At 46.4% G+C, this 72089-nt stretch overlaps 3 protein-coding genes across 4 annotated transcripts; 2 read left to right on the top strand and 1 right to left on the bottom strand.

Moving 5' to 3' along the window:
• The first annotated feature begins 35143 nt into the window (after positions 1 to 35143).
• Positions 35144 to 52020, top strand: CDK16 (cyclin dependent kinase 16). 2 transcript variants are annotated; one of them, XM_077284055.1, is made up of 17 exons: positions 35153 to 35319; positions 38077 to 38212; positions 39263 to 39421; positions 40917 to 41047; positions 46164 to 46289; positions 46378 to 46434; positions 46681 to 46795; positions 48205 to 48299; positions 48647 to 48709; positions 49210 to 49333; positions 49422 to 49542; positions 49681 to 49778; positions 49976 to 50081; positions 50159 to 50201; positions 50616 to 50706; positions 50879 to 50950; positions 51086 to 52020. In XM_077284055.1, the coding sequence occupies exons 1-17, from the start codon at positions 35290 to 35292 to the stop codon at positions 51124 to 51126; spliced, it is 1608 nt and encodes a 535-aa protein (XP_077140170.1). In that variant the 5' UTR covers positions 35153 to 35289; the 3' UTR covers positions 51127 to 52020. The 2 variants fall into 2 exon arrangements, with proteins under 2 accessions (XP_077140168.1, XP_077140170.1); XM_077284053.1 differs by lacking the exon at positions 39263 to 39421 and having other exon boundaries at positions 35144 to 35319.
• Positions 52021 to 53816: 1796 nt separating this feature from the next.
• LOC143805141 (ER membrane protein complex subunit 3-like) lies at positions 53817 to 59199 on the bottom strand. Its single transcript, XM_077284056.1, has 8 exons — positions 58896 to 59199; positions 58679 to 58736; positions 56462 to 56555; positions 56260 to 56364; positions 55469 to 55550; positions 55314 to 55393; positions 54280 to 54362; positions 53817 to 54001 (listed from the first exon to the last, which is right to left on the bottom strand). Exons 1-8 carry the CDS (start codon positions 59108 to 59110, stop codon positions 53909 to 53911), a joined length of 810 nt encoding a protein of 269 aa, XP_077140171.1. The 5' UTR covers positions 59111 to 59199; the 3' UTR covers positions 53817 to 53908.
• On the top strand, positions 59127 to 64612 carry UXT (ubiquitously expressed prefoldin like chaperone). Its single transcript, XM_077284057.1, has 6 exons — positions 59127 to 59273; positions 61231 to 61312; positions 61513 to 61580; positions 61702 to 61809; positions 64073 to 64136; positions 64388 to 64612. Exons 1-6 carry the CDS (start codon positions 59212 to 59214, stop codon positions 64436 to 64438), a joined length of 435 nt encoding a protein of 144 aa, XP_077140172.1. The 5' UTR covers positions 59127 to 59211; the 3' UTR covers positions 64439 to 64612.
• Positions 64613 to 72089: the final 7477 nt, after the last annotated feature.

Below are 72089 nucleotides of genomic sequence, written 5' to 3'. Positions count from 1 at the left end.
AGCAGATTACACTGTATACGGGTTATTACACTGTATAAGGTTCGGTACAGTGTATCGGGGGTGATTACATGTGTACAGCAGGTTACACCGTATACAGGTTATTACACTGTATAAGGTTCGGTACAGTGTATCGGGGTGATTACATGTGTACAGCAGATTACACTGTATACAGGTTATTACACTGTATAAGGTTCGGTACAGTGTATCGGGGGTGATTACATGTGTACAGCAGATTACACTGTATACAGGTTATTACACTGTATAAGGTTCGGTACAGTGTATCGGGGGTGATTACATGTGTACAGCAGATTGCACTGTATACAGGTTATTACACTGTATAAGGTTCGGTACAGTGTATCGGGGGTGATTACATGCGTACAGCAGATTGCACTGTATACAGGTTATTACACTGTATAAGGTTCGGTACAGTGTATCGGGGGTGATTACATGTGTACAGGAGATTGCACTGTATACAGGTTATTACACTGTATAAGGTTCGGTACAGTGTATCAGGCGTGATTATATGTGTACAGCAGATTGCACTGTATACAGGTTATTACACTGTATAAGGTTCGGTACACTGTATCCAGGGTGATTACATGTGTACAGCAGATTACACTGTATACAGGTTATTACACTGTATAAGGTTCGGTACAGTGTATCGGGGGTGATTACATGTGTACAGCAGATTGCACTGTATACAGGTTATTACACTGTATAAGGTTCGGTACAGTGTATCGGGGGTGATTATATGTGTACAGCAGATTGCACTGTATACAGGTTATTATACTGTATAAGGTTCGGTACAGTGTATCAGGCGTGATTACATGTGTACAGCAGATTGCATTGTATGCAGGTTATTACACTGTATAACGTTCGGTACAGTGTATCAGGGGTGATTACATGTGTACAGCAGATTACACTGTATACAGGTTATTATACTGTATAAGGTTCGGTACAGTGTATCGGGGGTGATTACATGTGTACAGCAGGTTACACTCTATACAGGTTATTACACTGTATAAGGTTCGGTACAGTGTATCGGGGGTGATTACATGTGTACAGCAGATTACACTGTATACAGGTTATTACACTGTATAAGGTTCGGTACAGTGTATCAGGCGTGATTACATGTGTACAGCAAATTGCACTGTATACAGGTTATTACACTGTATAAGGATCGGTACAGTGTATCAGGCGTGATTACATGTGTACAGCAGATTGCACTGTATACAGGTTATTACACTGTATAAGGTTCGGTACAGTGTATCGGGGGTGATTACATGTGTACAGCAGGTTACACTGTATATAGGTTATTACACTGTATAAGGTTCGGTACAGTGTATCGGGGGTGATTACATGTGTACAGCAGATTGCACTGTATACAGGTTATTACACTGTATAAGGTTCGGTACAGTGTATCGGGGGTGATTGTCACGATGGTATAAAATATCATAAGTTTAGTTCTCTTGCTAGCATGCTGTGGGCTAAGCCCCCCTTCTTGGAGTGATTCAGCAGCAGCTCGTAGCTGCAAATTCCTGACTTTCCTTCTCAGAGAGTGTGGGGGTTAGGAGAGCCAAGGTATTTACGACCGGCATTTCCTGCCGTGTAAGCTCTTGTCCAGCTATAACTGGATGAGAAACTTCCAGAATCATGAAAGTCTTTTGTTCTGTTTTTGTAAGATATTAGGCCAACCATGGGAGATAGGAACTCAAAAATAAATCGTCATAATCACACTCGGAGGATCTACCCATCCCTCAAAACACGGGCTTCTAACTCCATCTGATAAAGAAGTAGGGATTTCTCTGCAAATAGGTATCCCAGATAGGACATATTTGATCTCATTAGAGTGCTCACGTTAATCCGAGATGAATGCTGGGTTTGATATGACTATGACATGTTCTGGAGCAAAGTTACGGGCATCAGATATATTTCATGCCCTGTTAGTAAAAAGGAAGAGGTAGGAGGGATTGGAAAAGCCAGCCCTTTCTGTGAGGTCACAGGATGTAGGTTTTAAGTGCTGGCCGGCGTCCAAGAGGGTCAGATTTGAGTTTTTACCTGAAGAGCCCAGAGTGCACGCCCTGATGCACTGGGATAGATGGAAAGTCCCCCTAGCCTGGTGCCTGCAATGCTTTGAACAACTGTAAGTGTTATTTCTCATGTTATTCCTTGTTTTTTTTATAATTACCTTGTACATATTTGCAATTGTCTCATTTGTAACATCTTTGTAAAATATTTTGATAAAGCACTGCCTACATTTTGTGGGGTATATTATTTCATGCCAGTTCTTTCTCCATGCTCTAAAAACGTACCCTAAGTCTTCTTGAAGGGAATTTACGCTACTGTTTTGGGTTAGCTTCGGACCCATTGAATCGAAGCTGGTGGCAGTAATACCGTGTACTGTACAGGCCTTTGGGTGTCACTGTAGCGACTGCGGCTTGATAATTATTGTTCCTGCCTGAGCGGGAGTAGTTCATCGCGTCGCTGCAGCGTGCCCAATAGCCAGTACATAGCAGGCAGCCTTTCTGGCGACTAATTACCCTAGGTGCAGTACCTAATCTGACCTGACGGTAAGGGGGCGCCAGAGAGTTGCAAGTGTTAAGTGGAACTGTAAGCGGGATATACACAAATCCCTGCAGTTCATGGTATATTGAAGAGCAGTGGGATACCTAAAATAAGCCCCTGCTGTAAACTACGAGGTCAATAGCCTTGTGTGTGTTTTTTTTATCACATTGTGGCAGTGGAGGGATAACTAAGATAAGCCCCCCTGCACATGTGATAGCCGTCTGTTGGTCTAAAGTCACCCCAATCCGTGACATATTGGTGGCAGTGGTCAGGAATCCCTGTGGATTTTGTGACAAACTGCTGGCCGCGGCTAAGGGATCTTGACAGTCACGGTGTGAATCGTGACAATTGGTGGCAAGGCGGTGGGATATTAGAGCATTAGTGATTTGGTTTGAGCAATCATTCCTCTCACTAAAAACTTGCAGAAAGTTCTTGCGAGGACTCTGCGCAAATAAGTTTGGAGAACGAACTCAGTGCTTATTAGTTGTGAGACAATTGTGTACTGGTAATTATCCCCTCCCTTTCTCTTCGTTTTTCTATCCTATCTTTTATTTGGCAACCATGGTTGGGCTGGGAGAAGCCTTTTATGAACAGCAGACCAGAGACACCCTTGTTGCCTTATGCAAGTCACAGCACATTGACTATGCAAGCAAAAACAAAAGCGAACTGGTCGCAGTCCTGATGCAATGGGAAGCCGCTCTAGACCACTCACAGAGCCCAGAAGCCGCAGAAACCAGCGAACATGGTGCTGCAGCAGAGGTCCAACCACTGAATGCTGGCCCTGTTAGCAATCCAGGCTAATTGGACCCCCACCTGCAGGCGGCCTTGAAAGAATTCCCCACTGACGACCATGAGGGACGTCGGCAGCTGATTCAGCAATACCGGCAGGAGGCCGAGGCCCGAGCCGAGCGAGAGGCAGAGAGAGCCGAGCGAGAGGCCCAGGCCCAGCGAGCCGAGCGAGAGGCCCAAGCGCAGCGGGAGTACCAGCTGCGGATGGCCCAACTGCAAATGCAGGGGTCGTCCCAGTCCAGCCGTGAGCCCAGCAGCGCTCAGATGCCGAAGCCCCGGCCCGATCACTTCCCTGTTATGGAAAAGGATGGGGACTTGGACACGTTTCTGCGGGCCTTTGAGAAAGCCTGCAGGCAGTACCAGCTGCCTACACAAGAATGGGCACGATACCTGACACCAGGGCTGAGAGGCAAAGCTCTGGAGGCGTTTGCTGCACTCCCTCAAGAACAAGATGGTGACTATGAGGCTATCAAGCAGGCCCTCATAGCCAAGTACCAGCTTACACCCGATGTGTACCGTAAAAAGTTCCGGACCCTCCAACGAGGACCACACGACAGTTACAGCGATGTGGTGCATGGACTGGGGACCCACTTTGACCAGTGGACCCAAGGACTGTCAGTGACCACCTTTGCACAGCTGCGAGACCTGATGATCAAAGACCAGTTCTTCCATCTTTGCCCAGCTGAGGTGCGACAGTTCGTGATGGACAGAGAACCCAGAGACGTGACGAAAGCAGCGCAGATTGCCGATGCCTATGAGGCCAACCGTAGATCGGAAGTGCGGAAGCCAGTCACCTCCAGCTGGAGAGGGGGTAAGCCTGCATCCAGCGCCGGTAACCCTGCCAGCCAACACACCAGAGGTCCTGTCCCCATGGCCAACAGCACCAGACCTACCACCGAACTTCGCCAGTGTTACCACTGCAGGCAGCCTGGTCATATCAGTCCCCAATGTCCAGCCAAGCAGAAGAACTCCTCATCCAAGGCCCCAGGGCCTAATGCAGCAGTTCTTTTGGTGGGTGGTGTGGTTGGGAGGGTGTGTGACAACGTACAGCACGTCACTGTGGGAGGTCGTGTTGCTACAGGCCTCAAGGACACCGGGGCTGAACGAACCCTCATCCGACCCGAACTGGCAGCCCCTGAAGAAATCATTCCGGGGAAAACCCTAACTGTCACTGGGATTGGGGGCATCAGCTGTCCCTGCCAATGGCCCGGGTTTATATTGATTGGGGTGCTGGGAGCGGGGTGAAGGAAGTGGGGCTGTCTGATAATTTGCCCACTGATGTTTTGCTGGGGACTGATTTTGGGAGGTTGGTTGCATACTACGACGTTGACACCCCTCCCCAATCTACTAATGAGGGCAACGTTAACCCTGATGATGATGATGATGATGATGATGATGATGATGATGATGATGGGAAATCGCATGTGTTACCTGACCATGCTTTATCTTGTAATGATGCATCTGATAACCATTTTTTCCCTAGGATTGATGGTGAAAATGTTGTACCTGTGCCAACTGAACCTGATAATGATGTTTCTGTGAAAGTTGATGTGTCCATAGGTACAGGAGTGCTCAGCCACGTCGCTCTGCGGAGTGAGACAGCTGAGGAACCCCTAGCAGGGGCAAGTGTCGGTGCTACAGGAAATGGGGCGATACATGGCAACCGTGAGGAAGGTGATGCCATGCAATTGACCAGTGCCACCGAGGAAGGTAACTGGCCCATAAGTAGCAATGCTCCTGAGGTAATGGGGGTGGATGGGGAGGTAGAGCCCATAGCAGCGTCGGCTGATGGGTCTGTAGAAATCCCCGGGGAGACAGCCTACATAGCTGCTGTCACCCGCAGTCAGAGTGCCCGGAACGCAGATAACTGTCTGCCTCCCGGACCCTCCTCAGTCATCAGTATGACTGAACCAGAGGTGGACCCAGAGCAGGTCCCAGAAGGCTCCCGTGGGGAAGGGACCCTGACGTCGCTTCTGGCTTCCCCTAGCCAGGAGTTTCAGGCCGCTCTGCACACAGATGCGAGCCTAGAGAGTTTGAGACAACTCGCCGGACGCGCTTCTCTGAGGCTGATAAGGAGAAGGTGTTCTGGGAAGGAGGAAGGTTGTACCGGGAGACAGTACCCGGAGAATCACAAAAGGAGTGGTTGAGGGAAAGACAGCTGGTCGTCCCGCAGCAATTCCGGGGTGAGTTGTTGCGGATTGCCCATGAGATCCCGCTAGCTGAACACTTGGGGATCAGCAAAACAAAGGCCCGGCTGTCTCAACACTTCTATTGGCCTAAGATGGGGACAGATGTGTCAAACTACTGCCGCTCCTGTGTCACCTGTCAAAAAGTGGGGAAGGCGGGGCCTGCTCTTAAGGCTCCCCTGATCCCTTTGCCAGTGATAGAGGAGCCTTTCCAGAGGATCGCGGTGGACCTTGTGGGCCCGCTGGCCGTCCCCAGCAGCTCTGGAAAGCGATTTATTCTTACTGTGGTAGACTACGCTACCCGGTACCCAGAGGCAGTAGCTCTGTCTTCAACTAGGGCAGATAAGGTGGCGGATGCCCTGTTGGCCATCTTTTCACGTGTAGGATTTCCCAGGGAAATGCTTACTGATCAAGGGACCCAATTTATGTCTCGCCTGATGGAGGCTCTCTGTAAGAAAATGCAGGTGAAGCACCTGGTATCGAGTGCGTATCACCCACAGACCAATGGTTTGTGTGAACGCTTCAATGGTACCCTCAAACAGATGCTACGCATGCTGGTTGAGACACAAGGGAGCGACTGGGAGCTTTACCTCCCACATCTGCTATTCGCTTACCGAGAGGTTCCGCAGGCCTCGACGGGGTTCTCTGTTATGACCTGGTGGTTAGGAGCACCCGAAGTGACCTGATGGTTAAAACAGAAAACCTGGGACAAGCTCTGAGGTAGTGGTAACTCTACTGACCGCAATCCCTAATCCTATCACACACACTAGAAATAGCCGTGGAGCGTACCTAACTCTCCCTAGACGCCTCTTCACAGCCTAAGAGCTAACTACCCCTAAAGATAGAAATAGTAGCCTACCTTGCCTCAGAGAAATTCCCCAAAGTAAAGGTAGCCCCCACAAATATTAACTGTGAGTTAAGAGGGAAGTGACAAACACAGGAATGAAACAGATTTTAGCAAAGGAGGTCGAATCTTCTCTAGAAAGACAGAGGATAGGAAAGGGAACTATGCGGTCAGTATAAAAAACTACAAAAACCACGCAGAGTGTGCAAAAAGACCTCCACACCGACTCACGGTGTGGAGGTGCAGCTCTGCACCCCCAGAGCTTCCAGCTAGCAAGGAAATATCATAATAGCAGGCTGGACTGAAACATAGCACGTACTGAAAAATATATTCAAAAACCAATGAACAGCAAATGACTAGCAAGGACTTAGCTTCTGCTGGAGTAGTCAGGTCATCTGAGAATTCCAAGAGAGATCTGAACCAGTACTGAGATATTGACTGCTGGCATGAACTAACGACCTGGGCAGAGTTAAATAGGGAAGCGAGCAGAAGCAATAAACGAGGGCAGCTGAGAAAGCCAACCTCAAAGATCATCAGTTCCACTCAAAGCCACCAGAGGGTGTCCAAGGACATAACTCACCAAAGTACCATTCACGACCACAGGAGGGAGCCCGAGAACGGAATTCACAACAGTTCTCCCTCTTCGAGCTCCTGTACGGCAGGCGAGTCCGGGGACCCCTTGGGCTGGTAAGAGAATCCTGGGAAGAGGGGCCGAACCCTTCTGAAGTGTCCATAGTGGAGTATGTCATGCGCTTCCGTGACAAGATGCAGACCTTGACGCAGTTGGTGCATGACAACATGACGCAGGCTCAGGCTGATCAGAAGCACTGGTATGACCAGAACGCCCGGGAGCGGACCTACCATGTGGGTCAAAAGGTGTGGGTGCTGGTCCCCGTACCAACGGATAAGCTTCAGGCAGCCTGGGAGGGCCCGTACGTCATCCACCAACAGCTCAACCCGGTCACCTACGTGGTCACGCTTGACCACGCTCGGGGTAGGCGAAAGGCCTTTCACGTCAACATGATGAAGGCTCATCACGAACGTGAACCTTTCGTCCTACCGGTCTGCAGCTTACCCGAAGACGGGGAGGAGGACACCCTCCTGGACATGCTGGCCCAAGCCAAGGCCGGTGGGTCCATTGAGGACGTGGAGGTAAGCACCTCGCTAGATGAACCACAGCGGTTGCAGTTGCAAACCACACTGGAACCCTTCCGGGTCGTGTTCTCCAACCGGCCTGGAAGGACTGAGTTAGCCGTCCACGAGGTGGACACCGGGAATCACGCCCCACTACGGCGAACACCCTATCGAATCTCTGACCAGGTGCAGCAGATTATGCGCCAGGAGATCGATGAGATGTTACAGCTGGGGGTGATTCGACGGTCAAAGAGCGCGTGGGCCTCACCTGTAGTGCTCGTGCCAAAAAAGGACCGGACCACCCGGTTCTGCGTGGACTACAGGGGGCTCAACGCCATTACAGCCTCTGACGCGCACCCAATGCCGCGCATCGAGGAGCTGCTTGAGAAGTTAGCTGGCGCAAAATACCTGACAATAATGGATCTGAGTCGCGGATACTGGCAGATTCCCCTAAGCCCCGAGGCACAGGAGAAGTCCGCCTTTATCACACCCTTTGGACTGTACGAGTCCACGGTCATGCCCTTCGGCATGAAGAATGCCCCTGCCACTTTCCAGCGGATGGTCAATCTCCTGCTCCAGGGACTGGAGAAGTACGCAGTGGCGTACTTAGATGACATTGCCATCTTCAGTCCCTCCTGGGGGGAACACCTGCAGCATCTCGAGGAGGTGCTCAGGCAAATCCACCGAGCAGGACTGACTATCAAGCCGGGAAAGTGCCAGATGGGCATGAGTGAGGTCCACTACCTGGGGCACCGGGTAGGCGGAGGCACCCTGAAGACAGAGCCTGAGAAAGTGGGCGCGATCGTGAACTGGCCCACTCCTGGGACCAAGAAACAGGTGATGTCCTTCCTGGGCACTGCAGGGTACTATAGGCGCTTTGTGCAGCACTATAGTAGCCTGGCAAAACCTTTGACGGACCTCACCAGGAAGAAGCTACCCCACATCGTCAACTGGACAGATGACTGTGAGGGGGCCTTCCAGGCGTTGAAAACCGCACTGTGCAACGCCCCTGTGTTGAAAGCAGTCGACAGCAGTCGACCGTTCCTGGTACAGACTGATGCCAGCGAGTTTGGCCTCGGTGCTGTGCTCAGCCAGGTTGACTCGGAGGACCAAGAGCACCCCGTGTTGTACCTGAGCCGGAAACTTTTGCCGAGGGAAGTGACCTACTCCACCATTGAGAAGGAGTGCCTGGCCATAGTCTGGGCCCTGCAGCGCTTGCAGCCCTACTTGTACGGTCGCACCTTCACTGTGGTGACCGACCACAACCCTCTGCGCTTGCTAAGCACCATGTGTGGAACCAACGGCAGGTTGCTACGCTGGAGCCTTGCCCTTCAGCAATTTGACTTCACCATTAAACACAAAGCGGGCAAAGAGCATGGGAATGCAGATGGACTGTCCCACCAGGGTGAACCTACTGAGGTGCGCATGGAGGCATACCGTGGGGTTCTACCTCCCTAGTGCACTCCAAAGGGGGGAGGTGTCACAATGGTATAAAATATCATAAGTTTAGTTCTCTTGCTAGCATGCTGTGGGCTAAGCCCCCCTCCTTGGAGTGATTCAGCAACAGCTCGTAGCTGCAAATTCCTGACTTTCCTTCTCAGAGAGTGTGGGGGTTAGGAGAGCCAAGGTATTTACGACCGGCATTTCCTGCCGTGTAAGCTCTTGTCCAGCTATAACTGGATGAGAAACTTCCAGAATCATGAAAGTCTTTTGTTCTGTTTTTGTAAGATATTAGGCCAACCATGGGAGATAGGAACTCAAAAATATATCGTCATAATCACACTCGGAGGATCTACCCATCCCTCGAAACACGGGCTTCTAACTCCATCTAATAAAGAAGTAGGGATTTCTCTGCAAATAGGTATCCCAGATAGGACATATTTGATCTCATTAGAGTGCTCACGTTAATCCGAGATGAATGCTGGGTTTGATATGACTATGACATGTTCTGGAGCGAAGTTACGGGCATCAGATATATTTCATGCCCTGTTAGTAAAAAGGAAGAGGTAGGAGGGATTGGAAAAGCCAGCCCTTTCTGTGAGGTCACAGGCTGTAGGTTTTAAGTGCTGGCCGGCGTCCAAGAGGGTCAGATTTGAGTTTTTACCTGAAGAGCCCAGAGTGCACGCCCTGATGCACTGGGATAGATGGAAAGTCCCCCTAGCCTGGTGCCTGCAATGCTTTGAACAACTGTGTTATTTCTCATGTTATTCCTTGTTTTTTTTTTATAATTACCTTGTACATATTTGCAATTGTCTCATTTGTAACATCTTTGTAAAATATTTTGATAAAGCACTGCCTACATTTTGTGGGGTATATTATTTCATGCCAGTTCTTTCTCCATGCTCTAAAAACGTACCCTAAGTCTTCTTGAAGGGAATTTACGCTACTGTTTTGGGTTAGCTTCGGACCCGTTGAATCGAAGCTGGTGGCAGTAATACCGTGTACTGTGCAGGCCTTTGGGTGTCACTAGCGACTGCGGCTTGATAATTATTGTTCCTGCCTGAGCGGGAGTAGTTCATCGCGTCGCTGCAGCGTGCCCAATAGCCAGTACATAGCAGGCAGCCTTTCTGGCGACTAATTACCCTAGGTGCAGTACCTAATCTGACCTGACGGTAAGGGGGGCGCCAGAGAGTTGCAAGTGTTAAGTGGAACTGTAAGCGGGATATACACAAATCCCTGCAGTTCATGGTATATTGAAGAGCAGTGGGATACCTAAAATAAGCCACTGCTGTAAACTACGAGGTCAATAGCCTTGTGTGTGTTTTTTTTTATCACATTGTGGCAGTGGAGGGATAACTAAGATAAGCCCCCCTGCACATGTGATAGCCGTCTGTTGGTCTAAAGTCACCCCAATCAGTGACATATTGGTGGCAGTGGTCAGGAATCCCTGTGGATTTTGTGACAAACTGCTGGCCGCAGCTAAGGGATCTTGACAGTCATGGTGTGAATCGTGACAGTGATTACAAGTGTACAGCAGATTGCGCTGTATACAGGTTATTACACTGTATAAGGTTCGGTACAGTGTATCGGGGGTGATTACATGTGTACAGCAGATTGCACTATATACAGGTTATTACACTGTATAAGGTTCGGTACAGTGTATCGGGGGTGATTACATGTGTACAGCAGATTGCACTGTATACAGGTTATTACACTGTATAAGGTTCGGTACAGTGTATCGGGGGTGATTACATGTGTACAGCAGGTTGCACTGTATACAGGTTATTACACTGTGTAAGGTTTGGTACAGTGTATCGGGGGTGATTACATGTGTACAGCAGATTACACTGTATACAGGTTATTACACTGTGTAAGGTTCGGTACAGTGTATCGGGGGTGATTACATGTGTACAGCAGGTTGCACTGTATACAGGTTATTACACTGTATAAGGTTTGGTACAGTGTATCGGGGGTGATTACATGTGTACAGCAGATTACACTGTATACAGGTTATTACACTGTATAAGGTTCGGTACAGTGTATCGGGGGTGATTACATGTGTACAGCAGATTACACTGTATACAGGTTATTACACTGTATAAGGTTCGGTACAGTGTATCGGGGGTGATTACATGTGTACAGCAGATTGCACTGTATACAGGTTATTACACTGTGTAAGGTTCGGTACAGTGTATCGGGGGTGATTACATGTGTACAGCAGATTGCACTGTATACAGGTTATTACACTGTGTAAGGTTCGGTACAGTGTATCGGGGGTGATTACATGTGTACAGCAGATTGCACTGTATACAGGTTATTACACTGTGTAAGGTTCGGTACAGTGTATCGGGGGTGATTACATGTGTACAGCAGATTGCACTGTATACAGGTTATTACACTGTGTAAGGTTCGGTACAGTGTATCGGGGGTGATAACATGTGTACAGCAGATTGCACTGTATACAGGTTATTACACTGTGTAAGGTTCGGTACAGTGTATCGGGGGTGATTACATGTGTACAGCAGATTGCACTGTATACAGGTTATTACACTGTGTAAGGTTCGGTACAGTGTATCGGGGGTGATTACATGTGTACAGCAGATTGCACTGTATACAGGTTATTACACTGTGTAAGGTTCGGTACAGTGTATCGGGGGTGATTACATGTGTACAGCAGATTGCACTGTATACAGGTTATTACACTGTGTAAGGTTCGGTACAGTGTATCGGGGGTGATTACATGTGTACAGCAGATTGCACTGTATACAGGTTATTACACTGTGTAAGGTTCGGTACAGTGTATCGGGGGTGATTACATGTGTACAGCAGATTGCACTGTATACAGGTTATTACACTGTGTAAGGTTCGGTACAGTGTATCGGGGGTGATTACATGTGTACAGCAGATTACACCGTATACAGGTTATTACAGTGTGTAAGGTTCGGTACAGTGTATCGGGGGTGATTACATGTGTACAGCAGATTACACCGTATACAGGTTATTACACTGTGTAAGGTTCGGTACAGTGTATCGGGGGTGATTACATGTGTACAGCAGATTGCACTGTATACAGGTTATTACACTGTGTAAGGTTCGGTACAGTGTATCGGGGGTGATTACATGTGTACAGCAGATTGCACTGTATACAGGTTATTACACTGTGTAAGGTTCGGTACAGTGTATCGGGGGTGATTACATGTGTACAGCAGATTGCACTGTATACAGGTTATTACACTGTGTAAGGTTCGGTACAGTGTATCGGGGGTGATAACATGTGTACAGCAGATTGCACTGTATACAGGTTATTACACTGTGTAAGGTTCGGTACAGTGTATCGGGGGTGATTACATGTGTACAGCAGATTGCACTGTATACAGGTTATTACACTGTGTAAGGTTCGGTACAGTGTATCGGGGGTGATTACATGTGTACAGCAGATTGCACTGTATACAGGTTATTACACTGTGTAAGGTTCGGTACAGTGTATCGGGGGTGATTACATGTGTACAGCAGATTGCACTGTATACAGGTTATTACACTGTGTAAGGTTCGGTACAGTGTATCGGGGGTGATAACATGTGTACAGCAGATTGCACTGTATACAGGTTATTACACTGTGTAAGGTTCGGTACAGTGTATCGGGGGTGATTACATGTGTACAGCAGATTGCACTGTATACAGGTTATTACACTGTGTAAGGTTCGGTACAGTGTATCGGGGGTGATTACATGTGTACAGCAGATTGCACTGTATACAGGTTATTACACTGTGTAAGGTTCGGTACAGTGTATCGGGGGTGATTACATGTGTACAGCAGATTGCACTGTATACAGGTTATTACACTGTGTAAGGTTCGGTACAGTGTATCGGGGGTGATTACATGTGTACAGCAGATTGCACTGTATACAGGTTATTACACTGTGTAAGGTTCGGTACAGTGTATCGGGGGTGATTACATGTGTACAGCAGATTACACCGTATACAGGTTATTACAGTGTGTAAGGTTCGGTACAGTGTATCGGGGGTGATTACATGTGTACAGCAGATTACACCGTATACAGGTTATTACACTGTGTAAGGTTCGGTACAGTGTATCGGGGGTGATTACATGTGTACAGCAGATTGCACTGTATACAGGTTATTACACTGTGTAAGGTTCGGTACAGTGTATCGGGGGTGATTACATGTGTACAGCAGATTGCACTGTATACAGGTTATTACACTGTGTAAGGTTCGGTACAGTGTATCGGGGGTGATTACATGTGTACAGCAGATTGCACTGTATACAGGTTATTACACTGTGTAAGGTTCGGTACAGTGTATCGGGGGTGATAACATGTGTACAGCAGATTGCACTGTATACAGGTTATTACACTGTGTAAGGTTCGGTACAGTGTATCGGGGGTGATTACATGTGTACAGCAGATTGCACTGTATACAGGTTATTACACTGTGTAAGGTTCGGTACAGTGTATCGGGGGTGATTACATGTGTACAGCAGATTGCACTGTATACAGGTTATTACACTGTGTAAGGTTCGGTACAGTGTATCGGGGGTGATTACATGTGTACAGCAGATTGCACTGTATACAGGTTATTACACTGTGTAAGGTTCGGTACAGTGTATCGGGGGTGATAACATGTGTACAGCAGATTGCACTGTATACAGGTTATTACACTGTGTAAGGTTCGGTACAGTGTATCGGGGGTGATTACATGTGTACAGCAGATTGCACTGTATACAGGTTATTACACTGTGTAAGGTTCGGTACAGTGTATCGGGGGTGATTACATGTGTACAGCAGATTGCACTGTATACAGGTTATTACACTGTGTAAGGTTCGGTACAGTGTATCGGGGGTGATTACATGTGTACAGCAGATTGCACTGTATACAGGTTATTACACTGTGTAAGGTTCGGTACAGTGTATCGGGGGTGATTACATGTGTACAGCAGATTGCACTGTATACAGGTTATTACACTGTGTAAGGTTCGGTACAGTGTATCGGGGGTGATTACATGTGTACAGCAGATTGCACTGTATACAGGTTATTACACTGTGTAAGGTTCGGTACAGTGTATCGGGGGTGATTACATGTGTACAGCAGATTGCACTGTATACAGGTTATTACACTGTGTAAGGTTCGGTACAGTGTATCGGGGGTGATTACATGTGTACAGCAGATTGCACTGTATACAGGTTATTACACTGTGTAAGGTTCGGTACAGTGTATCGGGGGTGATTACATGTGTACAGCAGATTACACCGTATACAGGTTATTACAGTGTGTAAGGTTCGGTACAGTGTATCGGGGGTGATTACATGTGTACAGCAGATTGCACCGTATACAGGTTATTACACTGTGTAAGGTTCGGTACAGTGTATCGGGGGTGATTACATGTGTACAGCAGATTGCACTGTATACAGGTTATTACACTGTGTAAGGTTCGGTACAGTGTATCGGGGGTGATTACATGTGTACAGCAGATTGCACTGTATACAGGTTATTACACTGTGTAAGGTTCGGTACAGTGTATCGGGGGTGATTACATGTGTACAGCAGATTGCACTGTATACAGGTTATTACACTGTGTAAGGTTCGGTACAGTGTATCGGGGGTGATTACATGTGTACAGCAGATTGCACTGTATACAGGTTATTACACTGTGTAAGGTTCGGTACAGTGTATCGGGGGTGATTACATGTGTACAGCAGATTACACCGTATACAGGTTATTACAGTGTGTAAGGTTCGGTACAGTGTATCGGGGGTGATTACATGTGTACAGCAGATTGCACCGTATACAGGTTATTACACTGTGTAAGGTTCGGTACAGTGTATCGGGGGTGATTACATGTGTACAGCAGATTGCACTGTATACAGGTTATTACACTGTGTAAGGTTCGGTACAGTGTATCGGGGGTGATTACATGTGTACAGCAGATTGCACTGTATACAGGTTATTACACTGTATAAGGTTCGGTACAGTGTATCGGGGGTGATTACATGTGTACAGCAGATTGCACTGTATACAGGTTATTACACTATAAGGTTCGGTACAGTGTATCGGGGTGATTACATGTGTACAGCAGATTGCACTGTATACAGGTTATTACACTGTGTAAGGTTCGGTACAGTGTATCGGGGGTGATTACATGTGTACAGCAGATTACACCGTATACAGGTTATTACAGTGTGTAAGGTTCGGTACAGTGTATCGGGGGTGATTACATGTGTACAGCAGATTACACCGTATACAGGTTATTACACTGTGTAAGGTTCGGTACAGTGTATCGGGGGTGATTACATGTGTACAGCAGATTACACTGTATACAGGTTATTACACTGTATAAGGTTCGGTACAGTGTATCGGGGGTGATTACATGTGTACAGCAGATTGCACTGTATACAGGTTATTACACTGTGTAAGGTTCGGGACAGTGTATCGGGGGTGATTACATGTGTACAGCAGATTGCACTGTATATGGGTTATTACACTGTGTAAGGTTCGGGACAGTGTATCGGGGGTGATTACATGTGTACAGCAGATTGCACTGTATACAGGTTATTACACTGTGTAAGGTTCGGTACAGTGTATCGGGGGTGATTACATGTGTACAGCAGATTGCACTGTATACAGGTTATTACACTGTATAAGGTTCGGTACAGTGTATCGGGGTGATTACATGTGTACCGCAGATTACATTGTATACAGGTTATTACACTGTATAAGGTTCGGTACAGTGTATCGGGGGTGATTACATGTGTACAGCAGGTTACACTGTATATAGGTTATTACACTGTATAAGGTTCGGTACAGTGTATCGGGGGTGATTACATGTGTACAGCAGATTGCACTGTATACAGGTTATTACACTGTATAAGGTTCGGTACAGTGTATCGGGGGTGATTACATGTGTACAGCAGATTGCACTGTATACAGGTTATTACACTGTATAAGGTTCGGTACAGTGTATCAGGGGTGATTACATGTGTACAGCAGATTACACTGTATAGAGGTTATTACACTGTATAAGGTTCGGTACAGTGTATCGGGGGTGATTACATGTGTACAGCAGATTACACTGTATACAGGTTATTACACTGTATAAGGTTTGGTACAGTGTATCGAGGGTGATTGTCACGATGGTATAAAATATCATAAGTTTAGTTCTCTTGCTAGCATGCTGTGGGCTAAGCCCCCCTTCTTGGAGTGATTCAGCAACAGCTCGTAGCTGCAAATTCCTGACTTTCCTTCTCAGAGAGTGTGGGGGTTAGGAGAGCCAAGGTATTTACGACCGGCATTTCCTGCCGTGTAAGCTCTTGTCCAGCTATAACTGGATGAGAAACTTCCAGAATCATGAAAGTCTTTTGTTCTGTTTTTGTAAGATATTAGGCCAACCATGGGAGATAGGAACTCAAAAATAAATCGTCATAATCACACTCGGAGGATCTACCCATCCCTCAAAACACGGGCTTCTAACTCCATCTGATAAAGAAGTAGGGATTTCTCTGCAAATAGGTATCCCAGATAGGACATATTTGATCTCATTAGAGTGCTCACGTTAATCTGAGATGAATGCTGGGTTTGATATGACTATGACATGTTCTGGAGCGAAGTTACGGGCATCAGATATATTTCATGCCCTGTTAGTAAAAAGGAAGAGGTAGGAGGGATTGGAAAAGCCAGCCCTTTCTGTGAGGTCACAGGATGTAGGTTTTAAGTGCTGGCCGGCGTCCAAGAGGGTCAGATTTGAGTTTTTACCTGAAGAGCCCAGAGTGCACGCCCTGATGCACTGGGATAGATGGAAAGTCCCCCTAGCCTGGTGCCTGCAATGCTTTGAACAACTGTGTTATTTCTCATATTATTCCTTGTTTTTTTTTTATAATTACCTTGTACATATTTGCAATTGTCTCATTTGTAACATCGTTGTAAAATATTTTGATAAAGCACTGCCTACATTTTGTGGGGTATATTATTTCATGCCAGTTCTTTCTCCATGCTCTAAAAACGTACCCTAAGTCTTCTTGAAGAGAATTTACGCTACTGTTTTGGGTTAGCTTCGGACCCGTTGAATCGAAGCTGGTGGCAGTAATACCGTGTACTGTGCAGGCCTTTGGGTGTCACTAGCGACTGCGGCTTGATAATTATTGTTCCTGCCTGAGCGGGAGTAGTTCATCGCGTCGCTGCAGCGTGCCCAATAGCCAGTACATACCAGGCAGCCTTTCTGGGGACTAATTACCCTAGGTGCAGTACCTAATCTGACCTGACGGTAAGGGGGGCGCCAGAGAGTTGCAAGTGTTAAGTGGAACTGTAAGCGGGATATACACAAATCCCTGCAGTTCATGGTATATTGAAGAGCAGTGGGATACCTAAAATAAGCCCCTGCTGTAAACTACGAGGTCAATAGCCTTGTGTGTGTTTTTTTTTATCACATTGTGGCAGTGGAGGGATAACTAAGATAAGCCCCCCTGCACATGTGATAGCCGTCTGTTGGTCTAAAGTCACCCCTGTTATGACCCCAATGGCGAGGGTCTCAGAGGAACGTGGAAGTCTGCAGAATACAAAAATCCAGCTCATAGGGCAGTGGTAACTGGGTTGACCATATATCTACTCCTAACGCCAACACTAGAAGTAGCCGGGGATCATTCCTACGTTGATTCTAGATGACACGCGCCAGCCGGAGAATCTAGCTACCCCTAGTAGAGGAAAACAAAGACCTTTCTTGCCTCCAGAGAAGGGGACCCCAAAGCTGGATAGAAGCCCCCCACAAATAATGACGGTGAGGTAAGAGGAAATGACAAACACAGAAATGAACCAGGTTTAGCACAGAGAGGCCCGCTTACTGATAGCAGAATAAAGAAAGGTAACTTATATGGTCAACAAAAACCCTATTAAAATCCACACTGGAAATTCAAGAACCCCCGAACCGTCTAACGGTCCGGGGGGAGAACACCAGCCCCCCTAGAGCTTCCAGCAAAGGTCAGGATATAGATTTGGAACAAGCTGGACAAAAATACAAAACCAAAACAAATAGCAAAAAGCAAAAGGCAGACTTAGCTGATATAACTGGAACCAGGATCAGTAGACAAGAGCACAGCAGACTAGCTCTGATAACTACGTTGCCAGGCATTGAACTGAAGGTCCAGGGAGCTTATATAGCAACACCCCTAAGTAACGACCCAGGTGCGGATAAAAGGAATGACAGAAAAACCAGAGTCAAAAAACTAGTAACCACTAGAGGGAGCAAAAAGCAAATTCACAACAGTACCCCCCCCTTAGTGAGGGGTCACCGAACCCTCACCACGACCACCAGGGCGATCAGGATGAGCGGCATGAAAGGCACGAACTAAATCGGCCGCATGAACATCAGAGGCGACCACCCAGGAATTATCCTCCTGACCATAGCCCTTCCACTTGACCAGGTACTGAAGCCTCCGCCTGGAGAGGCGAGAATCCAAGATCTTCTCCACCACGTACTCCAACTCGCCCTCAACCAACACCGGAGCAGGAGGCTCAGCAGAAGGAACTACAGGCACAATGTACCGCCGCAACAAGGACCTATGAAATACATTGTGAATAGCAAACGACACAGGAAGATCCAGACGAAAAGATACAGGATTAAGGATTTCCAATATCTTGTAAGGCCCAATAAAACGAGGTTTAAATTTGGGAGAGGAGACCTTCATAGGAACAAAGCGGGAAGAAAGCCATACCAAATCCCCAACGCGTAGTCGGGGACCCACACCGCGGCGGCGGTTGGCAAAGCGCTGAGCCTTCTCCTGTGACAACTTCAAGTTGTCCACCACATGATTCCAGATCTGCTGCAACCTATCCACCACAGAATCCACCCCAGGACAGTCAGAAGGCTCCACATGACCCGAAGAAAAGCGAGGATGGAAACCAGAGTTGCAGAAAAAAGGCGAAACCAAGGTGGCGGAACTAGCCCGATTATTAAGGGCAAACTCAGCCAACGGCAAGAATGTCACCCAATCGTCCTGATCAGCAGAGACAAAACACCTCAAATAAGCCTCCAAAGTCTGATTGGTTCGCTCCGTCTGTCCATTAGTCTGAGGATGGAAAGCAGACGAAAACGACAAATCAATGCCCATCCTACTACAAAAGGATCGCCAGAACCTGGAAACGAACTGGGATCCTCTGTCTGACACAATATTCTCAGGGATGCCGTGCAAACGAACCACGTTCTGGAAAAACACAGGAACCAGATCGGAAGAGGAAGGCAGCTTAGGCAAAGGAACCAAATGGACCATCTTGGAGAAGCGATCACATATCACCCAGATAACAGACATGCCCTGAGATAGCGGAAGATCAGAAATGAAATCCATGGAGATATGTGTCCAAGGTCTCTTCGGGACAGGCAAGGGCAAGAGCAAACCGCTGGCACGAGAACAGCAAGGCTTAGCTCGAGCACAAGTCCCACAGGACTGCACAAATGACCGCACATCCCTTGACAAGGAAGGCCACCAAAAGGACCTGGCCACCAGATCTCTGGTGCCAAAAATTCCCGGGTGACCTGCCAACACCGAGGAATGAACCTCGGAAATGATTCTGCTGGTCCACTTATCCGGGACAAACAGTCTGTCAGGTGGACAAGACTCAGGCCTATCAGCCTGAAATCTCTGCAACACACGTCGCAGATCCGGAGAAATAGCTGACAAGATAACTCCATCTTTAAGAATACCAACAGGATCAGCGACTCCAGGAGCATCAGGCACAAAGCTCCTAGAAAGAGCATCGGCCTTCGCATTCTTTGAACCTGGTAAATACGAGACAACAAAATCAAAGCGGGAGAAAAACAATGACCAGCGGGCCTGTCTCGGATTAAGGCGTTTAGCAGACTCGAGATACATCAGATTTTTGTGATCAGTCAAGACCACCACACGATGCTTAGCACCCTCGAGCCAATGACGCCACTCCTCAAATGCCCATTTCATGGCCAACAACTCCCGATTGCCCACATCATAATTTCGCTCGGCAGGCGAAAACTTCCTAGAGAAAAAGGCACAAGGTTTCATAACAGAGCAACCAGGGCCTCTCTGCGACAAAACGGCCCCTGCCCCAATCTCCGAAGCATCCACCTCAACCTGAAAGGGAAGTGAGACGTCAGGCTGGCACAAAACAGGCGCCGAAGTAAACCGGCGTTTCAACTCCTGGAAAGCCTCCACGGCAGCAGGAGCCCAGTTAGCTACATCGGAGCCCTTCTTGGTCATATCCGTCAAAGGTTTCACAATGCTAGAAAAATTAGCGATAAAACGACGGTAGAAGTTAGCGAAGCCCAAGAACTTCTGAAGACTCTTAACTGACGAGGGCTGAGTCCAATCAAGAATAGCTCGGACCTTGACTGGGTCCATCTCCACAGCAGAAGGGGAAAAAATGAACCCCAAAAAGGGAACCTTCTGCACACCAAAGAGACACTTTGAGCCCTTGACAAACAAAGAATTTTCACGCAAAATTTTAAAGACCAACCTGACCTGCTCCACATGCGAATCCCAATTGTCAGAAAAAAACAAAATATCATCCAGATAAACAATCAAAAATTTATCCAGATACTTCCGGAAAATGTCATGCATAAAGGACTGAAAAACTGAAGGCGCATTGGAGAGCCCAAAAGGCATCACCAAGTACTCAAAATGACCTTCGGGCGTATTGAATGCGGTTTTCCATTCATCACCTTGCTTAATGCGCACAAGGTTGTACGCACCACGAAGGTCTATCTTGGTGAACCACTTGGCACCCTTAATCCGGGCAAACAAGTCAGACAACAGCGGTAAAGGATACTGAAATTTGACAGTGATCTTATTTAAAAGTCGATAATCAATACAAGGTCTCAAAGATCCGTCCTTTTTTGCCACAAAAAAGAATCCCGCACCAAGAGGGGAAGAAGACGGACGAATATGTCCTTTCTCCAGAGACTCCTTGATATATGAACGCATAGCGGTATGTTCAGGTACCGACAGATTAAACAGTCTTCCCTTAGGAAATTTACTGCCTGGGATCAAATCTATAGCACAGTCACAGTCCCTATGAGGAGGCAGTGCACTGGACTCAGACTCACTGAAGACATCCTGATAATCAGACAAATACTCCGGAACTTCCGAAGGCGTAGAAGAAGCAATAGACACAGGCAGGGAATCCCCATGAATACCACGACAGCCCCAACTTGAGACTGACATAGCCTTCCAGTCCAGGACTGGATTATGGGTCTGTAACCATGGCAGCCCTAAAACAACCAAATCATGCATTTTATGTAGAACGAGAAAACGTATCACCTCGCGGTGTTCAGGAGTCATGCACATGGTAACCTGTGTCCAATACTGCGGCTTATTTTCTGCCAATGGCGTAGCATCAATACCCCTAAGAGGAATAGGATTTTCTAATGGTTCAAGAGTAAAACCACAGCGCTTAGCAAATGAGAGATCCATGAGACTCAGGGCAGCACCTGAATCTACAAACGCCATGACAGGATAAGATGACAGTGAGCAAATCAAAGTTACAGACAGAATAAATTTAGGTTGCAAATTACCAACGGTGACAGGACTAACAACCTTAGCTATACGTTTAGAGCATGCTGAGATAACATGTGTAGAATCACCACAGTAGTAGCACAAGCCATTCCGGCGTCTATGAATTTTCCGCTCATTTCTAGTCAGGATTCTATCACATTGCATTAAATCAGGTGTCTGTTCAGACAACACCATGAGGGAATTTGCGGTTTTTCTATCACATTGCACCGAATTAGGTGTCTGTTCAGACAACACCATGAGGGAATTTGCGGTTTTGCGCTCCCGCAACCGCCGGTCAATTTGAATAGCCAGTGCCATAGTATCATTCAGACCTGTGGGAATGGGAAAACCCACCATAACATTCTTAATGGCTTCAGAAAGGCCATTTCTAAAATTAGCGGCCAGTGCACACTCGTTCCAATGTGTCAGCACGGACCATTTCCGAAATTTTTGGCAATACACTTCAGCCTCGTCCTGCCCCTGAGACATAGCCAGCAAGGCCTTTTCTGCCTGAATCTCAAGATTGGGTTCCTCATAAAGTAAACCGAGCGCCAGAAAAAACGCATCAAGATCAGCCAATGCCGGATCTCCTGGCGCCAGCGAAAAAGCCCAATCCTGAGGGTCGCCCCGTAAGAACGAAATAACAATTTTTACTTGCTGAGCAGAATCTCCAGATGAACAGGGTCTCAGGGACAAAAACAATTTACAATTATTCACGAAATTCCTAAACTTAAACCTGTCTCCGGAAAACAGTTCAGGAATCGGTATTTTAGGTTCTGACCTAGGATTTCTGATAACATAGTCTTGTATGCCTTGCACACGAGTAGCCAGCTGGTCCACACTTGTAATCAAGGTCTGGACATTCATGTCTGCAGCAAGCATAGCCACTCTGAGGTAAAGGGGAAGAAGAAAAAAAAAAAAAACTCAGAATCTTCTTTCTTATAATCCCTCTTCTGCAATGCATTAAACATTTAATACTGGCCTGGCAAACTGTTATGACCCCAATGGCGAGGGTCTCAGAGGAACGTGGAAGTCTGCAGAATACAAAAATCCAGCTCATAGGGCAGTGGTAACTGGGTTGACCATATATCTACTCCTAACGCCAACACTAGAAGTAGCCGGGGATCATTCCTACGTTGATTCTAGATGACACGCGCCAGCCGGAGAATCTAGCTACCCCTAGTAGAGGAAAACAAAGACCTTTCTTGCCTCCAGAGAAGGGGACCCCAAAGCTGGATAGAAGCCCCCCACAAATAATGACGGTGAGGTAAGAGGAAATGACAAACACAGAAATGAACCAGGTTTAGCACAGAGAGGCCCGCTTACTGATAGCAGAATAAAGAAAGGTAACTTATATGGTCAACAAAAACCCTATCAAAATCCACACTGGAAATTCAAGAACCCCCGAACCGTCTAACGGTCCGGGGGGAGAACACCAGCCCCCCTAGAGCTTCCAGCAAAGGTCAGGATATAGATTTGGAACAAGCTGGACAAAAATACAAAACCAAAACAAATAGCAAAAAGCAAAAGGCAGACTTAGCTGATATAACTGGAACCAGGATCAGTAGACAAGAGCACAGCAGACTAGCTCTGATAACTACGTTGCCAGGCATTGAACTGAAGGTCCAGGGAGCTTATATAGCAACACCCCTAAGTAACGACCCAGGTGCGGATAAAAGGAATGACAGAAAAACCAGAGTCAAAAAACTAGTAACCACTAGAGGGAGCAAAAAGCAAATTCACAACACACCCCAATCCGTGACATATTGGTGGCAGTGGTCAGGAATCCCTGTGGATTTTGTGACAAACTGCTGGCCGCAGCTAAGGGATCTTGACAGTCACGGTGTGAATCGTGACAGTGATTACAAGTGTACAGCAGATTGCGCTGTATACAGGTTATTACACTGTATAAGGTTCGGTACAGTGTATCGGGGTGATTACATGTGTACAGCAGATTGCACTGTATACAGGTTATTACACTGTATAAGGTTCGGTACAGTGTATCGGGGGTGATTACATGTGTACAGCAGATTGCACTGTATACAGGTTATTACACTGTATAAGGTTCGGTACAGTGTATCGGGGGTGATTACATGTGTACAGCAGGTTACACTGTATACAGGTTATTACACTGTGTAAGGTTCGGTACAGTGTATCGGGGGTGATAACATGTGTACAGCAGATTGCACTGTATACAGGTTATTACACTGTGTAAGGTTCGGTACAGTGTATCGGGGGTGATTACATGTGTACAGCAGATTGCACTGTATACAGGTTATTACACTGTATAAGGTTCGGTACAGTGTATCGGGGGTGATTACATGTGTACAGCAGGTTGCACTGTATACCGGTTATTACACTGTGTAAGGTTCGGTACAGTGTATCGGGGGTGATTACATGTGTACAGCAGATTGCACTGTATACCGGTTATTACACTGTGTAAGGTTCGGTACAGTGTATCGGGGGTGATTACATGTGTACAGCAGATTGCACTGTATACAGGTTATTACACTGTATAAGGTTCGGTACAGTGTATCGGGGGTGATTACATGTGTACAGCAGATTGCACTGTATACAGGTTATTACACTGTATAAGGTTCGGTACAGTGTATCGGGGGTGATTACATGTGTACAGCAGATTGCACTGTATACAGGTTATTACACTGTGTAAGGTTCGGTACAGTGTATCGGGGGTGATTACATGTGTACAGCAGATTGCACTGTATACAGGTTATTACACTGTGTAAGGTTCGGTACAGTGTATCGGGGGTGATTACATGTGTACAGCAGATTACACTGTATACAGGTTATTACACTGTGTAAGGTTCGGTACAGTGTATCGGGGGTGATTACATGTGTACAGCAGATTGCACTGTATACAGGTTATTACACTGTGTAAGGTTCGGTACAGTGTATCGGGGGTGATTACATGTGTACAGCAGATTGCACCGTATACAGGTTATTACAGTGTGTAAGGTTCGGTACAGTGTATCGGGGGTGATTACATGTGCACAGCAGATTACACTGTATACAGGTTATTACACTGTATAAGGTTCGGTACAGTGTATCGGGGGTGATTACATGTGCACAGCAGATTGCACTGTATACCGGTTATCACACTGTGTAAGGTTCGGTACAGTGTATCGGGGGTGATTACATGTGTACAGCAGATTACACCGTATACAGGTTATTACACTGTGTAAGGTTCGGTACAGTGTATCGGGGGTGATTACATGTGTACAGCAGATTGCACTGTATACAGGTTATTACACTGTGTAAGGTTCGGTACAGTGTATCGGGGGTGATTACATGTGTACAGCAGATTACACTGTATACAGGTTATTACACTGTGTAAGGTTCGGTACAGTGTATCGGGGGTGATTACATGTGTACAGCAGATTGCACTGTATACAAGTTATTACACTGTATAAGGTTCGGTACAGTGTATCGGGGGTGATTACATGTGTACAGCAGATTACACTGTATACAGGTTATTACACTGTATAAGGTTCGGTACAGTGTATCGGGGGTGATTACATGTGTACAGCAGATTACACTGTATACAGGTTATTACACTGTATAAGGTTCGGTACAGTGTATCGGGGGTGATTACATGTGTACAGCAGGTTACACTGTATACAGGTTATTACACTGTGTAAGGTTCGGTACAGTGTATCGGGGGTGATTACATGTGTACAGCAGATTGCACTGTATACAGGTTATTACACTGTGTAAGGTTCGGTACAGTGTATCGGGGGTGATTACATGTGTACAGCAGATTACACTGTATACAGGTTATTACACTGTATAAGGTTCGGTACAGTGTATCGGGGGTGATTACATGTGTACAGCAGATTGCACCGTATACAGGTTATTACACTGTATAAGGTTCGGTACAGTGTATCGGGGTGATTACATGTGTACAGCAGGTTGCACCGTATACAGGTTATTACACTGTGTAAGGTTCGGTACAGTGTATCGGGGGTGATTACATGTGTACAGCAGATTGCACTGTATACAGGTTATTACACTGTGTAAGGTTCGGTACAGTGTATCGGGGGTGATTACATGTGTACAGCAGATTGCACCGTATACAGGTTATTACACTGTGTAAGGTTCGGTACAGTGTATCGGGGGTGATTACATGTGTACAGCAGATTGCACTGTATACAGGTTATTACACTGTATAAGGTTCGGTACAGTGTATCGGGGGTGATTACATGTGTACAGCAGGTTGCACTGTATACAGGTTATTACACTGTGTAAGGTTCGGTACAGTGTATCGGGGGTGATTACATGTGTACAGCAGATTACACTGTATACAGGTTATTACACTGTGTAAGGTTCGGTACAGTGTATCGGGGGTGATTACATGTGTACAGCAGATTGCACCGTATACAGGTTATTACACTGTATAAGGTTCGGTACAGTGTATCGGGGTGATTACATGTGTACAGCAGATTGCACCGTATACAGGTTATTACACTGTATAAGGTTCGGTACAGTGTATCGGGGTGATTACATGTGTACAGCAGATTACACTGTATACAGGTTATTACACTGTATAAGGTTCGGTACAGTGTATCGGGGGTGATTACATGTGTACAGCAGGTTACACTGTATGCAGGTTATTACACTGTATAAGGTTCGGTACAGTGTATCGGGGGTGATTACATGTGTACAGCAGATTGCACTGTATACAGGTTATTACACTGTATAAGGTTCGGTACAGTGTATCGGGGGTGATTACATGTGTACAGCAGATTGCACTGTATACAAGTTATTACACTGTGTAAGGTTCGGTACAGTGTATCGGGGGTGATTACATGCGTACAGCAGATTGCACTGTATACAGGTTATTACACTGTATAAGGTTCGGTACAGTGTATCGGGGGTGATTACATGCGTACAGCAGATTGCACTGTATACAGGTTATTACACTGTATAAGGTTCGGTACAGTGTATCGGGGGTGATTACATGTGTACAGCAGGTTGCACTGTATACAGGTTATTACACTGTATAAGGTTCGGTACAGTGTATCGGGGGTGATTACATGTGTACAGCAGGTTGCACTGTATACAGGTTATTACACTGTATAAGGTTCGGTACAGTGTATCGGGGGTGATTACATGTGTACAGCAGGTTGCACTGTATACAGGTTATTACACTGCATAAGGTTCGGTACAGTGTATCGGGGGTGATTACATGTGTACAGCAGGTTGCACTGTATACAGGTTATTACACTGCATAAGGTTCGGTACAGTGTATCGGGGGTGATTACATGTGTACAGCAGGTTGCACTGTATACAGGTTATTACACTGCATAAGGTTCGGTACAGTGTATCGGGGGTGATTACATGTGTACAGCAGATTACACTGTATACAGGTTATTACACTGTATAAGGTTCGGTACAGTGTATCGGGGGTGATTACATGTGTACAGCAGGTTACACTGTATACAGGTTATTACACTGTATAAGGTTCGGTACAGTGTATCGGGGGTGATTACATGTGTACAGCAGGTTACACTGTATACAGGTCATTACACTGTATAAGGTTCGGTACAGTGTATCGGGGGTGATTACATGTGTACAGCAGGTTACACTGTATACAGGTTATTACACTGTATAAGGTTCGGGACAGTGTATCGGGGGTGATTACATGTGTACAGCAGGTTGCACTGTATACAGGTTATTACACTGTATAAGGTTCGGTACAGTGTATCGGGGGTGATTACATGTGTACAGCAGGTTGCACTGTATACAGGTTATTACACTGTATAAGGTTCGGTACAGTGTATCGGGGGTGATTACATGTGTACAGCAGGTTGCACTGTATACAGGTTATTACACTGTATAAGGTTCGGTACAGTGTATCGGGGGTGATTACATGTGTACAGCAGATTACACTGTATACAGGTTATTACACTGTGTAAGGTTCGGTACATTGTATCGGGGGTGATTACATGTGTACAGCAGATTGCACTGTATACAGGTTATTACACTGTATAAGGTTCGGTACAGTGTATCGGGGGTGATTACATGTGTACAGCAGATTACACTGTATACAGGTTATTACACTGTATAAGGTTCGGTACAGTGTATCGGGGGTGATTACATGTGTACAGCAGATTGCACCGTATACAGGTTATTACACTGTATAAGGTTCGGTACAGTGTATCGGGGGTGATTACATGTGTACAGCAGATTGCACCGTATACAGGTTATTACACTGTATAAGGTTCGGTACAGTGTATCGGGGGTGATTACATGTGTGCAGCAGATTGCACCGTATACAGGTTATTACACTGTATAAGGTTCGGTACAGTGTATCGGGGGTGATTACATGTGTGCAGCAGATTACACTGTATACAGGTTATTACACTGTATAAGGTTCGGTACAGTGTATCGGGGGTGATTACATGTGTACAGCAGATTGCACTGTATACAGGTTATTACACTGTATAAGGTTCGGTACAGTGTATCGGGGGTGATTACATGTGTACAGCAGATTGCACTGTATACAGGTTATTACACTGTATAAGGTTCGGTACAGTGTATCGGGGTGATTACATGTGTACAGCAGATTGCACTGTATACAGGTTATTACATTGTATAAGGTTCGGTACAGCGTATCGGGGGTGATTACATGTGTACAGCAGATTGCACTGTATACAGGTTATTACACTGTATAAGGTTCGGTACAGGGTATCGGGGTGATTACATGTGTACAGCAGATTGCACTGTATACAGGTTATTACACTGTATAAGGTTCGGTACAGTGTATCGGGGGTGATTACATGTGTACAGCAGATTACACTGTATACAGGTTATTACACTGTATAAGGTTCGGTACAGTGTATCGGGGGTGATTACATGTGTACAGCAGATTGCACTGTATACAGGTTATTACACTGTATAAGGTTCGGTACAGCGTATCGGGGGTGATTACATGTGTACAGCAGGTTACACTGTATACAGGTTATTACACTGTATAAGGTTCGGTACAGCGTATCGGGGGTGATTACATGTGTACAGCAGGTTACACTGTATACAGGTTATTACACTGTATAAGGTTCGGTACAGTGTATCGGGGGTGATTACATGTGTACAGCAGGTTACACTGTATACAGGTTATTACACTGTATAAGGTTCGGTACAGTGTATCGGGGGTGATTACATGTGTACAGCAGGTTACACTGTATACAGGTTATTACACTGTATAAGGTTCGGTACAGTGTATCGGGGGTGATTACATGTGTACAGCAGGTTGCACTGTATACAGGTTATTACACTGTATAAGGTTCGGTACAGTGTATCGGGGGTGATTACATGTGTACAGCAGGTTACACTGTATACAGGTTATTACACTGTATAAGGTTCGGTACAGTGTATCGGGGGTGATTACATGTGTACAGCAGATTGCACTGTATACAGGTTATTACACTGTATAAGGTTCGGTACAGTGTATCGGGGGTGATTACATGTGTACAGCAGATTGCACTGTATACAGGTTATTACACTGTATAAGGTTCGGTACAGTGTATCGGGGGTGATTACATGTGTACAGCAAATTGCACTGTATACAGGTTATTACACTTTATAAGGTTCGGTACAGTGTATCGGGGGTGATTACATGTGTACAGCAGATTGCACTGTATACAGGTTATTACACTTTATAAGGTTCGGTACAGTGTATCGGGGGTGATTACATGTGTACAGCAGATTGCACTGTATACAGGTTATTACACTGTATAAGGTTCGGTACAGTGTATCGGGGGTGATTACATGTGTACAGCAGATTGCACTGTATACAGGTTATTACACTGTATAAGGTTCGGTACAGTGTATCGGGGGTGATTACATGTGTACAGCAGATTACACTGTATACAGGTTATTACACTGTGTAAGGTTCGGTACAGTGTATCGGGGGTGATTACATGTGTACAGCAGATTACACTGTATACAGGTTATTACACTGTATAAGGTTCGGTACAGTGTATCGGGGGTGATTACATGTGTACAGCAGATTGCACCGTATACAGGTTATTACACTGTATAAGGTTCGGTACAGTGTATCGGGGGTGATTACATGTGTACAGCAGATTGCACCGTATACAGGTTATTACACTGTATAAGGTTCGGTACAGTGTATCGGGGGTGATTACATGTGTGCAGCAGATTACACTGTATACAGGTTATTACACTGTATAAGGTTCGGTACAGTGTATCGGGGGTGATTACATGTGTGCAGCAGATTACACTGTATACAGGTTATTACACTGTATAAGGTTCGGTACAGTGTATCGGGGGTGATTACATGTGTACAGCAGGTTACACTGTATACAGGTTATTACACTGTATAAGGTTCGGTACAGTGTATCGGGGGTGATTACATGTGTACAGCAGATTACACTGTATACAGGTTATTACACTGTATAAGGTTCGGTACAGTGTATCGGGGGTGATTACATGTGTACAGCAGATTGCACTGTATACAGGTTATTACACTGTATAAGGTTCGGTACAGAGTATCGGGGTGATTACATGTGTACAGCAGATTGCACTGTATACAGGTTATTACACTGTATAAGGTTCGGTACAGCGTATCGGGGGTGATTACATGTGTACAGCAGATTGCACTGTATACAGGTTATTACACTGTATAAGGTTCGGTACAGTGTATCGGGGGTGATTACATGTGTACAGCAGATTGCACTGTATACAGGTTATTACACTTTATAAGGTTTGGTACAGTGTATCGGGGGTGATTACATGTGTACAGCAGATTGCACTGTATACAGGTTATTACATTGTATAAGGTTCGGTACAGTGTATCGGGGGTGATTACATGTGTACAGCAGATTACACTGTATACAGGTTATTACACTGTATAAGGTTCGGTACAGTGTATCGGGGGTGATTACATGTGTACAGCAGATTACACTGTATACAGGTTATTACACTGTATAAGGTTCGGTACAGTGTATCGGGGGTGATTACATGTGTACAGCAGGTTACACCGTATACAGGTTATTACACTGTATAAGGTTCGGTACAGTGTATCGGGGTGATTACATGTGTACAGCAGATTGCACTGTATACAGGTTATTACACTGTATAAGGTTCGGTACAGTGTATCGGGGGTGATTACATGTGTACAGCAGGTTACACTGTATACAGGTTATTACACTGTGTAAGGTTCGGTACAGTGTATCGGGGGTGATTACATGTGTACAGCAGATTGCACTGTATACAGGTTATTACAGTGTGTAAGGTTTGATACAGTGTATCGGGGGTGATTACATGTGTACAGCAGATTGCACTGTATACAGGTTATTACACTGTATAAGGTTCGGTACAGTGTATCGGGGGTGATTACATGTGTACAGCAGATTGCACTGTATACAGGTTATTACACTGTGTAAGGTTCGGTACAGTGTATCGGGGGTGATTACATGTGTACAGCAGGTTACACCGTATACAGGTTATTACACTGTATAAGGTTCGGTACAGTGTATCGGGGGTGATTACATGTGTACAGCAGATTGCACTGTATACAGGTTATTACAGTGTGTAAGGTTCGGTACAGTGTATCGGGGGTGATTACATGTGTACAGCAGGTTACACTGTATACAGGTTATTACACTGTGTAAGGTTCGGTACAGTGTATCGGGGGTGATTACATGTGTACAGCAGATTGCACTGTATACAGGTTATTACAGTGTGTAAGGTTTGATACAGTGTATCGGGGGTGATTACATGTGTACAGCAGATTGCACTGTATACAGGTTATTACACTGTATAAGGTTTGGTACAGTGTATCGGGGGTGATTACATGTGTACAGCAGATTGCACTGTATACAGGTTATTACACTGTATAATGTTCGGTACAGTGTATCGGGGGTGATTACATGTGTACAGCAGATTGCACTGTATACGGGTTATTACACTGTGTAAGGTTCGGTACAGTGTATCGGGGGTGATTACATGTGTACAGCAGATTGCACTGTATACAGGTTATTACACTGTATAAGGTTTGGTACAGTGTATCGGGGGTGATTACATGTGTACAGCAGATTGCACTGTATACAGGTTATTACACTGTATAAGGTTCGGTACAGTGTATCGGGGGTGATTACATGTGTACAGCAGATTGCACTGTATACAGGTTATTACACTGTGTAAGGTTCGGTACAGTGTATCGGGGGTGATTACATGTGTACAGCAGATTGCACTGTATACAGGTTATTACACTGTATAAGGTTCGGTACAGTGTATCGGGGGTGATTACATGTGTACAGCAGATTGCACTGTATACAGGTTATTACACTGTGTAAGGTTCGGTACAGTGTATCGGGGGTGATTACATGTGTACAGCAGATTGCACTGTATACAGGTTATTACACTGTATAAGTTTTGGTACAGTGTATCGGGGGTGATTACATGTGTACAGCAGATTGCACTGTATACAGGTTATTACACTGTATAAGGTTCGGTACAGTGTATCGGGGGTGATTACATGTGTACAGCAGATTGCACTGTATACAGGTTATTACACTGTATAAGGTTCGGTACAGTGTATCGGGGGTGATTACATGTGTACAGCAGGTTACACTGTATACAGGTTATTACACTGTATAAGGTTCGGTACAGTGTATCGGGGGTGATTACATGTGTACAGCAGATTGCACTGTATACAGGTTATTACACTGTATAAGGTTCGGTACAGTGTATCGGGGGTGATTACATGTGTACAGCAGATTGCACTGTATACAGGTTATTACACTATAAGGTTCGGTACAGTGTATCGGGGGTGATTACATGTGTACAGCAGATTGCACTGTATACAGGTTATTACACTGTGTAAGGTTCGGTACAGTGTATCGGGGGTGATTACATGTGTACAGCAGATTGCACTGTATACAGGTTATTACACTATAAGGTTCGGTACAGTGTATCGGGGTGATTACATGTGTACAGCAGATTGCACTGTATACAGGTTATTACACTGTATAAGGTTCGGTACAGTGTATCGGGGGTGATTACATGTGCACAGCAGATTGCACTGTATACAGGTTATTACATTGTGTAAGGTTCGGTACAGTGTATCGGGGGTGATTACATGTGTACAGCAGATTGCACTGTATACAGGTTATTACACTGTATAAGGTTCGGTACAGCGTATCGGGGGTGATTACATGTGTACAGCAGATTACACTGTATACAGGTTATTACACTGTGTAAGGTTCGGTACAGTGTATCGGGGGTGATTACATGTGTACAGCAGATTGCACTGTATACAGGTTATTACACTGTATAAGGTTCGGTACAGTGTATCGGGGGTGATTACATGTGTACAGCAGATTGCACTGTATACAGGTTATTACACTGTATAAGGTTCGGTACAGTGTATCGGGGGTGATTACATGTGTACAGCAGATTGCACTGTATACAGGTTATTACACTGTATAAGGTTCGGTACAGTGTATCGGGGGTGATTACATGTGTACAGCAGATTGCACTGTATACAGGTTATTACACTGTATAAGGTTCGGTACAGCGTATCGGGGTGATTACATGTGTACAGCAGATTACACTGTATACAGGTTATTACACTGTATAAGGTTCGGTACAGCGTATCGGGGGTGATTACATGTGTACAGCAGATTACACTGTATACAGGTTATTACACTGTATAAGGTTCGGTACAGTGTATCGGGGGTGATTACATGTGTACAGCAGATTGCACTGTATACAGGTTATTACACTGTGTAAGGTTCGGTACAGTGTATCGGGGGTGATTACATGTGTACAGCAGATTACACTGTATACAGGTTATTACACTGTATAAGGTTCGGTACAGTGTATCGGGGTGATTACATGTGTACAGCAGATTGCACTGTATACAGGTTATTACACTGTATAAGGTTCGGTACAGTGTATCGGGGGTGATTACATGTGTACAGCAGATTACACTGTATACAGGTTATTACACTGTATAAGGTTCGGTACAGTGTATCGGGGGTGATTACATGTGTACAGCAGATTGCACTGTATACAGGTTATTACACTGTGTAAGGTTCGGTACAGTGTATCGGGGGTGATTACATGTGTACAGCAGGTTGCACTGTATACAGGTTATTACACTGTGTAAGGTTCGGTACAGTGTATCGGGGGTGATTACATGTGTACAGCAGATTGCACTGTATACAGGTTATTACACTGTATAAGGTTCGGTACAGTGTATCGGGGGTGATTACATGTGTACAGCAGATTGCACTGTATACAGGTTATTACACTGTATAAGGTTCGGTACAGCGTATCGGGGTGATTACATGTGTACAGCAGATTACACTGTATACATGTTATTACACTGTATAAGGTTCGGTACAGCGTATCGGGGGTGATTACATGTGTACAGCAGATTACACTGTATACAGGTTATTACACTGTATAAGGTTCGGTACAGTGTATCGGGGGTGATTACATGTGTACAGCAGATTGCACTGTATACAGGTTATTACACTGTGTAAGGTTCGGTACAGTGTATCGGGGGTGATTACATGTGTACAGCAGATTACACTGTATACAGGTTATTACACTGTATAAGGTTCGGTACAGTGTATCGGGGTGATTACATGTGTACAGCAGATTGCACTGTATACAGGTTATTACACTGTATAAGGTTCGGTACAGCGTATCGGGGGTGATTACATGTGTACAGCAGATTACACTGTATACAGGTTATTACACTGTATAAGGTTCGGTACAGCGTATCGGGGTGATTACATGTGTACAGCAGATTGCACTGTATACAGGTTATTACACTGTATAAGGTTCGGTACAGTGTATCGGGGGTGATTACATGTGTACAGCAGATTGCACTGTATACAGGTTATTATACTGTATAAGGTTCGGTACAGTGTATCGGGGTGATTACATGTGTACAGCAGATTGCACTGTATACAGGTTATTACACTGTATAAGGTTCGGTACAGTGTATCGGGGTGATTACATGTGTACAGCAGATTGCACTGTATACAGGTTATTACACTGTATAAGGTTCGGTACAGTGTATCGGGGGTGATTACATGTGTACAGCAGATTACACTGTATACAGGTTATTACACTGTATAAGGTTCGGTACAGTGTATCGGGGGTGATTACATGTGTACAGCAGGTTACACTGTATACAGGTTATTACACTGTGTAAGGTTCGGTACAGTGTATCGGGGGTGATTACATGTGTACAGCAGATTACACTGTATACAGGTTATTACACTGTATAAGGTTCGGTACAGTGTATCGGGGGTGATTACATGTGTACAGCAGATTACACTGTATACAGGTTATTACACTGTATAAGGTTCGGTACAGTGTATCGGGGGTGATTACATGTGTACAGCAGATTACACTGTATACAGGTTATTACACTGTATAAGGTTCGGTACAGTGTATCGGGGGTGATTACATGTGTACAGCAGATTACACTGTATACAGGTTATTACACTGTATAAGGTTCGGTACAGTGTATCGGGGTGATTACATGTGTACAGCAGATTGCATCCCTTGCTCTTCCTGTCATCGCCCGCAGGTTGTCACATTGCATTGAGCTTGTGACATTGTGTCAGTGGGTGGCCCTGGATTTGGCAACAGGAGGGGGCACAGGAAGAGGAGGAGAGAGGAGGAGGAGAGATGGACAGGAGGAGGCAGCAGGAGGGGGAGGAGGACTGCCCAGGAACAATGGCTGAGGATTACAGGGACCTGGCCGGGCCTGCTCCATGTCATTGACTGCTGCTTCATGCCGGTGACTTTCTGCCCTCCAGACTCGGTGAGCCGGGGTCCGCACGCTGCAGGCACCCGGGTGGGCCGGGAGTCGCGCTGCAGTCATTCCCAGCAAACAACAAGAGCAGTGCATTGTGGGGGAGGGATTGCAGGAGAGATCTGGGGAGAGGGGATTAGGATGGTGGCTACAGGAATAGCAGTGACCCTGGGCTGATCCCTGCCGGATGCAGGGGAACAGCGGACACCCCGGGGCTGATCCCTGCCGGATGCGGGGGAACAGCGGAGACCCCGGGGCTGATCCATGCCGGATGCGGGGGGAACAGCGGAGACCCCGGGGCTGATCCCTGCCGGATGCAGAGGAATAGCGGAGACCCCGGGGCTGATCCCTGCTGGCTGCAGGGGAAATAGCGGAGACCTCGGGGCTGGTCCCTGCTGGATTAGGAGGAATAGCAGAGGCCCGGGGCTGATCCCTGCCGGATGCAGAGGAATAGCAGAGGCTCGGGGCTGATCCCTGCCGGATGCGGGGGGAACAGCGGAGACCCCGGGGCTGATCCCTGCCGGATGCAGAGGAATAGCGGAGACCCCGGGGCTGATCCCTGCTGGCTGCAGGGGAAATAGCGGAGACCTCGGGGCTGGTCCCTGCTGGATTAGGAGGAATAGCAGAGGCCCGGGGCTGATCCCTGCCGGATGCAGAGGAATAGCAGAGGCCCGGGGCTGATCCCTGCCGGATGCAGAGGAATAGCAGAGGCCCGGGGCTGATCCCTGCCGGATGCAGAGGAATAGCAGAGGCCCGGGGCTGATCCCTGCCGGATGCAGAGGAATAGCAGAGGCTCGGGGCTGATCCCTGCCGGATGCAGGGGAACAGCAGAGACGAGGTAGACTCATTAGTATCAGAAGCCCCATAGATAAAGTTGGGCATGGTAGACCCTGACCGGCCGGTCCTGTCAATTTACCATCTTACCATAGCATAGTAGGACAGGCTCCCTTTAAAGGGTTGTCCTGTTGGGCAACCTGATATTTAAAGGGAAGTTGCCATTCGGACCCTCAGTAAAGTCCTCCTGACCTATGGTAAAAACAGATATTCACAATAGGACAACCCCTTTTATAGAATTTATGAGAATTGCTTAAAAGGCAATTCCATAATAGAGCTTTTAAAAGAAGCAGGTGCACCAGGGGACTGCCCGTCAGTCATACAGTCTGAAGTGGCTGATAACTGGGAGCAATAAATTGCACTCCACTGAATAGCATGTGGATGTATACGATAGTGTTACTGCCTCTTCACTATCCCCCTGACTGCTGTAGAGTATTCTTCTGCAGAATTTTGTAGGCCCTTTAATCCCGAGCAGATCGTGGGGGTCCAGGTTCTGAGACCCCTTAGAAGGGCGCAGCTCCAGGCAGGAGGGCACTGAGCGTAGTACGGACTCAGTGGGAACTCTGTGCCCTCCTGCCTTCGGAGCTGTGCACTTCTAAGAGGTCTTTTAGTTGATCGGCGGGGATCTCAGGACCCAGATCCCCATCAATCTGCACAGAAATAAAGGGCCTACAACATATCAAAAATTATCCAAAGGTTTAATTACTCCTCAAAATATATATCCTGACGTACATCATGTCCCCTACCATCGCCCTGCATTTCCATATCACCCTGCCCTGGTCCCTTCTCCATGGTGGTATATTGCTTGCGAATGGTCTGATGCTGCTTCTTGTCAGCAGATTATAGCAATTCATTAAAAATGCAGAAATAAAGATCTGATTGCGGCAGAACATATGGCTTAGGAGCCTTGCTCGCATATCTAACGCCGCTCGAGCCCCTGCCAGTCATATCCATAGAGAAAGCGAGGAGTAATTCACAGCGCTCCACCAATTGCACCAACACCAGGGCCGGTCCTACCCTATAGAAGTGAGTTGGGATCACAACCGAGTCAGGGCTACCCCCGTTCACTTCTACAGGAGTGTGGGTGAATATGGCAGCAGTGGAGGATCCTGACTGACCCAGCTGCTACCAGTCCCAAGTCTGAGCTCAATAACCAACCCCTACAAGAGTTATGGTGGCCTTAGAGTTTCTGCTGAGTGATTATCTGAGGGTCTGTCTGGTTTTGACCTCCTGCTTAGACGTTCCAGGCCAACATGGCAGAACGTCCATCACCATCAGGAATGCTATTAACGTTGCTGGTCAAATGTCTCCAAGTTTAAAGATGGTCTACAATTCAAGAGCTTCCTTTCTTGGACGTTCTGACTAAATGTCTGGTGTAACGGAGTCTACCGTGCTGGAGTACCTCTTTCAGTGCCACCCCGTGTTTCAGGAGGTCCACTCTGCTTTAGCTGGAGTCTGAATGAAGGACACTGGCTGGAATTCCTTGATTACATGGGCGCATATAAAATATCACTGCTTCTCCACGTATTTCCAGTATGACAACACTTTACTCACAGGACACAGAATATATATCACACAGGTACAGAGGGCAGGCCTATTGAAAAGCGGCAGGCCAGACATACATTACAATAGCCGCAGGGGGCCGGAGCCTGCCGATATTTACTGTGGGAATTACAAAGGTGGGAGAGGTCAGAAAGGGAATATCTTGTCCCCTCTGCCCAGGGGCGCAGCCTGTGGGCTGATGCATTAGGGACATGTATCTCACATGGAAACTATTATACATACATATACTGCACAACATAATCTGGGTGCTGAGGGTTTCCGTAACATCTGGTATAAGCACCTTTTGATTCTTAGTGATGTTCGTGTTTTCCACCAAATATGTTTGGAAGGACCACAAGGTAGTAGATAACCTATATTCTCCACTTTCAGCTGACAGCCATGGACCGGATGAAGAAAATCAAGAGGCAGCTTTCCATGACCCTTAGGGGTGGAAGGACCACAGAAAAAAGCCCTGGAGACCACTCCGAGCAGATCACTATGGAAGACAATGGGAGCAGTGATAATGGTAAGTCTCCACCTCCTCCACTAAGGATCATGGAGGAAAGGATAGACTTGATGGGTGAGAATACGCAGGTGAGTGTGGTAGATGACATATGTGTTTTGTTTTTTATTGGTGTGCTTATATATCCACCATCAATCAAGATGTTTGGTGAAGACCTTAGAAACCATTTTTGGTGAAAGTTTGATAGGAAGGGGTGGTGTGTGATCAGGCTATGGGGCCAACAGTCCCGTAATATCTCATGATGCGTCATAAAGGTTCATCTATGTGCTAGGTGAGAACCCCACCAGTGTTACACATGCAGGACGCCCTGGTTGACCTTGAGAACATTCTTCTTGGGACTTTTGTAGTTCTGTACATTGGGGTAGAGCCTAGTTACAGGTTTATTTCATGGGACTACAGTTCCTAATACTCCACCACAAGCAGAGATAATGGTAGTGTGGGTACCTCTGAAGGTCGTCCTTCAGGCATCTTGACCTTGGAAAGGTTTGGGACCCCTGTGTTCTCTCTCAGCCTCATCCTTGCTGCAGTGGAGACTGAGGGTCAGTAGGGTGTCCTATAGGATGTTATCACCCCATTAAGTAGGTGGCCAAGTAATGAAGCTGGCGCCAGGTAGGTGAGGGTCTGCGCATCCTGGTGGTAGATTTCACCCATTTCTTACTGGAAGTCTCACTGGTGAGTGCCCGCTTTGCATGCTGCTGGTTTTTGGGTTGAAATCTGGGGATTTTCTTTTTGGCCTTTTTACTTTTTGTTCCTTTTTGTTGAATATGTATGATTTATTTTCCTTTTTTACGTTAATTTATTCTTCCCTTGCTGTCTTTTCCCTTCTTCTCCGGCACCTTCCCCCCTGAATTTGTCATTTCTGTCTTGTTTTCCCCCCATTTTGTTCCTTTCGCCATGGCTTCCTTGCCATCATCCATGCTTCCTTTTGGTTTCCATATTTCCCGTCTGCCTCTTTCCCATCCTCCTGTGGTTCTTATTCTGGATCTCTGCCCATTCTGCCCCATTCTTGCCCTGCTTTTCACCCTACCTGTTGTCCTGACCCTCCCCCCTCAGAGCCCATCGTCCGAAATGGGAGAAGCCTTTCGTCCCACAGCATGCAATCCTTCCTGCACCACTACACCGCCAGCTCCTTCCAAAAGCCGCCCATCCCCCGGCCGCACAGTGCCGTCTGCCGGAGCCTCAGCTCTTACCTGAACCGGAGCAGCCGACTAGGTACGTGTGTGTGCACCTGCAGCCCGAGCGTGCAAAGCCGCCACACCAGGCCTGTGAGCGCACACCCAGCTGTGTGTCCTTCTCTGCAGAACCTCACAATACTCAATACCTCTGCTTCCTATCAATGAATTACTTTTTTAATGCCTCTCACAGCTGAGTGTTTGTTACAGTGTTATCAATCCTCTGTGAGCTGAAAACATGGAGACACAATGTATCAGCTGAGGTCAAAGGGATTTGCAAGGAACAGTTTAGTTTACATCCAGAGGATTTAAGCCTATTTCTTCTTTCATACAGCAGAGGGTTTGCTGCAATGTATCAGTATAATCAGTAGGGTTGAGCAAAAAGGATACTCCGGACCGAGTGGCCACTCGGTGGTCTATGGCCACTGGACCAGAGCCCTGCGAACTGCTCCTTACCTGCCAGCAAGTCACGTAGTCCCGGTGCATCATCATCATCATTGTGGTGTGACGCTGCGCCGACCCTACCAGTCAGAAGAGGCGTCGGGGATGGAGGGAGTCCACAAGGCTCTGGTTCTGTAGCCAACGTGGCTGCTGGTTAAGGGTCTTTTGAATCCTATATTTCTGCCCCCTGGTGGTGAGTTTGATATACAACATATAACAGAACAAGAAAATATTATTTCTACTTGGAAACTGTCAACAAGTTGCTGTTGATGGATCTGGGATTCCTATTACATGGTCCTCCTGGACAGTCGTGTATTATACAGTTGTGCCACAGCCCACTTTCAGTTTTTGTAGCCACATTTGGCCATGTGTAATGTGAATTCCAGCTCCTCCTGTCTCAGATCCTAGGAGCCTTTGGGTGTGATGTGGGGGTAGTCCGGTATTAGGGGTGCGTCTCGTGCATGTACCCGTCGGTGTGAATCCTCTCTCCTAGTGGAAATATCTTCTGGTACAATATGGCTGCTGCCTGCCGTTGTGGGCAGAGATGCCATTGCTCGCAGCAACCATATTGGTGTTGACAGAAGACTGAACAGGAACTGAATAAAAGCGTCTTGCTGTTTGGAAACCGTCAGCAAGGAGCTGTTGACTGATCTCGGAGTATTCATTTCCATCCCCCCTGCTGTGCTGTTTTGTGCTGCTTTCCTCTGCTCCTCTACTTGGCATTAGTCGCCTGCTGCTTTTGCTGACTAACCTTTGCCCCTCGTCCTCTGTGGCATCATCCTTGGGCTTACACTACACTCTCTGCAGTGTCGTTACCATTGCATCGCACTCTGCTGCCACCATAACGTAATGCATCGCCCACATGGTTTACTTTGCATTCATCCTTCCTCTTGCTTTGTGACTGCTGCCATCATTCCAGAGCCTCTGAAAGGATAACCAATTTCCCTGACCTCAGCACCAGATTTAAAGGGGAACTCCAGTTTTAAATATAATAGCGTGGATTCCTTTCCTCAAAAGTCATCCTTTTAACTTTGGGTGGTAGTTTGTCATGTGTCCAACTCCCCGTGTGTGACAAAACTGCTCCCTTTGTCTAGAGATTGTACATGAAGACCTGAAAATGGGCTCCGATGGGGAGAGCGATCAGGCGTCTGGCTCTTCTGATGAAGTTCAGTCTCCAGTCCGGGTCAGGATGAGGAACAACGTCGCACGGAAAATATCCACCGAGGTAAAACGTTCTGTCCTGGACTTCTCATCATCCTTGTTAATTAGACGTTTGGTCGCCAGCCAATATGGCCGCCCTTACAGGTCTGTAGCGGAACTTACTAATCCACATTGGCTCTAATTCTTGGGGTGTCTGGTAAAAAAAGAAATATGTGAATCTGGGAAAGTTGACTTAGTGTAATTATTTCTAGTTGGAAACTGTCAGCAAGTTGCTGTTTACGGATCTGATATTCTTAGTACATGCACTTTCCGATAATCGTGAATTAGAAAGCTCTGCATTGGCTTCTATTCTATGCCTGTCTTAAAAAGATATGCAAATTTGGAAAAATTCACTTGGAGTAAACAAAAAAAAAAAATAGGGTTTGTACTTAAAAACTGTCAACGAATTGCTGTTGATGGATTTGGAAATATTAGGAAGGTCTATATTGGCTCTAATTCTGGGTGTCTTGTGAAAGCAAAGCTACACATTAGAGAAAATTCACCTAGTGCAATTGTTTCTATTTTTAACCCCTTAGTGACAGAGCCAATTTGGTCCTTAATGACCAGGCCAATTTTTACAATTCTGACCACTGTCACTTTATGAGGTTATAACTCTGGAACGCTTCAATGGATCCTGCTGATTCTGAGATTGTTTTTTTGTGACATATTGTACTTCATGTTAGTGGTAACATTTCTTCGATATTGCTTGCGATTATTTATGAAAAAGACAGAAATATGGCAAAAAAATTAAAAATGTTGCAATTTTCAAACTTTGTATTTTAATGCCCTTAAATCAGAGAGATATGTCACAAAAAATAGTTAATAAATAACATTTCCCACATGTCTACTTTACATCAGCACAATTTTGGAAACAAACTTTTTTTTTGTTAGGGAGTTATAAGGGTTAAAAGTTGACCAGCAATTTCTCATTTTTACAACACCATTTTTTTTTTAGGCACCACATCACATTTGAAGTCATTTTGAGGGGTCTATATGATAGAAAATAACTAAGTGTGACACCATTCTAAAAACTGCACCCCTCAAGGTGCTCTAAACCACATTCAAGAAGTTTATTAACCCTTTACGTACTTCACAGGAACTGAAACAATGTGGAAGGCAAAAATGAACATTTAACTTTTTTTGCAAACATTTTACTTCAGAACCATTTTTTTTCATTTTCACAAGTGTAAAAACAGAAATTTAACCATAAATGTTGTTGTGCAATTTCTCCTGAATACGCCGATACCCCATATGTGGAGGTAAACCACTGTTTGGGCGCACTGCAGAGCTTGGAAGTGAAGGAGCACCGTTTGACTTTTTCAATGCAGAATTGGCTGGAATTGAGGTCGGATGCCATGTCGCATTTGAAGAGCCCCTGACGTGCCTAAACAGTGGAAACCCCCCACAAGTGACCCCATTTTGGAAACTAGACCCCTTAAGGAACTTAACTAGATGTGTGGTGAGCACTTTAGATCCCCAGGTGCTTCACAGAAGTTTATAACGTAGAGCCGTGAAAATAAAAAATCGCATTTTTTCTACAAAAATGATCTTTTTGCCCCCAAATTTTTATTTTCACAAGGGTAACAGGAGAAATTAGACCACAAAAGTTGTTGTGCAATTTCTCCTGAGTACATCGATTCCCCATATGTGGGGGTAAACCACTGTTTGGGCGCACTGCAGAGCTTGGAAGAGAAGGAGTGCTGTTTTACTTTTTCGATGTAGAATTGGCTGGAATTGAGATCGGACGCCATGTCCCGTTTGGAGAGCCCCTGATGTGCCTAAACAGTAGAAACCCCCGACAAGTGACCCCATTTTGGAAACTAGACCACTTAAGGAACTTATCTAGATGTGTGGTGAGCACTTTAAACCCCCAAGTGCTTCACAGAAATTTATAAAGAAGAGCCGTGAAAATAAAAAATCCTTTTTTTTCCCTCAAAAATGATTTTTTAGCCTGCAATTTTTTATTTTCTCAAGGGTAACAGGAGACATTGGACCCCAAAATCTGTTGACCAGTTTGTCCTGAGTACGCTGATACCCCATATGTGGGTGGGGGCACTGTTGGGGCACTGTTTGGGCACCCATCGGGGCTCGGAAGGGAAGGAGCGCCGCTTGGAATGCAGACTTTGATGGGATGGTCTGCGGGCGTCATGTTGCATTTGCAGAGCTCCTGATGTACCTAAACAGTAGAAACCCCCCACAAGTGACCCCATTTTGGAAACTAGACCCCCCAAAGAGCTTAGGCTACGTTCACATTTGCGGTGTGCGCCGCAGCGTCGCCGCCGCAACGCACAGCGCAAATGTGAACACATGCACAACGCTGCTTTTTGCGCCGCATGCGTCCTTTTTTCCATTGATTTTGGACGCAGCAAAAATGCAACTTGCTGCGTCCTCGGCGCCCCGACGCGGGCGCCGCAGGGACGCATGCGGCGCAAAAAGCAAGTGCACCGCATGTCCATGCGCCCCCATGTTAAATATAGGGGCGCATGATGCATGCGGCGCCGCTGCGGTGCCCGACGCTGCGGCGCTAGCCGCGAATGTGAACGTAGCCTTATCTAGATGTGTGATGAGCACTATGAACCCCCAACTGCTTCACAGAAGTTTATAATGTAGAGCCATGAAAATAAATAAAAAAATCATATTTTTTCCACAAAAATGATTTTTCACCCCCAAATTTTTGCTTTCACAGGGGTAACAGGAGAAATTGGACCCCAAAATGTATTGTGCAATTTATGCTGAGTAGGCTGATACCCCATATGTTGGGGTAAACCACTGTTTGGGCGCATGGCAGAGCTCGGAAGGGATGGAGCGCCGTTTTTGAATGCAGACTTTGATAGAATGGTCTGTGGGCGTTATGTTGCGTTTGCAGAGCCCCCGATGTACCTAAACAGTAGAAACCCCCCACAAGTGACCCCATTTTGGAAACTAGACCCCCCAAGGAACTTATCTAGATGTGTGGTGAGAACTTTGAATGCCCAAGTGCTTCACAGAAGTTTATAATGCAGAGTTGTGAAAATAAAAAATATTTTTTTTTCCCACAAAAAAGATTTTTTAGCCCCCAAGTTTTTATTTTCACAAGTGTAACAGGAGAAATTGGACCCCAAAAGTTGTTGTCCAATTTATCCCGAGTACGCTGATGCCCCATATGTGGGGGTAAACCACTGTTTGGGTGCACGGCAGAGCTCGGAAGGGAGGGAGCACCATTTGACTTTTTGAGCGCAAAATTGGTTGTGGCGTTTAGAGACCCCCTGATGTACCTAAACAGGGGAAACCCCCCAAATCTAACTCCAACCCTAACCCCAACACACCCCTAACCCTAATGCCAACCCGATCCATAATCCTAATCACAACCCTAAGGATAATCGCAACCCTAACCCCAAAACAACCATAACCCTAATCAGAACCCTAAATCCAACACACTCCTAATCTCAACCCTAACCTCAAACCTAACCCTAATCCCAATACACCCCTAACCTTAACCCTAATCCCAAACCTAACCCTAATGCCAACCCTAATCCAAACCCTAATCCCAACTCTAACCCTAACTTTAGCCGCAACCCTAGTCCTAACTTTAGCCGCAACCCTAGTCCTAACTTTAGCCGCAACCCTAGTCCTAACTTTAGCCGCAACCCTAGTCCTAACTTTAGCCGCAACCCTAGTCCTAACTTTAGCCCCAACCCTAGTCCTAACTTTAGCCCCAACCCTAGTCCTAACTTTAGCCCCAACCCTAGTCCTAACTTTAGCCCCAACTCTAACTCTAGCCCTAAATTTAGCCCCAGCCCTAACCCTAAATTTAGCCCCAACCCTAACCCTAAATTTAGCCCCAACCCTAACCCTAAATTTAGCCCCAACTCCTCTAGCTGCCGGCCGGCAGATCATGGCGGGCGCACTGCGCATGCGCCCGCCATTTTCTTACAGAAGGAAGAAGCCGGCGGCCAGAAGAGGACACAGGAGGACCCAGGGACACCGGTTAGTATGATAGGGTCCCCGAATCCCCCTATTTCTCAGTCCTCTGATGTGCGATCACATCAGAGGACAGAGAATTACACATCGCTTTTTTTTTTTTTTTGCGGTCGCCGGTAAACGGTTAATTACCGGCGATCGCAAAACAGGGGTCGGTAAAAACCGACCCCGATCATGTTCTTTGGGGTCTCGGCTACCCCCGGCAGCCGAGACCCCAAAGATCTCCCGGGTGCCGGCTGGCGGGCGCACTGCGCATGCACCCGCCATTTTTTTGTCGGAAGAAGATGGCGGCGCCCATCGGGAGCCACGAGGAGCACCGGGGGAGACAGGTGAGTATCGGGGGGCGATCGGGGACCCCATTTCTCTGTCCTCTGATGTGCGATCACATCGGAGGACAGAGAAATTAAATGGGAAATCGCGTTGGTCTTTTTTGTGACCGCCGATAAACAGTTAATTACCGGCGATCGCAACTCGGGGGTCGGTAAAAAATCCCCGAATCATGTTCTCTGGGGTCTCGGCTACCCCCGGTAACCGAGACCCCAGAGAAAATCCGACTCTGGGGGGCGCTATTCACTTTTTCCACAGCGCCGTTAGTTAACGGCGCTGTGGTTTAAGTACCCTTAGCGGCCGCCGTTAAAAGGCGTATCGCCGGTCGTTAAGGGGTTAATCTGTCAACACGTTGCTGTTGACTGATCTGATATTTTTACTACATGCCCTCCCGGACAAGCATGTATTAGAACGTTTTACATTGGCTCCTAATCTAAGGGTGTCTTGTAAAAAGAGATTTGTGAATTTGGGTAAATTCACCAAGTGTAACCAAAAAACAAGTTTGCACTTGGAAACTGTCAACAAGTTGCTGTTGATGAATCAGGAATTATTAAATGCCCTCCTGGACATTTGTTTATTAGGTCTACATTTGCACTAATTCTGGGGGTGCTTTGGAAAAATGAGGGATGCGAATTTGGGAATATTTTTCCTCTGTAACCTAGAAGAATAAATCTTGTTTCTACTTGAAAACTGTGGAAAAGCAAGCTGCTGTTGACGGATCTGGGATTCTTATTACATGCCCTCCTGGGCAATCCTGTATTAGGAAGTTGTAGCACATCCCGACTTCAGCCTTTGTAGCCACATTTGGTCGTAGCCGAGGACCCTTTTAAGTCTTTGTGTCATTCTTCCCCCAGGATGTAAATAAGCGCCTGTCCCTCCCGGCCGATATCCGTCTTCCTGAGGGCTACCTTGAGAAACTGGCCCTGAGTAGCCCCCCGTTTGATAAACCTTTGAGCAGACGACTGAGGAGAGTGTCTCTGGTGAGTAACCGTGGAGCCTCGCACCTCCCCCCAATAATTGTAGCTCCCCAATACTGACTCTTTGGTCTGTCAATGTATTCTCTTGCAGTCGGAGATTGGTTTTGGGAAGTTGGAAACCTATGTCAAATTAGACAAACTGGGAGAGGTGAGCAAACTGGTCTGTACTGGTGATAACTCCGAGCAATGGGCAGGGTGTGGATTTAAAGGGCTGTCTGGTATTGCAGCACAATTCTATTCGCTTTAATAGGAGCTAACCTGCAGTACCACAAGCTACCTGAGGATAGGAGTGGCACTGTTTTTGTACTCCTAGATGATTCTTTAACCTTAGCAATATGGGAGGAGACATGAGACGTTGTCCCTTTATTTACGCCCCATTTTCCTTCTTTCTCAGGGTACGTATGCCACTGTTTACAAGGGCCGGAGTAAGCTGACGGAGAACCTGGTGGCTCTTAAAGAGATTCGCCTGGAGCATGAAGAAGGTGCACCATGTACAGCCATTCGGGAAGGTAGGTATCAAGGACAGAGCCATAGATACTCATGACAGCACTAATATTGGGCTCCAACCATGTTTCCAGGGGTAACTATTGGGTGGGGGGGGGGTAAAAGATGACCTCTGTCTAAGAGGGGTGGTCTCTTCATTCCTCCAATACGTAGAACTCTTTAAAATGAGTGCGCTAGATGAGAGACATGATTATGTCATCAGATGCAAAGCTTTATGGGTAGCAGTTGCCTCCGGGCTCTCGTGTTTCAAGGATCCAAAAGCCCCTTTGCTACATAAGACCCCCTGTTACAGATGTTGTTTTGGGGTGCAGGAGCTTGTTCTCTGGGCACCACCCTCCATTGATAAAAGTGGCAGAGCTCTGACATCTCACTGACTTTTACTTCTTTAGTGATTGAGCTCTCATTTTGTTTTCCGTTCTGAACAGCTTTAAACATGGGGGCCCCATGACATGTTTTGTATTGGGGTACAGAAGCTTCTCTAGGCATCACCCTCCAATGATGCTAATAAAAGGGGCAGAGCACTGATGACCTCTGGTTTTCCGTCATTGATCTTCTCTCTCGTCTTAGTTTCCCTTCTGAATAACATTAGTCATGGGGGCACAATTGCAGATTTTGTATAAGGGTGCAGGAGCTTCTTCTCTGGGCATCACCCTCCAATGATGCTAGTAAAAGGGGCAGAGCACTGATGACCTCTGGTTTTCCATCATTGCTGACTGATCTTCTCTCTCATCTTAGTTTCCCTTCTGAATAACATTAATCATGGGGGCACAATTACAGATTTTGTATAAGGGTGCAGGAGCTTCTTCTCTGGGCATCACCCTCCAATGATGCTAGTAAAAGGGGCAGAGCACTGATGACCTCTGGTTTTCCATCATTGCTGACTGATCTTCTCTCTCATCTTAGTTTCCCTTCTGAATAACTTTAATCATGGGGGCACAATTGCAGATTTTGTATAAGGGTGCAGGAGCTTCTTCTCTGGGCATCACCCTCCAATGATGTTAGTAAAAGGGGCAGAGCACTGATGACCTCTGGTTTTCCATCATTGCTGACTGATCTTCTCTCTCATCTTAGTTTCCTTTCTGAATAACATTAATCATGGGGGCACAATTGCAGATTTTGTATAAGGGTGCAGGAGCTTCTTCTCTGAGCATCACCCTCCAATGATGCTAGTGAAAGGGGCAGAGCACCGATGACCTCTGGTTTTCTGTCATTGCTGACCTTCTCTCTCATCTTAGTTTCCCTTCTGAATGACTTTAATCATGGGGGCACAATTGCAGGTTTTGTATTAGGGTACAGGAGCTTCTTCTCTAGGCATCACCTTAGTAGTAGTAGTAGTAGTAGTAGTAGAAAGGGCAAAGCTGTCATGTCTCATGGACTGTCCATCATTACTGACCGATTTTCTTTCTCATCTTAGTTTCCCTTCTGAAGGACTTGAAACATGCAAATATTGTAACTCTGCACGATATTATCCACACTGAGAGGACCCTGACTCTCGTCTTCGAGTATCTGGTGAGTTGGGGGAAGAGGGGACACGTTTTTGTAAATTAAGTGTATATTCATGGTAGACGGCTGTATGAACACAGTGGATCGTTTCTCCTTAGTGCTTACTTTTCCAGCATGCTTGCGCTGACATTTTGCTTGTGCAGCTGCAGGTTCAGAGCTCAGTGGGTGTTCCCTTTGAGGCTTTTTCAGCTCATCCTTTTTTCTCCATGTATTATACAATTTTCAGAGTTGCTTATTTTTTTTTTAGTTTAGATGCATTGCAGTAATTAAGATTTTTGCAGACTACACACCCTGAATGATGTTTTATAATGATATATGATGATTTTTTTTTCTTTTTTTTGTTCTCCAATCAGGACAAAGATTTAAAACAGTATCTGGACGATTGTGGGAACTTAATAAACCTTCACAACGTCAAGGTGAGCTTGATGGCCTCTTATCCAATCTTTGCTGACTTTGGCAACCTCAGTTATATAAGTGGCAGCCATAGGCTAATTAACTCTAGACAGATGTCAGATGGGCGGAGCATACTTCCAAGCTCCACCCAGACTGGCTAATTTGTGTATTGCTCTTCTTCCTGACATTTTTTCTGTGCAGCTGCAGGTTCAGAGCTCAGTGGGTGTTCCCTGTAAAGCTGTATCTCTTCTCCCTTCCTCCACTCCATGTTGTGCGCCCAGTCCTTGTGTCTCCACCCTTTCCCTCTCGCACAATGACATTCCTTGTTCAAGAGTTTTTGTGGGGGGGAAAAAGCCTCAGTCATATCAGTGCATGATCAGACTGCACAAGATTTGTTTGTATTTTGTAACTATGGAAACACAGGTCAGCATAGGAGCTGTATACACAAAACGGCAGTATGCTTATTTTCACTTTTCGTCATGGCTAAACTTTTGCTGGAAGTAACGGTGTCCTGTTTCCATAGCTTTTTCTTTTCCAGCTTCTTCGAGGACTGTCGTACTGTCACCGGCGTAAGGTGCTGCACCGAGACCTCAAGCCGCAGAACTTACTGATCAATGAAAAGGGGGAGCTGAAACTCGCCGACTTTGGTGAGGAAACCCCTACCCCCTCCACCCGTGTGTCATCACACCCCTACAATTTTCGTGTGAAGTGAACTGATGTGGTATCTTTCCGCAGGCCTGGCACGAGCCAAATCTATCCCCACAAAAACGTACTCCAATGAAGTGGTTACTTTGTGGTACAGACCACCAGATATTCTTCTGGGGTCTACAGAATACTCAACCCAGATCGACATGTGGTAAGTAACATGGGAAGGAGGGAGATGCGGCTGCATGCTGTGAATATGGAGGGAAGGGGGATCGATATTATCCTGGACACTAAATCTTACAGTCTGGTTCTCACTATTGCTCTCTGTTCTCTGCTCTGCATCCTCTAGGGGTGTCGGGTGCATCTTTTACGAGATGGTCACAGGGCGACCACTTTTCCCAGGATCCACTGTGGAAGAACAGCTGCACTTTATTTTTCGGATACTCGGTAATGATCAAAACTCAGACGTGATACAATGATGATGGGGGAGGGGTAAAATCCATAGAAATGGCTTACTGGCGCATTTGTAGGTGCGTCAGTAACCGTAGATATGGATTATGTGTGATATCTGCCGGATTATCAGATGTTCTGTATTATCAGACTAAAGGGTTTTCCCCATGCTTTCGTACAATGTCTCCGCTTAGGTACACCTACTGAAGAGACGTGGCCCGGGATCCTATCTAATGAAGAATTTAAATCCTACAACTACCCTAAATACTATCCGGACCCCATCCAGAAACACGCTGCCAGGTATGGGCTGTTTATGCCACCAGACCGCCGCCAATCTCGCCCCCGTTTCCTCTAAATCAATGTCTTATTTTCCACAGGCTGGACACCGATGGAGCCAACCTTCTCTCCAAATTCCTTCAGGTAAGTGTGGCTGCCAGGGCATGCTGGGTGTTGTAGTTCCACAGTCGCTAGAGAGCCTCAGGTCACAAACTATTGCCATGGTTGATGCTGCAGAGTGGCTGAAAGCTGCCATGGGATGCTGGGGGTCTTAGTTTCACAAGTACCGGCAAAGCTGAAATTTCAGACCACTATCATAGCTGGCATAGTAGATTTTCAGGGCCTACTGGGATTTGTAGTTTCATCATTGCCAGAAAGCTTCAGTCACAGACCACTGCTACAACCAGTACTGCAGATAAGTTGCAGGCTGTCACACGCTCCAGAGCCTTAGGTGACACACTTTTGCTAATGTCGGGGCATGCTGGGGATTGTAGTGTCACAACCAACAGACAGCTCCAGGGCACTGCTATAACTGGTGCGGATTCCGTATTTCCACAGCTGGAAGGAAGGAGGAGGATCTCTGCAGAGGAAGCCATGAAACACGTATACTTCCAGGAACTGGGTGATCGGGTTGATAAGCTGCCAGACAGTGAGTACCACCACCTGCCCCAGCGCAGAGACCCTCTAACCTACAGACAGTCAGTATGGCTGCTAGTACATCTCCCATGAGTGTCACAGCAGCAGCAGTGGGCTAGGTGGAGGCTGTGTGCCATTCAGGACCCCCGGACTGCACCAACATTTGTGCTCTTTTACCTCTGCAGCTACTTCTATCTTTGCACTGAAAGAGATACATCTGGAGGAAGAGAACAAGCTACGGCCGGCCTCGGAATCCGGTAAGACCCCCTATAAGTGGGCTTTCCAGCAGGTGGGAGCTGCACAAAATGATTTCATAAGATGCTTTGTGACAGCAAGCAGAGACCTTGACCCTGGAAAGAAACTGAAAATAGTGACTCTGTTTCTGTTCGCAGTTCACATACAGTCGCGTCGGCTCAGCCTTGTTCTTGGGTGAAGATTTGGGGGTCCGTTATCAAGGCAAGCGCATGGCTCTACAGCTGAAGGAGCCGGAGCCGGACTGCTCTCTGAGCCTGCAGTAGGTGGGCAAGTGAACATTAAGCAGTGCCAGCATGTGGCATCTACAGTACCCATATTACCTTTCCTGTGGCCGTGCGGACACTATGTGCTGATCTGCTGCTGTTCCTCCGGGGAGGGCTTTTTTGCCACCCGCCCGCCGTGTGTCATACCGTTCTGCTCCTGCCGAATGTCCCCTCCTTGCTCTCCCTTGCGTGCCCGCCCTTCCTACTCTACTCCCAGGCGGACTAGGATGTGTTTCGTTTCTCTATCCTGAGGAGAGCTGATGACTTAACGCAACATTCAGACTTGTCTAATGGCTTCTGCTGGTGGAAATGGACCATGGAGAGGGCAACTGATGCCCTGGACGGACTCTACTCTTGTAGGATAAAGGGGCTGAAAGAAGAACGTGGTGGAAATCGAGGGCCTAGGTGGTTGTGGTGGAAGGGTGGTCGGCCTCTCCCACTGTATGGAAGTCTCCGCTCTCCTTTTCTGGATGGCTTCGGGGGATATAAGATGTCAGCCGTGGTGTCAAGTCACTTTACTTTTCTCAGGAATCGTGATGCAGGGCTGTGCCTGAGGCAGGAGAATCAGTATTATAGAGGGGGGGCTTGTCTAGGGAGACCCTCCCAACTGCGTGCAGGTACCAAAGCTTAGCATTCTGTAGAGAATGGAAAGGATGAGCAGACTATATACAACATATACGTTTCCTGCAAACCTTCCCTATTCTGATCCCTTTCAGTTTGCCACCCAGGGGAGAAGCAAGGAAAGGGCCCCAAACCCTCTTCCTGCTACATATCAGATGTATGAACAACTATTAAAACCGCGAACCAAACTCTGCCTGGTCCCTGCTTCCCTAAGGCGAGGCCGTAGAGGGTGTTTTTTCCAGGTTTTTATCACAACCTATTACCGTTCATGGTGGAGGGAAATGTCTTAAACTAGGGAGTCTCCTATACACAAAGCGATGTTTAAAGTAAATGTGAGTAACCTCGCACAGTGCAGGCAACTTACGGGCTGCAGCAGAGCGGGCACGTTGTCTTCCCTCCGGATCGTTACACCTGCGTTTGGCATTATCTATACCCAGTGCTTTGTGAAAGGATTCACCTCCCTTGACATTCTTTGTATTTCGCTGCCTTACAACCTGCATTTTCACAGTTTTTATTTGAAGGTTTGCCTCAGTTCATGTAAAGAACATGCCTACAACCATGAACACTTGGTTTTCTTTATATTTTGAAGCAAGCAATAAATAGGACAAAATAACTAAACACTTGTGCATAACTATTCACCCCCCCTAAAGCCAGTACTTTATAGGGCCTTCTTTTGTGGCAATTACAGCTGCAAGTCGCTTTGGATAAGTCTCATAAGCTTTCCACATCTTGCTACTGGGATTTTTGCCCATTCCTCAAGACATAACTACTTCTGTTCCTTCAAGTTAGATGGTTTCCTCTGGTGTACAGCAATCCTCAAGTCTGACCACAGATTCTCAGTTGGATTAAGATCTGGGCTCTAACTAGGCAGCTCCAGAAGATTTACATGTTTCCCATTAAGCCACTCGAGTATTTTAGCAGTATGCTTTGGGTCATTATCTTTGCCCCAGTCTCAAAGCACAGACACACAAACAAGTTTTGCTCAAAAATATCTCTTTCGCACCAACCATTTTCTGTCTCTGCTGCCACCACCATGTTTCACTGTGAGGATGGTGTTCTTGGGTTGATAAGCTGTGTTGGTTTGGCTCCAGACATAATGTTTACCTTGGTGGCCAGAAAGTTCACTTTTGGTTTGATCCGACCACAGAACCTTCCTCCATACATTTGTGCAGTCTCACACGTCTTTTGTAAGGCTCATTTTGTGTTTGCCAGTTTTTGTGTTTAAGTAAAAGCTTTTTTTCTGTCCACTCTTCCATAAACACCTCCTCTATGGAGTGTACGGCTTATTGTGGTCGTATGGACAGATACTCCAGTCTCTGCTTGGGGACGCTGCAGCACCTTCAAGGTTACTCTTGGTCTCTGTGCTGCTTCTCGGATTAATGCCCTCCTTGCCCATGCTGAAGGTTTTGGTGCACGGTGCACCAGGGGATCATCAGAGATTGGGATTTTTTTTTTTTTATAGCCCAACCCTGACTAGGACTTCTCAACAACTCTGTCCCTGACTTGTGTGATCTCCCTGGTCTTCATGGTGTTTGGTTAGTGGTGCCTCTTGCTTAAAGGTGTTTTGGCCTTTCAGAAAAGGTAAAGTGTATATTCTGACTGACATACAACACTAAGATTGCACACAGGTGGACATCCTGTCACCAAGCATGTGACTTATGAAGGTAACTTCTTGCATCAGAAGTTTTAGGGCCTTCATATCAAAAAGGGGTGAATACATGTGCACATGACAATTTTTAGTTCTTATCCCATAAATTAAATTTATACCTATATTTTTCTCACTTCTCCAACTATTTAGTGCTGATGCATCACACACAAATCGGATTACAAAAATATCTAAACACAGGTTGTAATGTAACAAAATAGGATTGAAGCTAAGGGGGTGAATACCATCTGTCCTCTGCAGTACAAACAGTGCAGCATGGGACCTGTGGTTAATTAATAAGAATTGATATCCAAGATTGATCGACACTCGTGGCCAATACTGTAGAACTCTAATATCTTAGAACTTTTATTTGGCAAATCTGTAACAAAAATACTGTATACCCAATGGTCATTTTAGCTGCACAGAAAATACTATTCCAGGTTCAGGTCCTTCGAGACGAGATCTTCCTCCACGTTCTCTAGCGCCCACTGATGTTCTGTGATCTCCATGGCTTCCCATTCAGCCTAAACAAGAGAGAAACCATTATAGTGTAATATTTCATCACATACTTTATAGTCATTATATATGGATCTCCAAGTGAATATGGGCTGTCGTGTCAACGTTTCTACCTCACAGTAACCATTCCCCTTATGTGCTCATGAACAGACACAGAAGAAGGAAGATTTCTGGAGAAAAGCATCAGTGTCTCTCTACTGATCGGGTGACCGATACATTCAAAACAATTTCACAAATCGCTGACAATGGTGGCAAAAATGACCTGAAGATTGCTGGGTGTACTTACTTTAAAGGCTTTATTGGTGTCAGGCGGAACTGCCATAGCGGCTCCTGTCATCTGGTCCTGCATTATACGGCTCTGGTCAGCAGCTAGGAGGCACACAAGCCCAAACAGTTAACACTCACCATAAAGGCACTGCCTGAAGACTGTATATGGGCAAGCTGTCACACTACAAGTCCCAGCATGCCTGGACAGCCTTGTGTTTGGTAGTTGTGAAATATTTGCACCCCACCAAAATGCAATCTTCTGACAAACCCTTTATCAATGGCGTACAACCCCCAGCATTCCCTAAGTTTTGCACATGCTAGGAATTATAGTTTTTCAACAGCTTGCATACTATAAAGTTAAGCAGCACTTCTCCCCCACATAGGAGCAAATCCTGTAATCTGGGAAATTGCTCTTTTAGCAATTCCCTAAAGCCTGAGCTACGTTCTTTGGGCATGCCGTATTTCTTGTGCGAGAGTCGCATGTAAACCTTGTACTGGCTCTCGGCTTGACAACTGCATAGTAATCCATCACGCTGTCTTGCTCAGGTCAGGAGAGGTGCCAGGCCCGTCCCTGCAGTGCTATGCAATTCTCGCACGAGAAATACGACCGTCTGACTCTGCTCATCCGGACAAGTGATACCTTACTGATGCGTAGGTTTCCTGCTGCTATGATCGGGAAACTTTATCCCTTTAGGGCTGCCAGAAGCAGATGGTAACGCTCAATTGCCCCATAGAAAATAGTGCACATGCTCAATTGCAGATCCTATCGGTCCATTCTAACAAGGATGAAAGCTTCCCGTTCTGTGCGCATTCCTGCAGTCAGAACCACATGATTTTCACATATGGACCAACCATCAAAAACTTTACAGGGCTTATTCTGAATAATAGCACCACCCCTGACCACTCACTGTGTCTGGTATTGCAGCTTGGCTCCAGCAAAGTGATTAGTGCTGAGCAGCAATACCTCACACAACCTGCAGCCAGAGGTGGCGCTGTTTTTTTAAAGTCCTTGACAACCCTGGTCTGATTATCAGCGCTGTTGAACTCTCTCACCGTTGTCCTGTCCCAGGATTAGCGTGTACATACTCCTCAGGCCAAACACGTTCAGGAAATACCAGGATGCAGAACTGACCCTACAACGAAACCACAGATGAGAGCTATAGACTATGAGGCAGGACGCAGGGACATCAAGCAGAAGATATACTTACCAAGACGCGTCCAGAGATACCAGCTCAATGCCCCGCTGTAACATGGGCTTGAATCGCAGAGTAAGGGGGAAAGGTACCTTTGCTGGAGAGACAAAAGATGCAAAAACTCTTCACGGTCATCCTACATATCATCCAAGGAGAACCTTTAAGAGTTACGCCAACAACGACAACCTTAAAGGTGTGATAGAAATGTGGAAACAGTTTTATCATATCTCACTCACCTGATGAGCTAACAACTTCGTTACAGAACAGAAGCCTGAGGCTGCACTAATGAGAGATAAAGATATCAAATCACCATTACCGATAGCTACAGAAGATGTGGCCTGGATGCTTGGCAGATCTATGTGCACGTTCTCATGGTGGCTTCTCTCCCTGACTGCAGCAGCTGAATCTTTCAATAGTGCAGCTTCAGGATTTGGGCCTGTTGCTTGAAATCCATATATCTCATTGTGGCGTAAGACATTCAGAAACGGTTTTGATTCCCACAAAAGGGACTTAGTGATGAGCGAGTGTACTAGTTGCTCGGGTGGTCTCCGAGTATTTGTGACTGCTCGGAGATTTAGTTTTTGTTGAAACAGCTGCATGATTTACAGCTGTTAGCCAGCCTGAGTACATGTGGGGATTGCCTGGTTGCTAGGGAATCCCCACATGTAATCAAGCTGTCTAGTAGCCACAAATCATCCAGCTGCAGCAAGGAAAACAATCTCCGAGCAGTCATAAATACTCGGAGATCACCCGAGTGTGCTCGCTCATCACTACGCTTAATGAATTTGGATTTTGGTATGACTTACTTGTAAGGAAACCAGAGAAGGCCCAGTTGATCCATCCTCCAATCAGGATCATGGGGAGGACATTGGTGAGGTTGCCCTTCATCATCTCCGTCATCATACTGGGATCTATGCATTGGTAAAAAGAGAAGGTGAATGGAGTGACTGTAGCACAATCAGGACTCAGTCCAGATCCAAGTGGAGGGCACCAAGGCTCTGCACCCACCTGTCATTGGGTTCTTCTGCGTCACTTTCCTTTTGGTTTTCTTGAAGAAGCCAGTTTCTGCATCGTTAAAGTAGAATTTCCTCATGAGAAAAGACTACAGGCAAGATAGAAGTAGAGTGATCACATACACGTGTGCCTGGTGTCAGACCCATCACAAAGCTGTTACCAGGTGTCTTATCAGAAGTGACGGGTAGTGGCTGACGGGTCACTCTCCCTTCACTGATCTTAAGTGACATACTGTTCTGGATATAGATGGAGGCCCCTGCCAGTGCCCGACCCCTCCAATCCATGCAGCAGCTCAATGGCCAGAGGCTGCATCACAGAGATCTGGTCCTTAAGGCCGGGTTCACATTTGTGTTCGGGGGCTTTGCGGAGGGCTGCTTACGTCCTCAGTTAAGCCCAGCCCATTTCTGTATGCGTCCTGCATACCTATCTTTAACAATGGGTACGCAGGACATGCGGATGCGTCGTTTTGACGCGCCCGCCGTACACGCAAAACCCAACTTATTGCGTTCCCGTGCGGTCAAAACAACGCATCCGCATGTCCTGCGTACCCAATGTTAAAGATAGGTATGGAGGAAGTACGCAGCCCTCCGCAAAGCCCCCAAACGTTAATGTGAACTTAGCCTAATAAAGATGACCGATTTTGATCGGGTTAGGACTTATTCGGCAAGCTATAGCGCTTACCGAATAAGCGGCAGAGGGAACCCGGATACATGGAGCGCGCCGGCTGATCAGCTGTTCTGCATGTGTCGTTGCTGTGTGACAGTCACAACACACAGGCTCTCCATGCATGTGTTGTCTCTACTGTGACACATGCAGCTGTGGAGCTGAACAGCTGATCAGCCGGAGTTATCCAGGAAGCCGGGTTCCCTCTGCAGCTTATCCGGTAAGTGCTATTGCTTGCCAAATAAGCGAGGACACAATCAAATTTGCTCATCTCTAGTCCCTAATCACGATCTACATCCTACATGTCACTGATCCAAATATCCATCAATCAGCTGAAACATGGAGACCTAATAATGCACTTATTCCTTCTCCATACCGACGCACTGGGGGCTGAAAACACCAGACACCGAAAATCACCCAAGAGACCAACTGACAGCACCTACCCTCCATCAGGAGCATCCATCATCTGTCAGGTTAACCCCGCAGCACCCAACCTAGGCTGGCAGCATCCGTTGTCTGTCAGGTGCACCCCGCGGCATCTGTCCTCTGCTGGCAGCACCCGCCGTCGGTCAGGTGCACCCCGCGGCATCTGTCCTCTGCTGGCAGCACCCGCCGTCGGTCAGGTGCACCCCGCGGCATCTGTCCTCTGCTGGCAGCACCCGCCATCGGTCAGGTGCACCCCGCGGCATCTGTCCTCTGCTGGCAGCACCCGCCGTCGGTCAGGTGCACCCCGCGGCATCTGTCCTCTGCTGGCAGCACCCGTCGTCGGTCAGGTGCACCCCGCGGCATCTGTCCTCTGCTGGCAGCACCTATCGTCGGTCAGGTGCACCCCGCGGCATCTGTCCTCTGCTGGCAGCACCTATCGTCGGTCAGGTGCACCCCGCGGCATCTGTCGTCGGTCAGGTGCACCCCGCGGCATCTGTCCTCTGCTGGCAGCACCTATCGTCGGTCAGGTGCACCCCGCGGCATCTGTCTGCTGGCAGCACCTATCGTCGGTCAGGTGCACCCCGCGGCATCTGTCCTCTGCTGGCAGCACCTATCGTCGGTCAGGTGCACCCCGCGGCATCTGTCCTCTGCTGGCAGCACATATCGTCGGTCAGGTGCACCCCGCGGCATCTGTCCTCTGCTGGCAGCACACATCGTCGGTCAGGTGCACCCCGCGGCATCTGTCCTCCGCTGGCAGCACCTATCGTGGGTCAGGTGCACCCCGCGGCATCTGTCCTCCGCTGGCAGCACCTATCGTGGGTCAGGTGCACCCCGCGGCATCTGTCCTCCGCTGGCAGCACCTATCGTGGGTCAGGTGCACCCCGCGGCATCTGTCCTCCGCTGGCAGCACCTATCGTGGGTCAGGTGCACCCCGCGGCATCTGTCCTCCGCTGGCAGCACCTATCGTGGGTCAGGTGCACCCCGCGGCATCTGTCCTCTGCTGGCAGCACCTATCGTGGGTCAGGTGCACCCCGCGGCATCTGTCCTCTACCGCCAGCACCCTCCCTCAATCAGGTGCACCCTGTGGCACCCGCCCTTGATCGCGGATCCACCTTTGCTCACCTGCCTCGGGATGTATTTCCCATTTTCTCTGAGAATTCGGCTTCGGATCAGGACCTGACTGAGGGATGAAGGAGACATTGTTAGTACAGGAGGACGAGAGAGCAACAACTCAGGGATGAGATGGGGAGGATCGACGCCAGAATAGCAGGAGACTGATTGGGTAGAGATTGCATGCCACATAAGGGTATGGTGAGGAGCCCTAGCTCAGGGGCCACACCTGTCACTGAGCGGCTCCAGCTCCGGCTTCTTCTCGCCCTGTAGTAGCCGGGTGACATGATGCCTCAGGAGGCCACTGTAAAAGGTGATAAACACGATGGGTAACACAACCCACAGCCGGATACTAGAGTCCAGCAGCAGCTCCGGAGTCGCCATTTTGCCTGGCAGCTCAAAGTGGAACACTTCCGGTTCGATACTTCCGCCAGGGACAAACATGGCGGCTCAGGTGGCTGTACGTCATCATTGGTCATGTGACTGGAGGAACGTAAGTGACGTCAGAGTCTGCGCCGCGTCTGCGGCCTGGAGCTGCTCCGGACATGGAGGAGAAGGTGCTAAAATATGAGGCGTTCGTGACGGATACTCTGCAACGGGACCTGAGGTGCGCACCACGTGACTGCACGTGACATTTGACCTGCCGCACACGTGACCAACGGGGATCGGGGTTATGGGGCTGGGAAAATAGGAAGTGTTTTGTATGTGAGACTCCTCCCTGCATATAGGCCACGCCCACAAGGAGCAGGAGCCCCAGTATAACCCAGAGCCCTCTCTATATAGTATGACCAAAAAGCCATCATGTACCTTCCTTCCTATAGAGTGTGATCAGATGCCCCCCGTATCCAGTGTGACCAGAGAAAGCCCCCTGTATCCAGTGTGACCAGAGACAGCCCCCCGTATCCAGTGTGACCAGAGACAGCCCCCCGTAACCAATGTGACCAGAGAAAGCCCCCCGTATCCAGTGTGACCAGAGAAAGCCCCCCATATCCAGTGTGACCAGAGAAAGCCCCCGTATCTAGTGTGACCAGAGACAGCCACCCCTATCCAGTGTGACGAGAGACAGCCCCCCGTAACCAATGTGACCAGAGAAAGCCCCCCGTATCCAGTGTGACCAGAGAAAGCCCCCCGTATCCAGTGTGACCAGAGAAAGCCCCCCGTATCCAGTGTGACCAGAGAAAGCCCCCCGTATCCAGTGTGACCAGAGACAGCCCCCCGTAACCAATGTGACCAGAGAAAGCCCCCCGTATCCAGTGTGACCAGAGAAAGCCCCCCGTATCCAGTGTGACCAGAGAAAGCCCCCCGTATCCAGTGTGACCAGAGACAGCCCCCCGTATCCAGTGTGACCAGAGACAGCCCCCCGTAACCAATGTGACCAGAGAAAGCCCCCCGTATCCAGTGTGACCAGAGAAAGCCCCCCCATATCCAGTGTGACCAGAGAAAGCCCCCCGTATCCAGTGTGACCAGAGAAAGCCCCCCGTATCCAGTGTGACCAGAGAAAGCCCCCCGTATCCAGTGTGACCAGAGACAGCCCCCGTAACCAATGTGACCAGAGAAAGCCCCCCGTATCCAGTGTGACCAGAGAAAGCCCCCCCATATCCAGTGTGACCAGAGAAAGCCCCCCCATATCCAGTGTGACCAGAGAAAGCCCCCCGTATCCAGTGTGACCAGAGACAGCCCCCCGTATCCAGTGTGACCAGAGACAGCCCCCCGTATCCAGTGTGACCAGAGAAAGCCCCCCCATATCCAGTGTGACCAGAGTAAGCCCCCCGTATCCAGTGTGACCAGAGAAAGCCCCCCGTATCCAGTGTGACCAGAGAAAGCCCCCCATATCTAGTGTGATCAGAGAGAGCCCCCTCATTTGCAGTGTGATCAGTGTGTCCCCTGTATGCAGTGTGAGCTGATACTCCCCATATGCAGTGTGACCAGAGAGCTTATATGCAGTGTGAGCGGATGCTCCCCGTATGCAGTGTGAGCGGATGCTCCCCGTATGCAGTGTGAGCGGATGCTCCCCGTATGCAGTGTGCGCGGATGCTCCCCGTATGCAGTGTGAGCGGATGCTCCCCGTATGCAGTGTGAGCGGATGTTCCCCGTATGCAGTGTGCGCGGATGCTCCCCGTATGCAGTGTGAGCGGATACTCCCCCGTATGCAGTGTGAGCGGATACTCCCCCGTATGCAGTGTGAGCGGATACTCTTCATATGCAGTGTGAGCGTATACTCCCCGTATGCAGTGTGCGCGGATGCTCCCCGTATGCAGTGTGAGCGGATACTCCCCGTATGCAGTGTGAGCGGATGTTCCCCGTATGCAGTGTGAGCGGATGCTCCCCGTATGCAGTGTGAGCAGACACTCCCCGTATGCAGTGTGAGCGGATGCTCCCCGTATGCAGTGTGAGCAGATACTCCCCCGTATGCAGTGTGAGCGTATACTCCCCGTATGCAGTGTGAGCGGATACTCCCCGTATGCAGTGTCTGCATTGCTCTCGTGTACGTTGTCAGAGTTCCCCCACATACAGTGCCGGATTGCAGCTTCCTGTGCTCACATTCTTTTTTTCCCCTCTCACAGGAGAGTGCTGGAGAATCGTGACAGTGTGTATGAGAAGATCAGCCAGTATCTGCAGCTGAAGAACGTCATCGAGAGGCTGAAGGTGCAGGATTAACCCTGTAAAGTCTGTGTAGCTGCACCCTGCACTGCATATGTCTGGTTGCTGTAGTTCAGTAGTGCTCATACCGTCCTCATTGGCGCCTCCTTGTGGCAGGAACCATAACTTATTTCTGCATGTGGCATTCCTGAGCCAGATGTGGAGATGAGACCTTGTGCTCCTGAGACCCCTTTATGTTTTTGCAGGAGTTGGAGTCAGGACCCCTCCAGACACAGGTCGACCTGGGCTGCAATTTCTATGTGAATGCTGAGGTGTGAGTGCCTAGTACTATTCTTCCCAATCTCCTCCCTCCTGAACATCCTGCAACATTACATTCCCGTGTCCCGAGGGTTCGCCTCTTGTCTGATACTTTCTCCATGTTCTTTCCTCCGCAGCCCGGATTCCTCCAAGATATTTGTGGCTTTAGGCTTTGGCTTTTTTGCTGAGCTGACTCTGGAGGAAGCGCTCAGGTTCATCGAGAAGAAAAATAAAATGCTGACGGAGTAAGGGATTCTCCCATTTATCTGTATAAGCTGCCATCATGTAGCCATAATCCACCGTCCATTTCTCTGGCGTCTTATCTCATTTTCTGTCTGATCCAACTTGGTCTAGTTTAGTCTTGCCTGAGGTAGTCTAATAAAGATGTATGTAGACTACTCTTGACTAATCTAATCCAAACAGACAAGGAAGCATAGGCCAAAAAAGTAAAATTAATCATCAATATATTTTCTTTTTGCATGCCCAGCAATTAGAGATGTGTATAGCATAATTCAGCATTAGTGAGTGGATTTACTCCATTGCCTGTATAGTAAGGTCTATGCACTAATCTGAACCAGTACTATAATGCACTGCTTTGTGCTTACCAGCTAGGTTTAGGCTAGCTGTCTCTCACTTCAGATACTTTTGTCTTCAGTTGAAACTTATGTAAGGGCTCCTAATTGGAATTATTTTCCTAGCAGTATTATGGGAACTTTAGTTTAAAGATAGGCTTTGTATGATGACACTGGACTATTTAGAAATGGATGTGCTACCTCTTTAGGCAGTATCTTTTTTGTATTTGTATCTCCACTTTTATTGTTCGATTTTTAGATTAATTGTTAATAAAGATGATTTATTTAACTTTTTTGGCCTATGCTTCCTTGTCTGTTTGGATTATTTTATAGCTTGGGAAGTGCCATTTATCTAAGCCACTCGTTTGTAGGTTTATCTTGATTAATCTAGTAATATATAGGCTAGTCTAGTCTAGACATACAGGTGCTTCTCACAAAATTAGAATATCATCAAAAAGTTAATTTTTTTCAGTTTTTCAAGACAAAAAGTGAAACTCATATTATATAGAGTCATTACAAACAAAGTGATCTATTTTTGATGATATTCTAATTTTGTGAGAAGCACCTGTATCTGGGGTAGTCTTATTTATCATCTGACCTGGCTTTGTCCAAGCTAGATGCTTCTAGGCTAGTCTCATCTGATCTAAAATATCTGTGCATGTTCTGTCTACTTTAGATGTATCTAGGCCATCCCAGGTTTAAACACATCTAGACTAGTCTTGTCTAATCTAGACAAGACGAACCTAAGTATTTCTAGAATAGGCAAAACTTGCCCAGATACATTTAGATTAGAAAAGAATAGCCCAGTGAACCAAGACTAGATACATTTAGATTAGTCAAAATTAGACTAAATACACTTAGATAAGACAAGACTAGCCAGGACACATCTAGATTGTCTTGTCTCATCTAGATGTGTCCAGGTTAGTCTTGTGTAGTCTAGTTGTGTCAGGCTAGTTTAGTGTAATCTAGATGTGTTCTGGCTAATCTTATCTCATCTAGATGTGTACTGGATAGTCTTTTCTAATCTAGATGTGTTCAGCTTAGTCTTGTCTCATCTTGATACGTCCTGGCTAGTCTTGTCTAATCTAGATGTGACCTGGCGAGTAGGGCTAGTTTTGTTCAATCTAGATGTGTCCAGACTAGTCTTGTCTAATCTAGATGTGTCTTGGATAGTTTTGCTTCATCTGATCTAGATATGTCTGGGCTAGTCTTGTCTCATCTAGGTAAGTCCTTGCTAGTCTTGTCTCATCTCATCTAGATATGTTTTGGACAGTCTTGTTTAATCTAGATGAGTTCAGGTTAGTCTGGTCTAATCTAGATGTGTCCATGCTAGTTTTGTCACGTTGATATGTCCAGGCTAGTTTTGTGTAATCTAGATGTGTCTGGGCTAGTCTAGTCTCATCTAGATGTGTATTGGGTAGTCTTGTCTCCTCTAGATGTGTCCTGAATAGTCTTGTCTCCTCTACATGTGCCCTGGATAGTCTTGTCTCATCTAGATGTGTTCACACTAGTCTTGTCTCATCTAGATGTGTCTGGGCAAGTCTTCTCTCATCTAGATGTTTCCAGGCTAATTTTGTCTCATCTAGATGTTTCCAGGCCAATTTTGTCTCATCTAGAGGAGTTCAGGTTAGTCTTGTCTAATCAAGATGTCTCCATGGTATTCTTGTCTATATTGACGTTTCTGGCTTAGTCTTGTCTAGATTTGTCTTGTGCAATCCAGATTTGCCTAGGCTGTAGATTGTTCCTGTATATCTAATACTATACGAGTCAAGATTAAAAAATAATCTAGATTACAAGAGACAAGATCTAGATTAGACAACACTGACTAGGCCAAATCTGGATACATCTGGTTAGTCTTGTCTAGATTTGTGTTACTATCGTGAATTAATGCGCCTTGTGTTTCACATGTGAACAGAATTGTTTTTTTTGTTTGTAGAATTAGTGAAAATCTAACCAAAGACGCTGCAAATATAAAGGCCCATATCAGACTGGTCCTGGAGGTGAGACCCCGGGGTGTTAGCACTGGACTGTAGCTATGGTTATGTGAATTGACACATTGCATCCTTACATGGCCACCCGGTACCAACCCCATCATTAGGAATTACCTACTGCATGAGGAGCATGTGTATCCTAAATATCCACACTATGCCTATACATCGCTTGTCTATAGGGCCCAGCACATAATTCCTTTCCACAAACCCCTACAGATTCTTCAATCTCATCAAACTGATGGGGTTTTGCTTTTTTCAAGGGTCTACGGGAACTACAGGATCTGCCCAATGAGCCAGTAACTCAGGGATAGTCGTCTGCAGGACTCTGCCAGAATGATGGAGCCGTGACAGAGGAGGCAAAGGAGCAAGACCACATATATGTACAATAACAGGACAGGCGAAGCTCAAGTGTTATTGTCCACGTCCACTATGAAAGGGTTATTATAAAATAATTGTATAATAAACATTTTTTTTTTTGTACAGATTTTCATTTGATATTATTTATTCTGTACTGATCCTGAGTTACATCCTGTATTATACCCCAGAGCTGCACTCACTATTCTTCTGGTGCAGTCACTGTGTACATACATTTCAGTACTGATCCTGAGTTACATCCTGTATTATACCCCAGAGCTGCACTCACTAATTTACTGGTGCAGTCACTGTGTACATACATTACTGATCCTGTGCTGATCCTAAGTTACATCCTGTATTATACCCCAGAGCTGCACTCACTATTCTGCTGGTGCAGTCACTGTGTACATACATTACTGATCCTGTACGGATCCTGTATTATACTCCAGAGCTGCACTCACTATTCTGCTGGTGCAGTCACTGTGTACATACATTACTGATCCTAAGTTACATCCTGTATTATACCCCAGAGCTGCACTCACTATTCTGCTGGTGCAGTCACTGTGTACATACATTACATTACTGATCCTGTACTGATCCTAAGTTACATCCTGTATTATACCACAGAGCTGCACTCACTATTCTGCTGGTGCAGTCACTGTGTACATACATTACATTACTGATCCTGTGCTGATCCTAAGTTACATCCTGTATTATACCCCAGAGCTGCACTCACTATTCTGCTGGTGCAGTCACTGTGTACATACATTACTGATCCTGTACGGATCCTGTATTATACTCCAGAGCTGCACTCACTATTCTGCTGGTGCAGTCACTGTGTACATACATTACTGATCCTAAGTTACATCCTGTATTATACCCCAGAGCTGCACTCACTATTCTGCTGGTGCAGTCACTGTGTACATACATTACATTACTGATCCTGTACTGATCCTAAGTTACATCCTGTATTATACCACAGAGCTGCACTCACTATTCTGCTGGTGCAGTCACTGTGTACATACATTACATTACTGATCCTGTACTGATCCTGAGTTACATCCTCTATTATACTCCAGAGCTGCACTCACTATTCTGCTGGTGCAGTCACTGTGTACATACATTATATTACTGATCCTGTACTGATCCTGTGTTACATCCTGTATTATGCCCCAGAGCTGCACTCACTATTCTGCTGGTGCAGTCACTGTGTACATACATTACATTACTGATCCTGTACTGATCCTGTGTTACATCCTGTATTATACCCCAGAGCTGCACTCACTATTCTGCTGGTGCAGTCACTGTGTACATACTTTACATTACTGATCCTGTACTGATCCTGAGTTACATCCTGTATTATACCCCAGAGCTGCACTCACTATTCTGCTGGTGCAGTCACTGTGTACATACATTATATTACTGATCCTGAGTTACCTCCTGTATTATATCCTAGAGCTGCACTCACTATTCTGCTGGTGCAGTCACTGTGTACACACATTACATTACTGATCCTGAGTTACATCCTGTATTATACCCCAGAGCTGCACTCACTATTCTGCTGGTGCAGTCACTGTGTACATACAGTTAGGTCCATATATATTTGGACACAGACAACATTTTTCTCATTTTGGTTATAGACATTACCACAATGAATTTTAAACAAAACAATTCAGATGTAGTTGAAGTTCAGACTTTCAGCTTTCATTTGAGGGTATCCACATTAAAATTGGATAAAGGGTTTAGGAGTTCCAGCTCCTTAACATGTGCCACCCTGTTTTTAAAGGGACCAAAAGTAATTGGACAGAATCAATAATTTTAAATAAAATGTTCATTTTTAGTACTTGGTTGAACACCCTTTGCTGGCAATGACTGCCTGAAGTCTTGAACTCATGGACATCACCAGACGCTGTGTTTCCTCCTTTTTGATGCTCTGCCAGGCCTTCACTGCGGTGGTTTTCAGTTGCTGTTTGTTTGTGGGCCTTTCTGTCTGAAGTTTAGTCTATAACAAGTGAAATGCATGCTCAATTGGGTTCAGATCAGGTGACTGACTTGGCCATTCAAGAATATTCCACTTCTTTGCTTTAATAAACTCCTGGGTTGCTTTGGCTTTATGTTTTGGGTCATTGTCCATCTGTAGTATGAAATGACGACCAATCAGTTTGGCTGCATTTGGCTGGATCTGAGCACACAGTATGGCGGCTCTGAATACCTCAGAATTCATTCGGCTGCTTCTGTCCTGTGTCACATCATCAATAAACACTAGTGACCCAGTGCCACTGGCAGCCATGCATGCCCAAGCCATCACACTGCCTCCGCCGTGTTTTACAGGTGTGGTATGCTTTGGGTCATGAGCTGTACCAGTGCTGTACTGGTGCAGTCTCTGTGTACATACATTACATTACTGATCCTGCGTTACATCGTGTATTATACTCCAGAGCTGCACTCACTATTCTGCTGGTGCAGTCACTGTGTACATACATTACATTACTGATCCCGAGTTACATCCTGTATTATACTTCAGAACTGCACTCACTATTCTGCTGGTGCAGTCACTGTGTACATACATTACAGATCCTGAGTTACATCCTGCATTATCCCCCAGAGCTGCACTCATTATTTTGCTGGTGCAGTCTCTGTGTACATACATTACATTACTGATCCTGCGTTACATCGTGTATTATACTCCAGAGCTGCACTCACTATTCTGCTGGTGCAGTCACTGTGTACATACATTACATTACTTATCCTGTATTGACCCTGTTTTAGTGCCTGTATTTTACTCCAGAGCTGCAATTGTGGCATGCTGTTCCAGGTGTCGATTGCCCCTGTGCAAAGTGACTCTGGGCTGCCGATAGGTTGGCATAGGCTGCTGTAGGCCCCTGTCTCTGCCATTCTGGTAATACGGTGAAGCTCATCCGGAGACTGGGCTTCACAGGAGATCATCATTTTTATTATATCCTGCCGAACTGCTGCAGTACCAGCAATTAATTATACAATCATAGGCTCACTTTCCCTGAGGGGACTGAAAAATAAAGTAAAAAAGTATACCGTATATATAAAAAAAGAAAATCAGAAAAATATAAAAGTTTGACTTTCCCCTTTTTCCCATTTTAAAAATAACAATATAAAAAATACACATATTTGGTATATACTCCCTTTGTCCTCCTTCATATACATAGGTCTTATTGGGAGTTATGCGCATAGGGGTGGGGACATTGTTCCTGACTACCTGGTTGATTATGAGTCTGGGTTTGAATGGAGTGTTAATCATTTCTGTGTTTTTCACAGTAGGTCCCAGCATTATAGAAATGGACTTTAGAGCCCGTGACGGCACATGGCTCACGCAAATCGATAATGTTTTTAATGACACCAATGAATTGGGCTTGGAGGGAAACTCTAAAGGACTACAGGAAACAGTGGCTACATTTAAAGATTTACTAAGAAAACGCACCAAGGTCTGGTGGAACCATGCTTTTTGGAGAGATATCTCCAAAAGGGACTCATTCCGAGGGGTTTGAGAGTACAAGTATTCCCATCTTTCCCTGTGGAGGATGGTGACATCAGGGAAAGGTGGGAGGAATGTGCCAGTAGATGCTCTGTGGGATTTATGGGGATACTTAAAGAAATGAATGCTAAGTCACTTAAGGAAATGGAAGTGGAGATAGAGGTCTTACAATCCACGATTAAGAAAGAGATGTCTAGTGAGACCCTGAAGAAACTTACTAATGATATGGATAAGGAGGTCCAAAAGTCGGTGGAAGACATCCAACAGATAAAGTCTAAAAAATTCCAGGGAGACATCAATGACAAACAAACGAATAGAATGTATAAGTGGAGAAGTGGTAACGAACGCTCACGTCCCTATTACCGTAATGAGTCACGCTCCAGATCACGATCTGCATCATACAAGTCAGTAGAAAGTGGTCATGGAGGAAGAATGGGCCCTCGGGATGGGAATAAGGATGGTGCTCAGGGGACTGACAGAATGACCACTAGACAGAATACCAAGAAGGGGTCAGTGGTTAAACAGTCGGATGGTCGGCCCCAGGGGGGTTTACAGGTAATTAATCTGTCCCACCATGTCCTCTCCAATAGTCAACTTAGAGTCCTTGGTAGAGGTCTTTCTTTCTCACCCACTAATGGCTTTAACTTCTTTACAGCCCTAAAGGACCTCCACCTTTTCTCTCGGAAATTAGTGTTGAAGAAATTGCACTCTGGGGGAGGACATGGATCGGAACCTCTGGGTTGCACTGAGGAGGAGACCCTCCGGATTTTGGAGGAGTTATTGGAGGAGCAAACAACTACACTGAGAGGTGAGTTTCCATCGGCAATACTATCCAGATCCACAAGGTTTCCCCCCTTGTCTCTCTGCCCCGCAGTGGAGGTATTTACCAAGCTGGTAACAGAAGATTTTAAAAAGCTCTCCACACGGAGACAATTTGATAACTTGACGAATGATGAGAGAGAAGCGGTTAGGCAGTTACAATCTATGAAAGATGTGGTCTTTAAGGCAGCGGACAAGGGGGGAAACATTGTGGTCTGGCCGGTGGAAAAATATGAAAAGGAAGCATTTAGACAGCTTCGTAATAGTAATATCTATGCAAAGCTCTCCGTTAATCCGGTGGTCTCCTTCTCGGGGCAGCTGCAGAGGATACTGTATCGGGCATTTGAGGATGGGATTATAAACAAAAAAGTTTTGGATGGCCTGATGGTTGAATTCCCCAAGGTCCCAACTTTTTACCTCCTTCCTAAGGTCCACAAAGACCCGGCCAACCCCCCTGGACGTCCGATTGTGTCAGGAATGCAGGGTCTATGTGACCCTATATGCAAGTTTGTAGATCATTATTTAAAAGGATTGGTGGAAACCCTACCATCCTTTGTTAAAGACACAACGGACGTCCTGACTAGGGTGGACGGGGTCTTTGTGGAGCAGGGGACACTTTTGGTAACAGCGGATGTGGAGGCCCTGTATACCTGTATCGATCACTTGGATGGTCTACGGGCAGTTCGCTTTTTTCTGGGGACCTCCGACCTGGACGGCCCTTTGTGTGAACTTATCCTTGAGCTGTTGGAATTTGTCCTCACGCATAATTTTTTTACTTTCAAGGATATATTTTACCAACAAAAGCGCGGCGCAGCCATGGGTGCGGCCTGTGCGCCCGCGTACACCAACCTCTTCCTGGGGTATTGGGAGAGGTTGGTTTTTGGGGACGCGGGGGCACGGGCCGCTGACCATGTGCTGTGTTGGCTGCGCTATATTGATGACGTTTTGTTTTTTTGGCGGGGGACTGAACAACAGCTCAGGGATTTTATGGCTGTGCTCAATCAAAATTCTTTCAATATCAGACTTACCTACAAATATGATTATGGTACAATCGATTTTTTGGATATCTGTTTGAGGGTGGATTCTGATTTATTTATTCAAACTGATGTATTCCGTAAGGAAACGGTGGTTAACTCGCTTGTACATGCATCCTCTGGGCACAGCCAAGCCACGATTAGGGCCGTCCCGGTCGGACAGTTCCTCCGGATGAGGAGAATCTGCTCGACCGATCAGACATTTGAACAACAGGCTGATGATTTGAGTAGACGTTTCCAACAAAGGGGCTACAGTAAACGTTGTGTTCGATATGGGTATAACAGGGCTAAGAGAACCCCACGTGACCAATTATTGTACAACAAAAAAAGGAAGGAGGGTGGTGACAAATCAATCAGATTTATATCTGAATACAATCATGAGTGGGATAACATCAGAGCCATCCTAAAAAAACATTGGCGTATCTTGAGTACTGAGCCCTCCCTGGGTCCGTTCCTATCTGACTGTCCACTAATGACCCCACGACGGGCCAGAAATGTAAAAGATCTGCTGGTCAAAAGTCATTACATGGCGCCAACTACTGGTGGAGGATCTGTCTGAGTTAACCACCATTCCCAGGCATTTTAGAGAAGTCCACAATTGTGACCCACGGAGTTTTAAGGTGCGTGGGATTGATGTAATCCACATGGGGATAAGGGGTGGCAATGTCAAAAAACTCCTGGCTCAGCGGGAGTTGAAATGGATTGTCACCCTGAACACAGTTAAACCCCAGGGTTTAACTGAAGCCCTAAATTTTGCCCCATTCCTGTAATGTCTGAGTGATGTATAGGCCACTATGGGAATCTAATGTTACGGTTTCTTTTCCTTTTTTGTTGTTTTCCTTTTTTAATTTTGTGCATTTTTCCTTATTTGTTTTGTATTTAGTGATTTTATTATCTTGCACCTAATATCCCGGTTGAAGAGGGTCGCAACTTATTCCCATCATGCCAATGATGACATCATACTCCGCTGCAACTACGGAATTGGAATACTGTCTAAATTACATTTTGTATGCCATAATAATCATTATATAGACTGTATTTTACTGTTGCTGTGTTGAATAATACAAAAAAATAAGTTTGTGCTACGGTGGGAATCATAGGCTGCAGTGCGCGTGCGCTCACTTGCCTCCCCCCCTTCACCTCCAAAGTCCGGCCGCCACGCGTCTGTGATTGGTCGTTTGGTTGCTGGGGTTACCTGGCTGCCATCCACTGGTTTTCAGACGTGGGCCGGCCCGCGGGGCTGCGGGGCGGAGAGCGGTGGACGCATGCGCCGATACAAGCATCGGTGTTAGTACCCGGTCACATGACTGTTATGTGACATGGGACTTACAGGATATAAGGTGTGGTGGTTTGGGAAACGACACTTCCCCTTGATAAAGCAGCAAGAATAGCAAAAAAAAGAAAAAAAAAAAAGTCCCCTTGATAAAGCAGCAATAATAGCAGCGAAACGCGCGTCGGGGGTGACGCTCAATCCAGGGATCTCCATGTGGGTAAGAATGTGCTTGTGCTTTGGGAGGGGGATTCTTTGACGCCGGATGGCTTGGTACTCATATTGCTCCTCCGGGCACTCTCCATGTTAGTCCTTACTGTGGATCAGGTTCTCTAACCGGCACTTTCTCTAAACATCAGAATAGCATTGGCTAAGATATATTAAGGCGGTTATGGGATGGTTCATGGTAACTGGGTCCACTTAGTAGGATCACATGGAGTTATTGCACACCTTCTCTTTGTATATTACCTTATGCCAATGGTTGGCGGTTAACTTGTGATATAACATGGATTCCTGGTATTTTCATTTGGTGTCTTTTAAATGTGTGTGTTTTTAATTGTGTTTCTAATAAAGTTTGTTACTTTGCTATATATACTCCCTTTGTCCTCCTTCATATACATATTTGGTATTGTAGCATCCGTAAAAGTACAATCTATCAAAATATAAAATGTCATAAAGCCTAAAAAATTGTTTAAATACACACGTGGTCAAAATTGTTGGTACCCCTCGTTTAATGACAGAAAACCCACAATGGTCACAGAAATAACTTGAATCTGACAAAAGTAATAATAAATATAATAAATAAGATCTATGAAAATGAACAAATGAGAGGCAGACATTGCTTTTCATCCATGCTTCCACAGAATAAAAAAAAATATATAACTCATGAAATAGACCTGGACAGGAAGGATGGTACCCTTAAAGTGAACCTGTCAGCTGTTTTGGCCGCTATAAGATACCGCCACTGCCTTTCAGGG

The sequence above is a fragment of the Ranitomeya variabilis genome, chromosome 2, assembly GCF_051348905.1.
Source record: "Ranitomeya variabilis isolate aRanVar5 chromosome 2, aRanVar5.hap1, whole genome shotgun sequence".
NCBI lineage: Eukaryota > Metazoa > Chordata > Amphibia > Anura > Dendrobatidae > Ranitomeya > Ranitomeya variabilis.
Note: the sequence above shows the minus strand (reverse complement) of the source record. Positions and strands in the feature narration are given on the sequence as shown.

Coding starts and splice junctions, on each gene's coding strand:
- CDK16 (XM_077284055.1), top strand. CDS start 35,290: ATGCCGGTGACTTTCTGCCCTCCAGACTCG. Junction 49,334..49,421: donor GCTGAAACTCGCCGACTTTG/GTGAGGAAACCC, acceptor ATCTTTCCGCAG/GCCTGGCACGAGCCAAATCT. Junction 49,543..49,680: donor TCAACCCAGATCGACATGTG/GTAAGTAACATG, acceptor TGCATCCTCTAG/GGGTGTCGGGTGCATCTTTT.
- LOC143805141 (XM_077284056.1), bottom strand. CDS start 59,110: ATGTTTGTCCCTGGCGGAAGTATCGAACCGGAAGTGTTCCACTTTGAG. Junction 56,556..58,678: donor GGAAATACATCCCGAGGCAG/GTGAGCAAAGGT, acceptor TCTTGCCTGTAG/TCTTTTCTCATGAGGAAATT. Junction 55,394..55,468: donor GTATCTCTGGACGCGTCTTG/GTAAGTATATCT, acceptor GTTTCGTTGTAG/GGTCAGTTCTGCATCCTGGT.
- UXT (XM_077284057.1), top strand. CDS start 59,212: ATGGAGGAGAAGGTGCTAAAATATGAGGCGTTCGTGACGGATACTCTG. Junction 59,274..61,230: donor ACTCTGCAACGGGACCTGAG/GTGCGCACCACG, acceptor CCCCTCTCACAG/GAGAGTGCTGGAGAATCGTG. Junction 64,137..64,387: donor ATATCAGACTGGTCCTGGAG/GTGAGACCCCGG, acceptor GCTTTTTTCAAG/GGTCTACGGGAACTACAGGA.